Below are 72,089 nucleotides of genomic sequence, written 5' to 3'. Positions count from 1 at the left end.
GATAAAAACGCTAGTTGATTTGGACGGCGGGGGAGTTGTTGGCGAGAAGTGGAGACAGCAGCGGGTAGAGAGAGATGCGAAGAGGGAAGCCGGCAAGTGTTAGTGGGAAATAGATTGAGAGCCGAAGCCAGAGGACAATAAATAGCGATAGCGAGAGTTAGTGTTAGCAGAGTGGAGATTACGGTATAGGTAGGTACAGGGAGAGTTAGCGATAGATAAGTCACTGTATGTGAAGAGATAGACAAGTCACTGTGTGTGAAGAGATAGACGAGTCACTGTGTGTGAAGAGATAGACAAGTCACTGTGTGTGAGGAGATAGACTGGTCACTGTGTGTGAAGAGATAGACAGTGTCACTGCGTGTGAAGAGATAGACGAGTCACTGTGTGTGAGAAGATAGAGATAGAACCACTGTGTGTGCGGGGAGAGAAGAAGAGACTGTGTGGGGAGACAAGGAGTATGAGCGGACGGTGCTGAGGGGAATTCGAGTGTTCGAGTTGGCGGAGCGCGGAGAGGAGAAATTATATAGTGTGTGTGTGTGCGGAACGATGGAAATAAAAGTGACGGTGGAAGAAAGGCGATTGTCGTCCGAGTGAATCCAAGGCACTACATATGTATGCAGTTGGTCACAGATGATACAGTTAAAAAGGGGTAAAATGTCAGATGGTTTCTCAGAAAAGGTACACTTTGTAATGTTAATACTTCCACTACCTATACCATTCAGATTAATATACTGTTATTAATGAGATGGAATGGAATGTTATTATAAACCAATGTGGACGCATGTTGTTTACCATGTTTAAATCTATTAACACCCTATGGAAACAATCTACAATTTCTTAAACATCCGTAAATGCAACAAACCTTAAACACCAACCTTTAAACGCCAAACCTTACACAGCAACCGTTACACGCCAACCCTTAAACGCATATTTCTTGTGTTAAGGGTTTGCTTTAAAGAGTTGGCCCTTAAACGCAAACCTTTAAACAACCTTCAAACGCCAACTCTTAAACACCAACCCTTAAACGCCAACCATCAAACACCACCAATTTAACGCCAACCCATAAAACCGACCCTTAAACACAACCCTTAAAAACCAACACTTAAAACCGTGTTTAACAGTTTGCGTTAAAGAACTGGCACTTAAACGCAAACCTTTAAACACAACACTTAAACGCCAATTCTTAAATGCCAACGCTTAAACTCCAACCCTTAAACGCAAACCATTGTGTTTCACCATTTACGTTTAAAACGCATATACTTAAGTTTAAGGGTTTACGTTAAAGAGTTGACCCTTAAACGCAAACCTTTAAATACAACCCTTAAACGCCAACTCTTAAACACTAACCCTTAAACTCCACCCCTTAAATGCAAACCATTGTGTTTCACCATTTACGTTTAAGGGTTGGCCCTTAAACGCAAACCGTAAAACGCATCTACTTGAATTTAAGGGTTTGTGTTAAAGAGTTGGCCCTTAAACGCCAACTCTTAAACACAACCCTTAAATGCATATTTCTTGTGTGGGTTGAAGGGGGAAGTTTTCCTCGCCACTAATTTTAGCTGCGCCCAGGAATTGAACCGAGATCGCTGGGTTCATGGTGCAGTGTTGCCAACCACTGAATAAGAACTCCACCCCAATCAGCCATTTGTCGATTTACTCCAATCAATATCCACTAGAGGGGCTCTCTCAAGCGGGGGGAGGGGGCGTGGGCGCTGCGGAGAGCGATCGTGGTGGTGGTGATGGTGTCAGTGGTCCTGGTAGTGTTGGTCCTGATGGTGGTGGTTGACCTGCTCTAGAAAACCTTAACTGGAGCGGTCGATGCCGCCGTAGAAACCGGAGAAGCTGAAGCACGCAGAGAAGGGCGGCCGCAAACACGTGGAGCTGGATCCTGACCCGGGGGCCGCCAAAGAAAGGCCGCAGGGTTGAGGAGCGAGCCAAAGAGGCCAGGGAAACGGGTCACCATCATCATCGCCATCATCGCCGGCATCATCATCACAGCAATCATTGTCATTGTTTGCGTAGTTAGTAGTTACTCCTGCATGTGTTGATTTGCTGTGTGTGAAGACCGTTGTTTTGGTTTTGGCTGTTTTGTAGACACTTCCTTTTGATGTGTTCCCCATGTGTGGTCAGGTGCAGAGATGTACGTGTACGTGTGTAAGTGTGCGTGCACTTGTGCGGAGCGTTAGTGTCGCGGTTAGCGCACTACGCCATAAACCCGGTGACCCGGGTTCAATTCCCGCTCACGGCCAACACCCAGTGACGATTATCTGAACCGGTCCCGGGCCTCCCCTAGGTCGACTCGGCCTCAAATGAGTACCTGGTGCGGTGTGTAAACATCGCCACCGGGGAGACAAAGGTGGTCGGGCGCGGTGCTGGCCACCCACCCCCTCGTGTGCTGTTCCGACCTTCGTAGGTGCTCGCTAACAGCACTTGCCCCTACAGTCTGTTAAGGCTATTCAGGGGATCTTCATCTTTGTCTTTTTGTGCGCTGGTGCGAGCAGTAGTGCAGCTGTTAGCACACTGCCCTGTGAACCCCACGACCCGAGTTCAAATTCCCACTCACGGCCAACACGGTGACTGATATCTGAACTGGTCCCGAGCCCTCCCCTAGGTTGGCCGAACCTTAAAAAATTTAGTACCTGGTGCGGTGTGCAAAACATCAACGGTGGGGAAACAATACCGGTCGGGGCTTGGTGCTGGCCACCTTACCCCTTCGTGTGCCACGTCAGCCTGAATAGGTGCCGACTTGAAAGCACTTGCCTCGGCAGTCCGCTACAGGCGTTTGCCTTTGATGTGCGGTGGGCGACGGCAGGCTGACCGACAGCGACGCGAAGGGATCCGCAGAGGAGCAGACGTCCCAGGACGACGAGGAGGCGGGTGAGTGACAGGCGACGACGGAAGGAAAAAAAATAACTTTTTATTTTTTCACCAGGAAAGGGCCTACTGGAGCGACGCGGCTCTTTTTCAGTAAGTGGCCTGGCTGTCGCGACCGGCAGCTTCGTGAGAAAGTGGCTCGTGATCGCACGCAAAATTAAAGCAGCCAAAGTACAGCAAAACCTTGGATTGCGAGTAACTTGGCCTGCGAGTGCTTTGCAAGACGAGCAGAAATTTTAACTAAATATTAACTTGATAAACGAGCGAGGGTCTCGCAACACGAGCGGTGTACGTGTAGACGCTTTGTACTGCTGAGCGCCACGCGATTGCAACCGACGTACGAGTGCTTTGACGTACGAGTGCTTTGGATTACAAACACGTTTCCGGAACGAATTGTGCCCGCGATCTAAGGTTTCACTGAATCTCTTAAACGCGTGACGTTGATTCTACGAATGCAGAGGTGAAAACATTTGCCGCTGGCTCACCACGGCGCGTTGCTGCCGCCGCCTTGCCCGCTCCGTCTGCCGTTCCACCACAGCGACCGTCGAGTCGACGAATATCTCGCGCGCCGGCAACGCTCGCCGTTCGGCGTTGTGCACCGGCACCGCCCTGCTCGCCGTGAAGCTCCGGCAATTCCCCCTTTCTCGCCAAGTCCATCCGCTTCCGGTGACAACAAAAATAGCCATGTCGACTCACAGCGCGGCGCCACCATCCGCCGCTCGCTCTCGGGCAGAGAGAGCGGCCCACTCGGAGGCTCGAGGAGGAATCACTGACGAGCGGGGAACGCAGCAGCCGGCGCCTAAATGTCACCCTGAGCTCTGCAGTCCTCTATATATGAAGGGTGTTATCGGCCAATCAATGAGTAATTATCCACGTGAAAGGAAACCGGAGTGCCTGGACGGAACCCACGCATTCGAAGCCCAGGTCCGAGCAGTCGATGTTGTAGTTGTTGTGGATGTTGCTGGTGGTTGTGGTGGTTGTTGGTGGTGGTTGTGGATGTTGTGGATGTTATAGTTGTGGATGTTGTGGATGTTATAGTTGTGGATGTTGGTGGTGGTTGTGGATGTTGTGGATGTTGGTGGTGGTTGTGGATGTTGGTGGTGGTTGTGGATGTTGTGGATGTTATAGATGTGGATGTTGGTGGTGGTTGTGGATGTTGTGGATGTTATAGTTGTGGATGTTGGTGGTGGTTGTGGATGTTGTGGATGTTATAGTTGTGGATGTTGGTGGTGGTTGTGGATGTTGGTGGTGGTTGTGGATGTTGTGGATGTTATAGTTGTGGATGTTGGTGGTGATTGTGGATGTTATAGTTGTGGATCTTGGTGGTGGTTGTTGGTGGTGGTTGTGGATGTTGTAGTTGTGGATCTTGGTGGTGGTTGTAGATGTGATAGTTGTGGATCTTGGTGGTGGTTGTGGATGTGAGAGTTGTGGATCTTGGTGGTGGTTGTGGATGTGATAGTTGTGGATGTTGGTGGTGGTGGTTGTGGATGTTGTGGATCTTGGTGGTGGTTGTGGATGTGATAGTTGTGGATCTTGGTGGTGGTTGTTGTGGATGTGATAGTTGTGGATGTTGGTGGTGGTGGTTGTGGATGTTGTGGATCTTGGTGGTGGTTGTGGATGTGATAGTTGTGGATCTTGGCGGTGGTTGTTGTGGATGTTGTAGTTGTGGATCTTGGTGGTGGTTGTGGATGTGATAGTTGTGGATGTTGGTGGTGGTTGTGGATGTTGTAGTTGTGGATCTTGGTGGTGGTTGTGGATGTTGCAGTTGTTGTGGATGTAGTGGTGGTTGTGGTGGATGTTGTGGTGCTTATGGTTGTACTCGATGGAGCTGCTGTTGATGTACTGGACGTTGTGTTTGTGGATGCGGTGGCGTTTGCGGATGAGGTGGCGGTTGCAGATGTGGTGTAAGTTGTAGCTGTTGGCGGTGGTTGTGGATGTTGCGGTTTTAGTGAAGGGTTGTGGTTGGAGCGGCTGTCAGACGCGTTGTGCGCGTCGCGCGTTCACGACCCGCCGCCGTTGCGCGTCCCCAGAGCCGCGAGCCGATGCCAAGGTACAGAAGCTCGTCAATGACATCAAGCTCGCTCTCAAGCTCAACAGCCTGGTGAGGACACCCGGGGGTAGCGGGTGGGTGGGGGGGGGTGGCCCCATTCATAATAATCCCCGTGGCTAGCGAGTCGCGCCGTTCCCGCGGCGTGGGGCCGTCATCACGGGGCCAGCGCGCGGCCGTGACCACGACCGGCCTGGCTGGACCGGAGCGCCTCCGTGGCTGCACCGACAGCGGCATCACAGACACCGCCGTGCACCTCCAAGAAGCAGCTCAAGGCTCTCTCACCTGGTTCAGCCTCTCACCTGGTTCAGCCTCTCACCTGGTTCAGGCTCTCACCTGGTTCAGCCTCTCACCTGGTTCAGCCTCTCACCTGGTTCAGCCTCTCACCTGGTGCAGCCTCTCACCTGGTTCAGCCTCTCATCAGTTCAGGCTCTCACCTGGTTCAGCCTCTCACCTGGTTCAGCCTCTCACCTGGTTCAGCCTCTCTCCCATTAAGGCTCTCATTCAGGCTCTCACCTGGTTCAGGCTGTTACCTGGTTCAGGCTCTCACCCATTAAGGCTCTCATTCAGCCTCTCACCTGGTTCAGCCTCTCACCCATTAAGGCTCTCATTCAGACTCTCACCTGGTTCAGGCCGTTACCTGGTCAAGCTATCATCATTTCAGGCTCTCATTCAGCCTCTCACCTGGTTCAGCCTCTCACCTGGTTCAGCCTCTCACCCATTAAGGCTCTCATTCAGGCTCTCACCTGGTTCAGGCCGTTACCTGGTTCAGGCTCTCACCCATTAAGGCTCTCATTCAGACTCTCACCTGGTTCAGCCTCTCACCTGGTTCAGCCTCTCACCCATTAAGGCTCTCATTTAGACTCTTAGCTGGTTCAGCCTCTCACCTGGTCAAGCTATCATCATTTCAGGCTCTCAACGGGGTTCAGGCTCTCACCTGGTTCAGCCTCTCACCCGTTCAGGTGGAGGGCTAATGCTAACGGTTCGTGCGCTGCGTTATGCACCTGGAGAGCCGAGTTTGTTTCCCGCTCGCAGCCAACACCAGTGACCATTATCTGAACCGGTTCTGGGCCTCCCCTAGGTCGACTCGGCGTCAAACGGTGCGGTGTGTAAACATCGCCCCCTACGCTTCACAGCGCTTGCCCCAACAGACTGCGCGAGCCATACGGAGGCGCTCTGCGTGCGCGTGCAGGACACCAAACGGTGCCTCGAGTACTTGGATGAGCCGAACAACTCGCCGCAGCTCGGCCTGCAGCACGGCCTGCAGAAGCACACGGAGGTGGCGGCCAATGCCACGCAAGGTGAGGCCCACCAGCCCCCCAACTGCCCCCCGCAGGACTTGCTGATCCTCGCCATCACATCCTCCAACCCACACCCCCACTCGCCCCACCCCCCCCCCCCCCACTCGCCTTCACAACCCAGCCATCACACAGTTGCCGTACGGTCTCTGTCGATCCTTTCAAGCCGGTTGAGTTTAACCTGGCACCTTCAAACCACCATGGAATTTCTACGTCTCACTCCTACTTCTCCGGCTCGCGAGGGCATCGCAGTCCCCGTCCGCCCCCCCCCCCCCGCCCCCCCCCCCCCCCACCTTGCGCTTCGGCATCCGCGTCTCCCCTCGGCGAGAGACCTCCGAAGGGTCCCCACCGCCCCTCGTGACGAGGGAGCCCTCAAGGCGTCGCTGGCGGCGCGTCGGCGACGTCGTCCGCGCCGGGCGAGCACGGGAAGGCGGCGTTTGGGAAGAAGCGCCTCTTCGCGGCGACCGCCGCCGCCGCCAGCACGAGCGTCGCCAGCAGGCCGACCAAAAACCCCGGGCCGAACCCCGGCGGGGAATCGGACGCGGAGGCGTCTTTACCGGGCACGCCGTGCGCCGACTCTGACGTGGCCGCGGTGCCCGTCGTTGGGTCCGGCCTCGCCTGCCGCCCGTTTGACTTCCGCTCGGTTTCGGAGGAGGAGGCGGTCGACGACGAGGAGGAGGAGGAAGAGCCCGGAAGCTGCACGGTATAGCCGGCGACGAGGCGCCGGTGGCCGCCCTCCTCGGCCCAGCACAGGTACGTGCCCGTGAGATCCCGGGGGGCCGGGGGGGCGCCCTGGCGGAGCAGCAGGCCCGCCCGGGGCAGCGGCTGCCCCGGGGCCGGGCCGGAGTCTCGCTCCCAGGAGAGGCGAGCCAGGCGGGAGGGGGGGAGCAGGGCAGCAGCAGCAGCGGCGCCAGCGCCACGCGGACGGCCACCACGTCTGCACGCGACGCGGGGGCGGCGGAGACGACGGTGAGGACGGGACAGCGGAGACACGGGGAGGGAGAGACAGCGGAGACACATGGAGGGAGAGATATGGGGAGGGAGAGACATGGGGAGGGAGAGACAGCGGAGACACGGAGAGGGAGAGACATGGGGAGGGAGAGACAGCGGAGACACGGGGAGGAAGAAACAGTGGAGACACGGGGAGGGAGAGACATGGGGAGGGAGAGACACGGGGAGGGAGAGACATGGGGAGGGAGAGACACGGGGAGGGAGAGACACGGGGAGGGAGAGACACAGGGAGGGAGAGACAGCGGAGACACGGGGAGGGAGAGACACGGGGAGGGAGAGACATGCGGAAGGAGAGACAGTGGAGACACGGGGAGGAAGAAACAGTGGAGACACGGGGAGGGAGAGACACGGGGAGGGAGAGACACGGGGAGAGAGAGACACGGGGAGGGAGAGACACGGGGAGGGAGAGACACGGGGAGGGAGAGACACGGGGAGGGAGAGACACGGGGAGAGAGAGACACGGGGAGGGAGAGACACGGGGAGGGAGAGACACGGGGAGGGAGAGACACGGGGAGGGAGAGACACGGGGAGGGAGAGACACGGGGAGGGAGAGACACGGGGAGAGAGAGACACGGGGAGGGAGAGACACGGGGAGGGAGAGACACGGGGAGGGAGAGACACGGGGAGGGAGAGACATGCGGAAGGAGAGACAGTGGAGACACGGGGAGGAAGAAACAGTGGAGACACGGGGAGGGAGAGACAGCGGAGTGCAGCGCGGTGAGCACCGACCTGGCGGGTGAGCGGAGCAGAGCGTCGTCGCGTCACCACCGCTCACGTCCTGCAGCCACGACCTGTGGGGAGGGTGGGGGGGGGCACACAGGGGAGGGGGATGGGGGAGCGGCGGTGCAGCGGTCAGCGCTACGCTGCGCTACGAGCCCGGCGACCCGGGTTCGATTCCCGCTCACGGCCAACACCCAGTGACGATTATTATAACCGGTACTGGGCCTCCCCTAGGTCGACTCGGCCTCAAATGAGTACCCGGTGTGATGTGTAAACATCATCACCGTCGGTGTAGTGCTGGCGGCCCACCTCCTCGTGCGAAGTTCTCGCTAACAGTCTGCGAAGGCTACGGGGGGGGGGGGGGGGGGGGGTGTCTTTGTCTTTGTGCGATTGCCGCCCCGCTCACCCGGCGCCGGTCTCCCCGCCGTGACGCCTGCACAGCCTCCGCTGGGGGTCCCAGGCGCAGCAGGGATCCCGCGCCAGTACGCAGTCCCAGCACGCGCGGTAGCGGCCACAGCGGCACACGGGCAGCTGCACCACCCCCGAGGGGCCGGCCACGACCACCGAGGTCTGCGCCGCACGTACACGCCGCACGTACACGCCGCACGTACACGTCTCACGTACACGCCGCACGTACACGTCTCACGTACACACCGCACGTACACACCGCACGTACACGCCGCACGTACACGTCTCACGTACACGCCGCACGTACACGCCGCACGTACACGCCGCACGTACACACCGCACGTACACGTCTCACGTACACGTCTCACGTACACACCGCACGTACACGCCGCACGTACACGCCGCACGTACACGCCGCACGTACACGCCGCACGTACACACCGCACGTACACGTCTCACGTACACGTCTCACGTACACACCGCACGTACACGCCGCACGTACACGCCGCACGTACACACCGCATGTACACATCGCACGTACACACCGCACGTACACGCCGCACGGCGCACAGGACCGCACACGCACCGCACGCGAGCTTGCGGTCAGGCTCGGCCACGCCAATAAACGCCACCAGTCGGCGGACAGAGCTAGCAAGCGCGCCACAGTAGTGGCGAGTACTTGAGACTAGTAGCGAGTTGCACCGCTCCAGTGGGTGAGTTGTGAGTTGTGAGTGCACCGCACTAGTTGTGAGTTGTGAGTGCACTGCACTAGTGGGTGAGTTGTGAGTGCACCGCACTAGTTGTGAGTTGTGAGTGCACCACACTAGTGGGTGAGTTGTGAGTTGTGAGTGCACCACACTAGTGGGTGAGTTGTGAGTGCACCACACTAGTTGTGAGTTGTGAGTGCACCGCACTAGTTGTGAGTTGTGAGTGCACCACACTAGTTGTCAGTTTTGAGTGCACCACACTAGTTGTGAGTTGTGAGTGCACCACACTAGTTGTGAGTTGTGAGTGCACCGCACTAGTTGTGAGTTGTGAGTGCACCACACTAGTTGTGAGTTGTGAGTGCACCACACTAGTTGTGAGTTGTGAGTGCACCACACTAGTTGTGAGTTGTGAGTGCACCGCACTAGTTGTGAGTTGTGAGTGCACCGCACTAGTTGTGAGTTGTGAGTGCACCGCACTAGTTGTGAGTTGTGAGTGCACCGCACTAGTTGTGAGTTGTGAGTGCACCGCACTAGTTGTGAGTTGTGAGTGCACCGCACTAGGAGGGGTCACCTGGTCGTGGGTCAGCACCATGGACAGCACCGGCTCCTGCTGCCCCAGCGCCTGCAGCTCCTCCACCAGGTGAGGATCTCCGCGCGACTCCGGCAGCACGGCGCGGTGCAGCGCGCCCGCGTCTGGGGGGGCGGCCGAGACGCGGCACAGACACACGCACCCATTCAGGGGCCGGGGCCCAACACTGGGAATTCAGGGGTGTGTTGGGGTCTCTGTGTGTTGGGGGTCTCTGTGTGTTGGGGGTTTCTGTGTGTTGGGGGTCTCTGTGTGTGGGGCTCTGCGTGTGTTGGGGGTCTCTGTGTGTTGGGGGTCTCTGTGTGTGGGGCTCTGCGTGTGTTGGGGGTCTCTGTGTGTTGGGGGTCTCTGTGTGTTGGGGGTCTCCGTGTGTTGGGCGTCTCCGTGTGTTGGGGGTCTGCGTGTGTTGGGGTCTCTGTGTGTTGGGGGTCTCCATGTGTTGGGGGTCTCCGTGTATTGGGGGTCTGCGTGTGTTGGGGGTCTGGGTGTGTTGGGGGTCTCTGTGTGTTGGGGGTCTGCGTGTGTTGGGGGTCTGCGTGTGTTGGGGGTCTCCGTGTGTTGGGGGTCTGCGTGTGTTGGGGTCTCTGTGTGTTGGGGGTCTCCGTGTGTTGGGGGTCTCCGTGTGTTGGGGGTCTGCGTGTGTTGGGGGTCTGCGTGTGTTGGGGGTCTCTGTGTGTTGGGGGTCTCCGTGTGTTGGGGGTCTCTGTGTGTTGGGGGTCTGCGTGTGTTGGGGGTCTGCGTGTGTTGGGGGTCTCCGTTTGTTGGGGTCTGCGTGTGTTGGGGGTCTCTGTGTGTTGGGGGTCTCCGTGTGTTGGGGGTCTGCGTGTGTTGGGGGTCTCTGTGTGTTGGGGGTATCTGTGTGTTGGGGGTCTCTGTGTGTTGGGGGTCTCCGTGTCTTGGGGTCTCTGTGTGTTGGGAGTCTCCGTGTGTTGGGGGTCTCCGTGTGTTGGGGGTCTGCGTGTGTTGGGGGTCTCCGTGTGTAGGGGTCTATGTGTGTTGGGGTCTGCGTGTGTTGGAGGTCTCTGTGTGTGGGGGTCTCTGTGTGTTGGGGGTCTCTGTGTATTGGGGGTCTCTGTGTGTGGGGGTCTCTGTGTGTTGGGGGTCTGCGTGTGTTGGGGGTCTCCGTGTGTTGGGGGTCTGCGTGTGTTGGGGGTCTCCGTGTGTAGGGGTCTATGTGTGTGGGGGTCTCTGTGTGTTGGGGGTCTCTGTGTATTGGGGGTCTCTGTGTGTGGGGGTCTCTGTTTGTTGGGGGTCTGCGTGTGTTGGGGGTCTCCGTGTGTTGGGAGTCTCTGTTTGTTGGGGGTCTGCGTGTGTTGGGGGTCTCTGTGTGTTGGGGGTCTCCGTGTGTTGGGGGTCTCTGTGTGTTGGGGGTCTCTGTGTGTTGGGGTCTCCGTGTGTTGGGGGTCTCTGTGTGTTGGGGGTCTGCGTGCGTTGGGGGTCTCTGTGTGTTGGGGGTCTCTGTGTGTGGGGGGGCTCTGTGTGTTGGGGGTCTGCGTGCGTTGGGGGTCTCCGTGTGTTGGGGGTCTCTGTGTGTGGGGGGTCTCTGTGTGTTGGGGGTCTGCGTGTGTTGGGGGTATCCGTGTATTGGGGGTCTCCGTGTGTTGGGGGTCTGCGTGTGTTGGGGGTCTCTGTGTGTGGGGGTCTGCGTGTGTTGGGGGTCTCTGTTTGTTGGGGGTCTCCGTGTGTTGGGAGTCTGCGTGTGTTGGGGGTCTCTGTGTGTTGGGGGTGTCTGTGTGTTGGGGTCTCTGTGTGTTGGGGGTCTCTGTTTGTTGGGGGTCTCTGTGTGTCAGGGGTCTGCGTGTGTTGGGGGTCTCTGTGTGTTAGGGGTCTCTGTTTGTTGGGGGTCTGCATGTGTTGGGGGTCTGCGTGTGTTGGGGGTCCCTGCGTGTTGGGGGTCTCCGTGTGTTGGGGGTCTGCGTGCGTTGGGGGTCTCCGTGTGTTGGGGGTCTCCGTGTGTTGGGGGTCTCTGTGTGTTGGGGGTCTGCGTGCGTTGGGGGTCTCCGTGTGTTGGGGGTCTCCGTGTGTTGGGGGTCTCTGTGTGTTGGGGGTCTGCGTGCGTTGGGGGTCTCCGTGTGTTGGGGGTCTCCGTGTGTTGGGGGTCTCTGTGTATTGGGGGTCTCTGTGTGTTGGGGGTCTCTGTGTGTGGGGGTCTCTGTGTGTTGGGGGTCTCCGTGTGTTGGGGGTCTCTGTGTGTTGGGGGTCTCTGTGTATTGGGGGTCTCTGTGTGTTGGGGGTCTCTGTGTGTGGGGGTCTCTGTGTGTTGGGGGTCTCCGTGTGTTGGGGGTCTCTGTGTGTTGGGGGTCTCTGTGTGTTGGGGGTCTCTGTGTGTGGGGGTCTCTGTGTATTGGTGGTCTCTGTGTGTTGGGGGTCTGCGTGTGTTGGAGGTCTGCGTGTGTTGGGGGTCTCTGTGTGTTGGGGGTCTCTGTTTGTTGGGGGTCTGCGTGTGTTGGGGGTCTGCGTGTGTTGGGGGTCTCTGTGTGTTGGGGGTCTGCGTGTGTTGGGGGTCTGCGTGTGTTGGGGGTCTCTGTGTGTTGGGGTCTGCGTGTGTGGGGGTCTCTGTGTGTTGGGGGTCTCGTGTGTTGGGAGTCTCTGTGTGTTGGGGGTCTCCGTGTGTTGGGGGTCTCTGTGTGTTGGGGGTCTGCGTGTGTTGGGGGTCTCTGTGTGTGGGGGTCTCTGTGTGTTGGGGGTCTGCGTGCGTTGGGGGTCTGCGTGTGTTGGCGGTCTCCGTGTGTTGGGGGTCTCCGTGTGTTGGGGGTCTGCGTGTGTTGGGGGTCTCCGTGTGTTGGGGGTCTCTGTGTGTTGGGGGTCTCCGTGCGTTGGGGGTCTGCGTGCGTTGGGGGTCTCCGTGCGTTGGGGGTCTGCGTGCGTTGGGGGTCTCTGTGTGTTGGGGGTCTGCGTGCGTTGGGGGTCTCTGTGTGTTGGGGCCCCCCCACCTGTGCCCAGCAGCAGCGTCCTCCAGCTCTTGCCGTCCAGCGCCGCCATGTCGACCACCAGCAGCCGGTTGTAGGCCACTCCCGGCACCAGCAGCCAGGGCCGGCCCCCCTCGGCCTTCACCGCCTCGTCCATCAGGGGGTGGTCGGAGACGAAGGTGAGCGTCTCGGAGGGCAGCGTCTGCGAGTCCCAGCCCAGGGGACACTGCGAGGGGGGGTGGGGGGGAGCGGAGGGCCGTGTGTCCTAGAGAGTGCTGGAGTCCACACCGCGTGCACAGCGAGCGCCGCGTGTACAGTGACGTGTACAGTCACGTGTACAGCCACGTCTACAGTTACGAGTACAGTCACGTGTACAGTCACGAGTACAGTCACGTGTACTGTGACGTGTACCGTGACGTGTACCATGACGTGTACCGTGACGTGTACCGTGACGTGTACAGTCACGTGTGCCGTGACGTGTGCTGTGACGTGTATAGTGACGTGTACCGTGACGTGTACAGTCACGTGTACCGTGACGTGCACCGTGACGTGTACCGTGACGTGTACAGTCACGTGTACAGCCACGTCTACAGTTACGAGTACAGTCACGTGTACAGTCACGAGTACAGTCACGTGTGCCGTGACGTGTACAGTGACGTGTACCGTGACGTGTACCGTGACGTGTATAGTGACGTGTACCGTGACATGTACAGTGACGTGTACCGTGGAGTGTACCGTGACGTGTACAGTCACGAGTACAGTCACGTGTGCCATGACGTGTGCCGTGACGTGTACAGTGACGTGTGCCGTGACGTGTACCGTGACGTGTACAGTGACGTGTACAGTGACGTGTACCGTGGAGTCTACCGTGGCGCGCACTGCCGGTACTCACGTCTCCGGGCCGTTGTGCGGGCAGGGCCCCCGCGTAGGGGGCCCACCGCCGGTCGGCCCCTCCCCGGTGCTTGAAGCGTCCGGAGAAGACGCGCCGCACCTCGTCCACGCAGTACGAGCAGACGGCCGAGACGGCGCCCCCGCCCCTGCAAGGACGCCCGCGGCGACCGCGCGTCAGAGCCCGCGGCGACCGCGCGTCGGTACCCGCGGGGCGTGGGGCGGAGGGCGAGTCGCGCACCAGCGGTCCGTGTAGAGGGCGTAGAACACGGTGCCGGGCCGGCCACGGAGGCCGCGGGTCAACGCGACGTGCCGGAGTCCGGCGAACGCCGTCCCTCCCAGCGAGCAGTCGAGCCGCGACTTGAGGAACGTCGTCCACTTCCTCTCCAGCTTCTTCAGGCCGCCCGTGTCACCCTGGGGAACGCGGGACGACGACGTTCCCCAGCTCGTCCTTCGCACGGGGCAAGTACCGCGGGCAAGCGCCGTAAGCGAGCGAGCGGCCCCCCCCCCGTGGTGCACGGCCACGGCGCACGAGGCGGGGTGGACGACCGGTAACCGCGCGTGGCGCCGACGCTTTACACGCGACCGCACTGGGGAGGCCCGGGACGGCTTCATGCGTGCGTCACCTACGTTGCCGCGCAAAACTCCACGCGGAGAGTCGCCCGAGTTCTGGAATTGACCCAAGGCCCCCTCCTCCGGCCGCGAGGCGCCGGCGGCGACCGCCGGCGCTGCCGCCCTCCTGCCCCCCGTCGTGCCGCGGGGGTCGGCACGCCCGCCGTCTCTCCCTCTCTTCGTACCCCCCTGCCCCGCCCCGACGCCTCCTCACCGTGCAGACGCGCGCGACCCTCGGCACCACCACCCTGGAGTAGAAGTCGAACTCCACGGCCGTCTCCGAGAAGAAGAAGTAGACCTTGTTGTCCTGCTCCCGCGACTCGCTCTCGTTCACAAACTCCGACGCCACGAACGTCGGGTCTGCGCGGCCACGACACCAACAACAACGTCAACAACAACGCCGACAACGCCAACAACAACGCCAACAACAACAACGCCAACAACAACAACGCCAACAACAACAACGCCAACAACAACAACGCCAACAACAACGCCAACAACGTCAATAACAACACTAACAACGTCAACAACATCAACAACAACGCCAACAATGTCAATAACAACACCAACAACGTCGACAACATCAACAATAACAACAACACCGACAACAACAACAACGCCGACAACGTCGTCGTGCGTGCACGTGCAGTCGACTCTCGATCATCCGCGGGCGGTTTATCCGATTTGCGGATTAACCGCGCGCACCTAAAAACAAGTGCACATTGATACACTTGTTTTTAGGTGCTTAAACCAAAAAAATACGTTCTCAATGTGATCGCCCTCAATTTTCTTAACTTAAACATAATTTATACCCCAAAAGAGTAAAACCTTGGGATCGCGAGCACAATTTGTTCCGGAAACGTGTTTGTAATCCAAAGCACTCGTACGTCAAAGCACTCGTACGCCGGTTGCGATCGCGTGATGCTCGGCAGTACAAAGCGTCTACACGTACACCGCTCGTGTTGCGAGACCCTCGCTCGTTTATCAATCTAATATTTTGTTAAAATTTCTGCTCGTCTTGCAAAACACTCGCAGGCCAAGTTACTCGCAATTCAAGGTTTTGCTGTATTAGTGCTTTTTTAGCATAGAGATCTGTGGAAAATGGTTCTAAATTTTTTATTATCCGCTATTTTAAATTATCAGCGGCCGTCCTGCCCGTCATTAGCACGGAGTCTACTGCGTTTTAGTTATCGCAGCGGCTGAGCGTAGGCCGACTCGAACGGGCAAAAATGCCAGGCGTAAAATTGTAATAATGCGTCAGGCGATGTTTGTCAATCACGGCCCCTCTGCCCCTACCCCCCCCCGCCGATTAATATAATCAATAATAATAATTTATCACGCGGAGAAATAATCGACATCCGTCGGGACAGCAACCGCCGCGTGTTCGCCGTTCCCTGCGGCCGGCATCGCGGGGAGCGGCGTTGACGGCGTGCAGAGTCACGGCGCGGCCCACGCGCAAAAGTCTGCGGATTTGAATTTCTACACAAATTGGCGGGGGGTGGTGGAGGGAGAGAGAAGGGGGGGGGGCGAACTCACTGTACAGCCAGCTGCTCGACAGCTCGCTGGACATGCTGCTAGGGCTCCGCTGCACCACCGACTCGGTGCCCAGGTAGTTGCTGCGCGTGCCCGAGTAGAGCTCTCCTCCTGCAGAGGGAGGGGACGCGATGCCGCCGTCACCGTCACGGCCGTCGCTCTCCGTCGAGCGTTACGCTTCCACCGGCGTCGACGCTCGATTAAAGATTAGAGACGGGGGGATGGGGGAGACTTTTTTTCACGTGGGGAATGTTGAGTTTTCCATGGAGGGTTTCGGCAGGCGTGCGCCCGATGATAAAAACGAATGAATTTGCCGGCGCTGCGCGGCACCGGCCGGCGCAGCCGAGAACGGAGACGCGAGACGCGGCCCCCGAATGCGGCGACGCACGGAGCTCTCCAACCGCGAGATCGCCGCGATCCCTCTCCGCTGTGGTCCCCCGCACTGCCGCGCTGTCTCCCTGCAGCCAACTCAGCCGGGAGGTCGACGGGACGGCCGCGATGACTCGAGCAGGGGTGAGGTGATGCAGAGGGTGCGTAGGATGCGGTGGGTGGGTGGGTGTAGGATGCGCGTTGCGTACAGCGGTGTGTGCGTGGGATCTTTAGTGTGGCGTGCGGGTAAATGCAGAGCGTGCGTGTGGTGAAGCGAGGTGTGTGGTGTGGCGTGGGTGAGCGGAGGGCAGTGTGGGAGCTGCGATGGACACGCACCGGTCATCAGCGAGGTGTGCCTCTGCTCGGGGTCAAAGGGGCACTTGCCCCTGCCGTTCTCCTCCATCACGGTCCCTCCAGGATTTTTCACAAACGAGAAGTCGGTCACGTTCTACACGCGGGGTCGCACGGAGGGGGGGGGGTCGCACGGGGTCACAGCCACAGGTCACGCCAGCACGCGTGAACTCGTGCCAGAACGCACACCGGCACCCATCAACACACAACAAAGCACTAACGTGCACTTTTAAATCATCTAGATTGAAAACTCTTTTTTTTAGAACAGTTTTATGTGTTTAGTTTGTTGTCCTTCCCCCACACCTCCGATTAGCACGGTTGGCTACGTGCGGTGCAAAAGAAGTTCAACAGACACGGTAATATTCACCCACACAAGCCAATGCAGAAACACTACAACACCCCAAGGTGTGTGTTCATAATGCGATGCGCTAACCACTGCACGACTGCTCCACCAATAAACACAAAGATTTTTTCAATTTAAAGCTTTCGTGACTGCAATGATTCATCTTCTTTGGCTCTTTCGGTAAAGTCACGTAGAATGAGAATAAAATAATAAATTGATAAAATAAAATAACACAATAATATTCTCACGACGTTTCGGCCACAACACAAGCGGCCTTCATCAGGTGAAGGGACGAGACTTTCTGGTAGGACAGCGCTGGAGTGAAAAAGCCACGTTCAGATCACGACCTTTAAGCTGTGTGAGAGGAAACAAAGCGCCTTGACAAAGGAATTAGCATATAATTTAGCATTGAAATGGCTGAGTGATTAGCTTGTGACTGGTCACAGAAATGGCTATGTTAAAAGTTAAAGCATACACATCCGCAGAGGCACCCCTTGACGAAGGAATTAGCATAGAATTTAGCATTGAAATAGCTAAGTTAAAGCACACACATCCGCAGAGGCACCCCTTTACAAAGGAATTAGCATAGAATTTAGCATTGAAATAGCTGAGTGGTTAGCTTGTAACTGGTCACAGAAATAGCTATGTTAAAGTCAGAGCATACACATTCACCGAGGCACTTAGTACAAATCAAACAGGAGAATTTAGCATTGAAATAACTAGGCGAATTTAGCATTGAAATAACTGAGTGATTAGCTAGTGACTGGTCACAGAAATGGCTATGTTGAAGTCAAGGCCTACATATCTGAGCTATTCACAGTACTATATAGTGAACCAATAAAAAACTAAAATATAAATTAGCTTAATGTTATCAATAAACTCTATATTCTCCAATCAGCTAAGCTACCAACAATAAGTCGTTATATATCACAATGCTATATGGCGAAAAAATCGGTGGATTCTAACCCTCAACTTTAGCAACACGGATAGCTACGGGCCCCGTTCAGACGGACGAGTTCATCCATGGTCGGAACAGAGGAAGGGGAGAGAGACAGCTGCGAGGCACTATTATACTCCATGTTGTAAACCATACCATTAACCGTGGTGTGAGAGGTATTAAGAGTCAATGCTGGCGAAAGAGCTGCGGTCTGAAGTTCATCGTAAAATACAATTAATTAAGAACAGAAATGGTTCAAAACATCTTTCCAACGATTACTAAGCCAGAATCCATCTTCTCGGTTGAAATTGTCTCTGTGCTTGTATATGTGAATGGCCTCATGAACGAATCTCTCATGGTAGCCGGTTGGTTTGCAAAGAACCTCCGTCTTGGAGAAGTCAATGTCATGTGAGCCCACTGAATTATAACAGTGATCTGCCACAGCAGAGGAGTTCGTTCTACCGTGTTTCAAGTCTGCTTTATGTTCGCGGATGCGGTCCGAGATATGTCGTTTGGTTTCTCCAATGTAGCTACTACCACAGAGGCACTTTAGTTTGTAAACGCCCGGGTACTGTATGTCTGGAACAGCATCTTTTACAGATAGAACTAAATCACGGATTTTATGTACTGTGTTGAATCGGACCTGGATCTTGTGTTTATTCAGGATTTTGGAGATCTTTTTAGTGACCCCTGCAATGTAGGGTAAGGTGATGGTTTTGAGTGGCTCCACAAGAGGATCCTTCTTCATGACTGGAGTGATGGCTTTGCGGATTGTGTAGTCGGAGTAACCATTAGCCCTGAGAGCCTGGTGTACGTGCTTGAGTTCACTGGTAATGTGTTCCTGGTCGGAAATGCATTGGGCTCTATGGTATAGAGTCTTGATGAGGGAGTTCTTCTGGGATGGATGGTGGTGGGAATCCGGTTTCAAGTAAGCATCTGTATGGGTAGCTTTCCTGTAGACAGAGTGGCTCATTGAACCATCATGTCTCCTTTTAATTAAGACATCCAAAAAGGGTAGTCTGCCATCTTTTTCGACCTCCATGGTAAATCTGATGGCTGGGTGTATGGAATTGATGTGTTCGCGGAATTGGTCTAGAGCAGGCTGGCCATGTGGCCATAAGGTCGGGCGTAGAGTGGCAGTCTGGATGGCGTCAGTTTCAAATTTTTCCATGAATACGTTGGCTACAACCGGAGATAGGGGGGAGCCCATTGGGGTGCCCTCAGTTTGTTTGTAGAAAGTTCCATTCCAGGTGAAGTATGTGTTGGTTAAGCAATGTCTCACCAGGGGGGGTACATCAGTATGCAGTCCTTGATGAACCAGGTGTTCAATGATAGCGATGGTGTCAGGTACCGGGACTTTGGTGAACAAGGACACCACATCAAAACTGACAAGCAGGTCGTCTGGGGACAGGGAAATGCCTTTGATTGTCGATACCAGGTGAGTAGAATTTAGTACCGCAGAGGTGTTTTTTCCAGTGAAAGGTCGCAGTATATCAGCAAGAAAACGTGCCAGTTTGTAGGTGGGGGAGTTGATAGTAGAGACGATGGGACGAAGGGGTGTATCTTCTTTGTGTATCTTTGGAAGGCCATATAATCTTGGTGGTCTGGCAGCAGAGGGTTTCAACGAGAACTGTTTGATCTCATCAATTAATGCTGTTGAATCAGAGATGATTTTGTTCGTTTTGGTGACCAGGCTATTGGTGGGATCTCTTTTTATTTTTGTATAGCTGCCATCGTTGAGTAGTTCTTGAATTTTGTTGTTATATTCTGTTTTGTCCATGATGACAGTGGCATTGCCCTTGTTGGCTGAGAGGACGACAATATCATCCCTCTTTTTTAATTGAGATAATTCAATCGCTGCAACCCTCAAAAACGCTAAGTTGCCACCCAGCAACATCAGCAAAGACGAACGTTTTGAATTATCTCAATTAAAAAAGAGGGATGATATTGTCGTCCTCTCAGCCGACAAGGGCAATGCCACTGTCATCATGGACAAAACAGAATATAACAACAAAATTCAAGAACTACTCAACGATGGCAGCTATACAAAAATAAAAAGAGATCCCACCAATAGCCTGGTCACCAAAACGAACAAAATCATCTCTGATTCAACAGCATTAATTGATAAGATCAAACAGTTCTCGTTGAAACCCTCTGCTGCCAGACCACCAAGATTATATGGCCTTCCAAAGATACACAAAGAAGATACACCCCTTCGTCCCATCGTCTCTACTATCAACTCCCCCACCTACAAACTGGCACGTTTTCTTGCTGATATACTGCGACCTTTCACTGGAAAAAACACCTCTGCGGTACTAAATTCTACTCACCTGGTATCGACAATCAAAGGCATTTCCCTGTCCCCAGACGACCTGCTTGTCAGTTTTGATGTGGTGTCCTTGTTCACCAAAGTCCCGGTACCTGACGCCATCGCTATCATTGAAGACCTGGTTCATCAAGGGCTGCATACTGATGTACCCCCCCTGGTGAGACATTGCTTAACCAACACATACTTCACCTGGAATGGAACTTTCTACAAACAAACTGAGGGCACCCCAATGGGCTCCCCCCTATCTCCGGTTGTAGCCAACGTATTCATGGAAAAATTTGAAACTGACGCCATCCAGACTGCCACTCTACGCCCGACCTTATGGAAGAGGTACGTTGATGACACCTTTGTCATCTGGCCACATGGCCAGCCTGCTCTAGACCAATTCCGCGACCACATCAATTCCATACACCCAGCCATCAGATTTACCATGGAGGTCGAAAAAGATGGCAAACTACCCTTTTTGGATGTCTTAATTAAAAGGAGACATGATGGTTCAATGAGCCACTCTGTCTACAGGAAAGCTACCCATACAGATGCTTACTTGAAACTGGATTCCCACCACCATCCATCCCAGAAGAACTCCCTCATCAAGACTCTATACCATAGAGCCCAATGCATTTCCGACCAGGAACACATTACCAGTGAACTCAAGCACGTACACCAGGCTCTCAGGGCTAATGGTTACTCCGACTACACAATCCGCAAAGCCATCACTCCAGTCATGAAGAAGGATCCTCTTGTGGAGCCACTCAAAACCATCACCTTACCCTACATTGCAGGGGTCACTAAAAAGATCTCCAAAATCCTGAATAAACACAAGATCCAGGTCCGATTCAACACAGTACATAAAATCCGTGATTTAGTTCCATCTGTAAAAGATGCTGTTCCAGATATACAGTACCCGGGCGTTTACAAACTAAAGTGCCTCTGTGGTAGTAGCTACATTGGAGAAACCAAACGACATACTCGGACCGCATCCGCGAACATAAAGCAGACTTGAAACACGGTAGGACGAACTCCTCTGCCATGGCAGATCACTGTTATAATTCAGTGGGCTCACATGACATTGACTTCTCCAAGACGGAGGTTCTTTGCAAACCAACCGGCTACCATGAGAGATTCGTTCATGAGGCCATTCACATATACAAGCACAGAGACAATTTCAACCGAGAAGATGGATTCTGGCTTAGTAACCACTGGAAAGATGTTTTAAATCATTTCTGTTCTTAATTAATTGTATTTTTACGATGACCTTCAGACCGCAGCTCTTTCGCCAGCATTGCCTCTTAATACCTCTCACACCACGGTTAATGGTATGGTTTACAACATGGAGTATAATAGCGCCTCGCAGCTGTCTCTCTCCCCCTCCTCTGTTCCGACCATGGATGAACTCGTCCGTCTGAACAGGGCCCGTAGCTATCCGTGTTGCTAAAGTTGAGGGTAAGAATCCACCCATTTTTTCGCCATATAGCATTGTGATATATAACGACTTATTGTTGGTAGCTTAGCTGATTGGAGAATATAGAGTTTATTGATAACATTAAGGTAATTTATATTTTAGTTTTTTATTGGTTCACTATATAGTACTGTGAATAGCTCAGATGTGTAGGCCTTGACTTCAACATAGCCATTTCTGTGACCAGTCACTAGCTAATCACTCAGTTATTTCAATGCTAAATTCGCCTAGTTATTTCAATGCTAAATTCTCCTGTTTGATTTGTACTAAGTGCCTCGGTGAATGTGTATGCTCTGACTTTAACATAGCTATTTCTGTGACCAGTTACAAGCTAACCACTCAGCTATTTCAATGCTAAATTCTATGCTAATTCCTTTGTCAAGGGGTGCCTCTGCGGATGTGTATGCTTTAACTTAGCTATTTCAATGCTAAATTCTATGCTAATTCCTTTTAACAATGGGTGCCTCTGCGGATGTGTATGCTTTAACTTTTAACATAGCCATTTCTGTGACCAGTCACAAGCTAATCACTCAGCCATTTCAATGCTAAATTATATGCTAATTCCTTTGTCAAGGCGCTTTGTTTCCTCTCACACAGCTTAAAGGTCGTGATCTGAATGTGTTTTTTTCACTCCAGCGCTGTCCTACCAGACAGTCTCGTCCCTTCACCTGATGAAGGCCGCTTGTGTTGTGGCTGAAACGTCGTGAGAATATTATTGTGTTATTTTATTTTATCAATTTATTATTTTATTCTCATTCTACGTGACTTTACCAAAAGAACCAAAGAAGAAAAACACAAAGATCCCCCACCGTGTAGCCTCAACAGACTTTTGGGACAAGTGCTGTTCACGAGCACCTTAGAAGGCCGGCGTGGCACACGAGTGGGGGGGGGGTGGGTGGCCAGCACCACACCCGGCCGCCTTTGTCTCCCCAGTGACGATGTTTTACCGCACGCCGCCACGCCGGGTGCTCGTTTGAGGCCGAGCCACCCGAGCGGAGGCCCGAGACCGGTTCGGACGACCGTCACCGGTGAGAGGGAATCGAACCGCGCACGCTCGGGAACACCCACGCACGCGTCCCCACCCCCCCCTAGCGCGTGGCGGTGGCGGCGGAGGGCGGGGGGGGGTGGGGGCGGCACCGCTCACGATGTAGGCGCACTTGGGCTGGAAGGCGCCGGTGCCGCACGCGTACAGCCGCGTGCCGTCGAGTCGGTGCAGCACCCGCACGAAGTTGAAGCACTCCCTCTGCGGCACAGGGCGTCCCTCACGCTCGCACCGGGCCACCCCTCACGCTCACAACGCGGCCCCCCATTCGCACCCGCCCACGAGACCCTAACGGACACACCGGGGTCCCCCCGCAGCGATTATGGAATCCACACGGTCGCAATGCCACCGCCGCCTCCCCCGTGGATGTAAAAGGATTGCGGCGCCACGGTGGCTGGGAGATGTTAACTACCTCGCCCGGTGCGCAGGAGGCCGTGGGTTCGATCCCGACCCTGACGCCCGTTCTGTATTCGGAGTTTACGGCGTCCCTCCTCGTGGTCGCGTGGATTTTTCTCCGGGTCCTCTGGTTTTTCCCTCCGCATTTAGAAACGTGTTCAAGAGTATTTGGCTGCTATCAATTATTTCCACGTGATAAGCCACTTCGTTGAGCTATCATTTGTGATAGCCAGGCTGCATCTGAATAAAATAGCTATATTTAAGAAAAGCGTGCATTAGTTTACAGTACCTGGCTGTTCCTCTTCGACTGACACATCTTCATTTGGCTGTCAGCCTTCCAGGAGAGCTGATGAGAGAGAGAGAGGCAAACAGACACAGAGGCAAGAGGGTCACGGCCAGATATGAGCGCTCGAGAGACGGACACGCAGACGGGGCGACCGAACAGACGCACAACGCAGTCATACCGATGGTCAAGCAGACGGCTTGACAAGCACAGGCGTTCACAGACACAAACACAGAACTCTGGGAACAACAACAACAACGCTACTCAACACGAGGCGTCACGATGTCGAGGGAAGCCCACGACCGTTCACGCCGCCCGAGCCTTCAACAGACGCCTCAAAGAGACGAAGGTTATACGCGGGGAGGTCACCCGCGTGAACCCGAGGTCGCGGCGTCAGAGGTCACGGGGTCAGGATTCACGGGCCGGCCCGAGGTCGCGAGTCTCAGGACCTGTAAGTCACCGAGTCCCTGGGTCACGAGCGTCGGGGTTCCGTCTCTCCGGAGGTCCCCGTTCTCTACGGAGGTCCCCCTGGCTACGGCGGTCCCCTGTCACCCCCGGATCCCCATCCACACATTCCCCAGATCTCTCCGGGTCCCTGTCCCCCGGGTGCCCTTCGGTCCCCCGGCTAGTGGCGTCCCCGCCAGATCCACGTCCCCCGGGTGCCCCCACGCCCCGGGTGCCCCGGCTAGGGGGTCCCCCCGGCCGTTGGCGGGGTTCCCCCCCCCCCTCACTCACGGCAGGGTGGAGCTCGCGGGAGACGTTGCGGGCGTCCAGGGCGAGGATGGCGTCGCGCGCGCCCACGTAGAGCGCCGAGCGCTGCGGCACCAGCAGCAGCGCCGACGCGTTGGGCACGGCGCGGAAACTCATCGCCGCCTCCCGCGCCAACTCTGAAGGGGTGGGGGTGGGGGGAGGGAGCGGGGCGGGGGTGGGGTGAGGCCCTTGCAATGACAGAAGTAACCGATGGTGCGAAATCATTTGCATGCGGCGCCGTTTCCCTAGCTCGAACGTATGTCCGTCCATCCCCCCCCCCGTGTAGAACCCGATTAGTGCCGGCAGCAGCGAATCGCCGGGGGGAAAAAAAAAAATTTTGCCTGCGCGCCGCTGCGTCGCAGTCGGCCTCACGTGGCCGCCGGGCAGCAACGAACGGGTCGCGAATTCGCGGGCCGCGCGGCACACGCCGTCCGTGGGCCACGTGAACTCAAGCGGGGGGAGGGGGCGTGCGTTCCGAACCCCCCCCCCCCCCCCACCGCGGGGTTATCGATATTCACAAGCGGGCGTCACGTAAATGCGGGGGGGGCGAAGCTGGCGCTGCGGAGAGCGGTCGTCGTTGCAGTTAGCTCGCTCCGCCGCTAAACCGGCGAGCCAAGTTCCATTTACGCTCACGCCCGACACCAGTGACGCAATTATCCAAAGCGGTTCCTGGGCCTCCCCTAGGTCGACTCGGCCTCAAATGGGTACAGCGGGGGAGACAAAGGCGGCCGGGCGCGGTGCTGGCCACCCACGCCCTCGTGTACCACCGTGCCCACGGCCTTCACGGGTCCCGCTACTCGCCAACGGCGCTTGCCCTGACGGTGTGTTCAGGCTACACGCGGGGGGGGGGGGGGGTAATCTCTGATGGGCCACCGCTGCTGCCGCTGAGAGATAATCATCGGAGGCGAAATTTCCACCGTTCGTTCCGCTGGCATCACGGCGCCGTGTTAACAACACCTCCCACCGTGATCACAATCGTTACTATCGTCACAATTGTTACTATCGTCACAATTGCTACTATCGTCACAATTGTTACTATCGTCACAATTGTTACTATCATCACTCCGTCTCCTCCCCCCCAGCACCCGCCCCCACACCACCGGGGGAGGGGGGTGGTTGGACAGGCAGCGAGAGAGTGAGCGACGACGGGAATGCCGTGCCTGCGGAGAGGCCGGTGGCATCGCGCGACTTATTTATTCTCGCGCGAGCTTGGGAAGAGGCGGGAGATGACAGGAGGGAGGAATTCCAGGGCGGAGGCAGCGCAAGGGAAAGAGTTTGATTTTGTTAAAAACGGGTTTTTTGTATTCCGCTGAGGACTTGAGTAAACCCTCAGGCTGGTACAAGGATGAGCGAAAAACGCCAAAAACATTCGCTCGGACATTTAAACTTTACAAAACGATCTGACCTGCACAGCGGGCAAAAAAGCAACAGGCAAAAAAAAAGCAACAGGCAATCTCATTCAGCTCCATAAGAAGCTCTCCCCCTTCCACCGCCACTTCTACCCGGCAATCCAACCGCCCGTGTAGTGCGCCGCAGGACAGGGAACAGCGTGGCGAGGAGGGCGAGCTGGTGCGAGTTAAAACCACCACCGTCACGCCCACCGCCATCTCAGCCTAGACCATCGCCGCATCCTCCGCCGCTGTGGCTGCTATCAAATCGTCCTCCATCACGCCCGCCGCCGCCGCCACCTTTCGACATCGTGTCACCAACCGCTTTCACGCCCTTCCATCATCGCACACAGCGCCACCGTCACACCCGCCACCGTCGCAACACCCACCCCATCGCACCACGCCCCACACCGTTATCGCACAAAACCCATCGCACCGACCATCGCCGCCACCACCACCACCGCCGCAGCAGCCAGCACTCACCTTCGTAGGAGAAGCTGACTCGGGGCACCAGCGGCCCCTCGGCGGCCACGCGCAGCGCTCCCAGCACCAGCACCAGCGCCGGCACGGTACCCATCTCCCCCGCTGCTCTCCCCTCACCACCCCCGCCACCCTCCTCACCACCCTCACCGCCACCCCCCTCACCACCCTCCTCACCACCCTGGGCGCTGCGTAGGAGAACGCAGTGGCCACCGAGCGTAGCTAAGGGCCCTGCCGTGGGTCCCTTCCTCTGCCTCCTCCTGCCGCAAACCGTCCTACCTCGTCACGCAGGTCGGCATCCGTGTGGCGCACGCACGGCGCAGACACAGCGCACTCGGGCACAGCACAGACACAGCGTACACAGACACAGCGTACACAGACACAGCGTACACAGACACAGCGTACACATGCACAGCACAGACACAGCGTACACAGACACAGCGTACACAGACACAGCGTACACAGACACAGCGTACACAGACACAGCGTACACAGGCACAGCACAGACACAGCGTACACAGACACAGCGTACACAGACACAGCGTACACAGACACAGCGTACACAGACACAGCGTACACAGACACAGCGTACACAGGCACAGCACAGACACAGCGTACACAGACACAGCGCACTCGGGCACAGCACAGACACAGCGTACACAGACACAGCGTACACAGACACAGCGTACACATGCACAGACACAGTGTACACAGACACAGCGTACACAGACACAGCGTACACAGACACAGCGTACACAGACACAGCGTACACAGACACAGCGTACACAGTTACAGCACAGACACAGCATACACAGACACAGCGTACACAGACACAGCGTACACAGACACAGCGTACACAGACAGCGTACACAGACACAGCACAGACACAGCGTACACAGACACAGCGTACACAGCGTACACAGCGTACACAGACACAGCGTACACAGACACAGCGTACACAGACACAGCGTACACATGCACAGCACAGACAGTGTACACAGACACAGCGTACACATGTACAGCACAGACACAGTGTACACAGACACAGTGTACACAGACACAGCGCACTCGGGCACAGCACAGACACAGCGTACACAGACACAGCACAGACACAGCGTACACAGACACAGCGTACACAGATACAGCGTACACAGACACAGCGTACACAGACACAGCACAGACACAGTGTACACAGACACAGCGTACACAGACACAGCGTACACAGCGTACACAGACACAGCGTACACAGACACAGCGTACACATGCACAGCACAGACAGTGTACACAGACACAGCGTACACATGCACAGCACAGACACAGTGTACACAGACACAGTGTACACAGACACAGCGCACTCGGGCACAGCACAGACACAGCGAACACAGACACAGCACAGACACAGCGTACACAGACACAGCGTACACAGACACAGCGTACACAGACACAGCACAGACACAGCGTACACAGACACAGCGTACACAGGCGCAGCACAGACACAGCGTACACAGACACAGCATACACAGGCGCAGCACAGACACAGCGTACACAGACACAGCATACACAGACACAGCATACACAGACACAGCGTACACAGACACAGCGTACACAGACACAGCACAGCGCAGACACAGCATACACAGACACAGCGTACACAGACACAGCGTACACAGACACAGCACAGACACAGCGTACACAGACACAGCGTACACAGACACAGCGTACACAGACACAGCACAGACACAGCGTACACAGACACAGCGTACACAGACACAGCGTACACAGACACAGCGTACACATGCACAGACACAGTGTACACAGACACAGCGTACACAGACACAGCGTACACAGACACAGCGTACACAGACACAGCGTACACAGACACAGCGTACACAGGTACAGCACAGACACAGCATACACAGACACAGCGTACACAGACACAGCGTACACAGACACAGCGTACACAGACACAGCGTACACAGACACAGCACAGACACAGCGTACACAGACACAGCGTACACAGCGTACACAGACACAGCGTACACAGACACAGCGTACACAGACACAGCGTACACATGCACAGCACAGACAGTGTACACAGACACAGCGTACACATGTACAGCACAGACACAGTGTACACAGACACAGTGTACACAGACACAGCGCACTCGGGCACAGCACAGACACAGCGTACACAGACACAGCACAGACACAGCGTACACAGACACAGCGTACACAGACACAGCGTACACAGACACAGCGTACACAGACACAGCACAGACACAGTGTACACAGACACAGCGTACACAGACACAGCGTACACAGCGTACACAGACACAGCGTACACAGACACAGCGTACACATGCACAGCACAGACAGTGTACACAGACACAGCGTACACATGCACAGCACAGACACAGTGTACACAGACACAGTGTACACAGACACAGCGCACTCGGGCACAGCACAGACACAGCGAACACAGACACAGCACAGACACAGCGTACACAGACACAGCGTACACAGACACAGCGTACACAGACACAGCACAGACACAGCGTACACAGACACAGCGTACACAGGCGCAGCACAGACACAGCGTACACAGACACAGCATACACAGGCGCAGCACAGACACAGCGTACACAGACACAGCATACACAGACACAGCATACACAGACACAGCGTACACAGACACAGCGTACACAGACACAGCACAGCGCAGACACAGCATACACAGACACAGCGTACACAGACACAGCGTACACAGACACAGCACAGACACAGCGTACACAGACACAGCGTACACAGACACAGCGTACACAGACACAGCACAGACACAGCGTACACAGACACAGCGTACACAGACACAGCGTACACAGGCACAGCGTACACATGCACAGCGCAGACACAGACACAGCGTACACAGACACAGCGTACACAGACACAGCGTACACAGACACAGCGTACACAGACACAGCACAGACACAGCGTACACAGACACAGCGTACACAGACACAGCGTACACAGGCACAGCACAGACACAGCGTACACAGACACAGCGCACTCGGGCACAGCACAGACACAGCGTACACAGGCACAGCACAGACACAGCATACACAGCGTACACAGACACAGCGTACACAGGCACAGCACAGACACAGCGTACACAGACACAGCGTACACAGACACAGCGTACACAGACACAGCGTACACAGACACAGCGTACACAGGCACAGCACAGACACAGCATACACAGACACAGCGTACACAGACACAGCGTACACAGACACAGCGTACACAGACACAGCGTACACAGGCACAGCACAGACACAGCGTACACAGACACAGCGCACTCGGGCACAGCACAGACACAGCGTACACAGACACAGCGTACACAGACACAGCGTACACAGGCACAGCACAGACACAGCGTACACAGACACAGCGTACACATGCACAGCACAGACACAGCGTACACAGACACAGCATACACAGACACAGCGTACACAGACACAGCATACACAGACACAGCGTACACAGACACAGCGTACACAGACACAGCGTACACAGACACAGCACAGACACAGCGTACACAGACACAGCGTACACAGACACAGCACAGCGCAGACACAGCATACACAGACACAGCGTACACAGACACAGCGTACACAGACACAGCGTACACAGACACAGCACAGACACAGCGTACACAGACACAGCGTACACAGACACAGCGTACACAGGCACAGCGTACACATGCACAGCGCAGACACAGACACAGCGTACACAGACACAGCGTACACAGACACAGCGTACACAGACACAGCGTACACAGACACAGCACAGACACAGCGTACACAGACACAGCGTACACATGCACAGCACAGACACAGTGTACACAGACACAGTGTACACAGACACAGCGCACTCGGGCACAGCACAGACACAGCGAACACAGACACAGCACAGACACAGCGTACACAGACACAGCGTACACAGACACAGCGTACACAGACACAGCACAGACACAGCGTACACAGACACAGCGTACACAGGCGCAGCACAGACACAGCGTACACAGACACAGCATACACAGGCGCAGCACAGACACAGCGTACACAGACACAGCATACACAGACACAGCATACACAGACACAGCGTACACAGACACAGCGTACACAGACACAGCACAGCGCAGACACAGCATACACAGACACAGCGTACACAGACACAGCGTACACAGACACAGCACAGACACAGCGTACACAGACACAGCGTACACAGACACAGCGTACACAGACACAGCACAGACACAGCGTACACAGACACAGCGTACACAGACACAGCGTACACAGACACAGCGTACACATGCACAGACACAGTGTACACAGACACAGCGTACACAGACACAGCGTACACAGACACAGCGTACACAGACACAGCGTACACAGACACAGCGTACACAGGTACAGCACAGACACAGCATACACAGACACAGCGTACACAGACACAGCGTACACAGACACAGCGTACACAGACACAGCGTACACAGACACAGCACAGACACAGCGTACACAGACACAGCGTACACAGCGTACACAGACACAGCGTACACAGACACAGCGTACACAGACACAGCGTACACATGCACAGCACAGACAGTGTACACAGACACAGCGTACACATGTACAGCACAGACACAGTGTACACAGACACAGTGTACACAGACACAGCGCACTCGGGCACAGCACAGACACAGCGTACACAGACACAGCACAGACACAGCGTACACAGACACAGCGTACACAGACACAGCGTACACAGACACAGCGTACACAGACACAGCACAGACACAGTGTACACAGACACAGCGTACACAGACACAGCGTACACAGCGTACACAGACACAGCGTACACAGACACAGCGTACACATGCACAGCACAGACAGTGTACACAGACACAGCGTACACATGCACAGCACAGACACAGTGTACACAGACACAGTGTACACAGACACAGCGCACTCGGGCACAGCACAGACACAGCGAACACAGACACAGCACAGACACAGCGTACACAGACACAGCGTACACAGACACAGCGTACACAGACACAGCACAGACACAGCGTACACAGACACAGCGTACACAGGCGCAGCACAGACACAGCGTACACAGACACAGCATACACAGGCGCAGCACAGACACAGCGTACACAGACACAGCATACACAGACACAGCATACACAGACACAGCGTACACAGACACAGCGTACACAGACACAGCACAGCGCAGACACAGCATACACAGACACAGCGTACACAGACACAGCGTACACAGACACAGCGTACACAGACACAGCACAGACACAGCGTACACAGACACAGCGTACACAGACACAGCGTACACAGGCACAGCGTACACATGCACAGCGCAGACACAGACACAGCGTACACAGACACAGCGTACACAGACACAGCGTACACAGACACAGCGTACACAGACACAGCACAGACACAGCGTACACAGACACAGCGTACACAGACACAGCGTACACAGGCACAGCACAGACACAGCGTACACAGACACAGCGCACTCGGGCACAGCACAGACACAGCGTACACAGGCACAGCACAGACACAGCATACACAGCGTACACAGACACAGCGTACACAGGCACAGCACAGACACAGCGTACACAGACACAGCGTACACAGACACAGCGTACACAGACACAGCGTACACAGACACAGCGTACACAGGCACAGCACAGACACAGCATACACAGACACAGCGTACACAGACACAGCGTACACAGACACAGCGTACACAGACACAGCGTACACAGGCACAGCACAGACACAGCGTACACAGACACAGCGCACTCGGGCACAGCACAGACACAGCGTACACAGACACAGCGTACACAGACACAGCGTACACAGGCACAGCACAGACACAGCGTACACAGACACAGCGTACACATGCACAGCACAGACACAGCGTACACAGACACAGCATACACAGACACAGCGTACACAGACACAGCATACACAGACACAGCGTACACAGACACAGCGTACACAGACACAGCGTACACAGACACAGCACAGACACAGCGTACACAGACACAGCGTACACAGCGTACACAGACACAGCGTACACAGACACAGCGTACACAGACACAGCGTACACATGCACAGCACAGACAGTGTACACAGACACAGCGTACACATGTACAGCACAGACACAGTGTACACAGACACAGTGTACACAGACACAGCGCACTCGGGCACAGCACAGACACAGCGTACACAGACACAGCGTACACAGACACAGCGTACACAGACACAGCGTACACAGACACAGCGTACACAGACACAGCACAGACACAGTGTACACAGACACAGCGTACACAGACACAGCGTACACAGCGTACACAGACACAGCGTACACAGACACAGCGTACACAGACACAGCGTACACAGACACAGCGTACACATGCACAGCACAGACACAGTGTACACAGACACAGCGTACACATGCACAGCACAGACACAGTGTACACAGACACAGCGCACTCGGGCACAGCACAGACACAGCGTACACAGACACAGCATACACAGACACAGCGTACACAGGCACAGCGTACACAGACAGCGTACACAGACACAGCGTACACAGATACAGCGTACACAGACAGCGTACACAGGCACAGCGTACACAGACACAGGCACAGCACAGACACAGCATACACAGACACAGCGTACACAGACACAGCACAGACACAGCGTACACAGACACAGCGTACACAGACACAGGCACAGCACAGACACAGCATACACAGACACAGCATACACAGACACAGCGTACACAGACACAGCGTACACAGGCACAGCACAGACACAGCGTACACAGACACAGCGTACACAGACACAGCGTACACAGACACAGCGTACACAGGCACAGCACAGACACAGCGTACACAGACACAGCGTACACAGGCACAGCGTACACAGACACAGCGTACACAGACACAGCGTACACATGCACAGCACAGACACAGTGTACACAGACACAGCGTACACATGCACAGCACAGACACAGTGTACACAGACACAGTGTACACAGACACAGCGCACTCGGGCACAGCACAGACACAGCGTACACAGACACAGCGTACACAGGCACAGCACAGACACAGCGTACACAGACACAGCGTACACAGACACAGCGTACACAGACACAGCGTACACAGACACAGCGTACACAGACACAGCACAGACACAGCGTACACAGACACAGCGCACTCGGGCACAGCACAGACACAGCGTACACAGACACAGCGTACACAGGCACAGCATACACAGGCACAGCGTACACAGACACAGCGTACACAGACACAGCGTACACAAACACAACGTACACAGACACAGCGTACACAGGTACAGCACAGACACAGCATACACAGACACAGCGTACACAGACACAGCGTACACAGACACAGCGTACACATGCACAGCACAGACAGTGTACACAGACACAGCGTACACATGCACAGCACAGACACAGTGTACACAGACACAGTGTACACAGACACAGCGCACTCGGGCACAGCACAGACACAGCGTACACAGACACAGCACAGACACAGCGTACACAGACACAGCGTACACAGACACAGCGTACACAGACACAGCGTACACAGACACAGCGTACACAGACACAGCACAGACACAGCGTACACAGACACAGCGTACACAGGCGCAGCACAGACACAGCGTACACAGACACAGCATACACAGGCGCAGCACAGACACAGCGTACACAGACACAGCATACACAGACACAGCATACACAGCGTACACAGACACAGCGTACACAGACACTGCATACACAGACACAGCGTACACAGACACAGCGTACACAGACACAGCGTACACATGCACAGCACAGACACAGTGTACACAGACACAGCGTACACATGCACAGCACAGACACAGTGTACACAGACACAGTGTACACAGACACAGCGCACTCGGGCACAGCACAGACACAGCGTACACAGACACAGCGTACACAGACACAGCGTACACAGGCACAGCGTACACAGACAGCGTACACAGACACAGCGTACACAGATACAGCGTACACAGACACAGCGTACACAGGCACAGCGTACACAGACACAGGCACAGCACAGACACAGCGTACACAGACACAGCGTACACAGACACAGCACAGACATAGCGTACACAGACACAGCGTACACAGACACAGGCACAGCACAGACACAGCATACACAGACACAGCATACACAGACACAGCGTACACAGACACAGCGTACACAGGCACAGCACAGACACAGCGTACACAGACACAGCGTACACAGACACAGCACAGACACAGCGTACACAGACACAGCGTACACAGACACAGCGTACACAGACACAGCGTACACATGCACAGCACAAACACAGCGACTCTTCACAGTTAATAAATCAGGTTTTTTTTACATCACACTCGTCAATAACACGGGTGGCCTTGACACAAAAGATGACGTGCTCTGAAGAAAGGGAACTGCCAGAAACGTCGTGGACTACAGTCGATCATCGACAGTCCGGTGGCTTCATGGGGGAAGGAGTCACCGGATTTTCAAAAACGCCTGATCACTATTCATCATTATTTAAAACATCTTATCTTCGCACATTCTTGCTTTTAGGTGTTGTGTTGTATACATTTTGAATAAATAAACATACAAATACCCTCCTAATAACAAAGGTTTTTGGGTTAGATCGCGTTATTTATAAATGTGTCGTAACCCTCCACCACCCGACACGGCCAATCAGCAAAAAAAGTGTCACGTTGACAAAAGACAAATAGTTCACTACTTTAGCCCCTCACCGGTGTGTTGAAGAGTGAACCCACAACATTTATAGTTTGAGTACGACGTTTTGCTGGTAATTACATCCATCATCATCGGGCAATTCGCCAGAATGTTAAAGCCCTCACTTGCTCCCGGTCTTAAATAGAGCAGATTATTTGGAGGTGGTGAGCTATCCACAGAGCCGAGTCATTCAGGGCCATCAGGAAGTTGCTCGGTCAGACAGGAAGTCATAGAGTCACTCACAACCGAAATTGTATCACCGACTGCAGCAGCAACCCCACAAGGAAGAGTCCATGAGCACGGGGGACAGATGACATTAGTCCACACTCTCCTCTGCTGCATGGAATTTCGATGTCGCACCTCCGATTTAGCAGGGTTAGCTACGTGCGGTGCGAAAATAAGTTAAAAATAGGCACACGCACGTGAAGGGAGTTTCGCAACATTGTCATTTCCATAATAAGAGGTTTATATTTTTTTGGGTGAGATCGCGTAAATATAAATGTGTCGTTAAACCCGCCACCACCCGACACAGCCAATTAGTAAGGGGGTTGTCACGTTAACAAAACGTAGCCAATTCGTTACTAATTCAGCACTAACCGGTTGTGTTGGAGAGTAAAACCCACAACATTTACAACCGAGTACAATTCAGGTTTAACCTGGACCATAACAAACGTGAACTTCGAGCGGCGCTATGCTGTGCCCACGTTTTTGTGCCAAGCCTCTTTTTCCCACAATGCCTCTCTTCGAGCCATGGCCTTCCTCAAAGACGCCGGCGATCGTGGCCTTCCTTCCACTTAGCTCTGTCCATGATATTACTCAAGAACTTGATAGTCTATGGGGCGACATTTGTGCATGGGCAACGTTGGTCCATGGGCGACGTTGGTCCATGGGCGACGTTGGTCCATGGGCGACGTTGGTCCATGGGTGACATTAGTCCAAGGGCAACGTTAGTTTATGGGTGATGTAAGTCTATGGGCCACTTTAGCCTATGTGCCATGTCTACATTAACTCTCTTGTTTCCTTAATACATGTTCGAGAAGTATAACTTGCCCTGATAAAATTCTACTTACAGTATATTATTTTTGTACCGGCTATAATACATCTGTTACTCATCTCAAACGAGGTAAAAACTATTAGGAATAAAGTTGTGTGGCAGAGTTGTCACGTTTAAAAAAAATAAGTTATTCGGTTCATAATGGCGTGGTCATTTTCAACTCTTGAGTCAGCAAGAACCATTCTTTTCACGTGACGGAGACTCGTTTCAAAAGTTAACGATCAAACGTTATTTGGGAAGATTAAAAGTTTCACAAAACATCATCGCCGTCATCATTCACGACCTATCCATTGCCGGATGAAGGCCCCCCCCCCCCCAAACCATCACCACCTCGCGAGGACCTGCGAAGTCACTATCCATCTGGTACCGGCACCTCCGATTAGCACGGTGGGCGACGAACGCACTCATTTCACTTACATGCAAGGCGCTTGCCACAAGTGAACCGCGCACTACCTTGCTGATCTCTCAACACCAACCGGAGCAACTTCACTCGTCGAGGAGCGTAAACCATCACACGCAAACTCCGCTCATCCTCGCCTTTGGCGCGCCATCGAACAAAGACGGCGGTGATCATCGCATCGCGCGCTTTCAGGTGCGGCTTCTGCGGCCGTCTGGCACGCTCTTCCTTCCGATATTAAGAAGCCACTGGAGCCGTGCAAATTTCAAATCATCAAGATTGCAAACTCAATTTTTTGAGAACCGCTTTTTGTGTTCGGTTCGTTGGCCTTTGTCCGCATACTCCGACTGGCACGGGTTGGCTACGTAGGGTGCGAAAGAAGTTGAACATGCATACACACTGCTCCGCAGACTGACACTACCCCTCGAATCAGCACTGCACCTCTGATTAGCACGGGTTGGCTAAGTAGGGTGCGAAAGAATTTCAACACACGTACTGTACACAGAAGTGACACACGTGCCACGTTTCCCACCTCGGCTGTGGTTGTCTTCTTGGGCGTGTTCGCTCAAAAAGCTAATACCGCTCCCTCCACTCCCTCGTGAGTCTCGACCATCATACGTCATCCCTCCCGGCCATAGAGCAAACTATTAAAACTGTAAGCTACTTTTATTTTGACACCGTAAGGCCCCACCACCGAGCTATATAGGCCTCTTTCAGCAGCGACGTGACCACAAGTGATCGCCAAATGGAGTGGCTTATCTTCGCGTGCACATTCAAAAGCCGCCAATTAAATATGGAGGGGGGGGGAAACTGGAGGACCCGGAGAAAAATCCACGCAACCATGGGGAGAGCAACAAAATATACACAAGGCGTCACTCAGGGTCGGGATCGAACCCACAACCTCCTGCATACCAGGCGAGGTAGTTTACATCTCACCACCATCGTACTCAAATAACTCCAACAATTACAATAATAACTCTGCTGATAGCACTACTAACTGGAGTAATTCCACTCCTACCAATACTGACTGTAGTAACTTCACTCATAGCAACACTGAATGTAGTAACTTCACTCATAGCAACACTGACTGTAGAAACTTCACTCATAGCAACACTGAGTGTAGTAACTTCACTCATAGCAACACTGACTGTAGTAACTTCACTCATAGCAACACTGTACTAACTTGACTCATAGCAACACTGTCTGTAGTAACTTGGCTCATAGCAACACTGACTGTAGTAACTTCACTCATAGCAACACTCACTGTAGTAACTTTACTCATAGCAACACTGACTGTAGTAACTTCACTCATAGCAACACTGACTGTAGTAACTTCACTCATAGCAACACTGTCTGTAGTAACTTGGCTCATAGCAACACTGACTGTAGTAACTTCACTCATAGCAACACTGACTGTAGTAACTTGACTCATAGCAACACTGACTGTAGTAACTTCACTCATAGCAACACTGACTGTAGTAACTTCACTCCTACCAATACTGACTGTAGTAACTTCACTCATAGCAACACTGACTGTAGTAACTTCACTCATAGCAACACTGAGTGTAGTAACTTCACTCATAGCAACACTGACTGTAGTAACTTCACTCATAGCAACACTGACTGTAGTAACTTCACTCATAGCAACACTGAGTGTAGTAACTTCACTCGTAGCAACACTGAGTGTAGTAACTTCACTCATACCAACACTGACTGTAGTAACTTCACTCATACCAACACTGACTGTAGTAACTTCACTCATAGCAACACTCACTGTAGTAACTTCACTCATAGCAACACTCACTGTAGTAACTTCACTCATAGCAACACTGAGTGTAGTAACTTCACTCATAGCAACACTGACTGTAGTAACTTCACTCATAGCAACACTGTCTGTAGTAACTTCACTCATAGCAACACTGACTGTAGTAACTTCACTCATAGCAACACTGACTGTAGTAACTTCACTCATAGCAACACTGAGTGTAGTAACTTCACTCGTAGCAACACTGAGTGTAGTAACTTCACTCATACCAACACTGACTGTAGTAACTTCACTCATAGCAACACTGACTGTAGTAACTTCACTCATAGCAACACTCACTGTAGTAACTTCACTCATAGCAACACTGACTGTAGTAACTTCACTCATAGCAACACTGACTGTAGTAACTTCACTCATAGCAACATTGACTGTAGTAACTTTACTCATAGCAACACTGACTGTAGTAACTTCACTCATAGCAACACTGTCTGTAGTAACTTCACTCATAGCAACACTGACTGTAGTAACTTCACTCATAGCAACACTGACTGTAGTAACTTCACTCATAGCAACACTGAGTGTAGTAACTTCACTCGTAGCAACACTGAGTGTAGTAACTTCACTCATACCAACACTGACTGTAGTAACTTCACTCATACCAACACTGACTGTAGTAACTTCACTCATAGCAACACTGACTGTAGTAACTTCACTCATAGCAACACTCACTGTAGTAACTTCACTCATAGCAACACTGACTGTAGTAACTTCACTCATAGCAACACTGACTGTAGTAACTTCACTCATAGCAACATTGACTGTAGTAACTATACTCATAGCAACACTGACTGTAGTAACTTCACTCATAGCAACACTGTCTGTAGTAACTTCACTCATAGCAACACTGACTGTAGTAACTTCACTCATAGCAACACTGACTGTAGTAACTTCACTCATAGCAACACTGACTGTAGTAACTTCACTCATAGCAACACTGACTGTAGTAACTTCACTCATAGCAACACTGACTGTAGTAACTTCACTCATAGCAACACTGACTGTAGTAACTTCACTCATAGCAACACTGAGTGTAGTAACTTCACTCGTAGCAACACTGAGTGTAGTAACTTCACTCATACCAACACTGACTGTAGTAACTTCACTCATACCAACACTGACTGTAGTAACTTCACTCATAGCAACACTGACTGTAGTAACTTCACTCATAGCAACACTCACTGTAGTAACTTCACTCATAGCAACACTGTCTATAGTAACTTCACTCAGAAGTAACTCCGTAGGTAACTTCACTCCATGCATCAACTCTCAGACTCCAGAGAACCAAATATTGTTACTACCCCCATCATCATCACCCTACCCACAGCATCACCACTCCCACCATCACCACCTCCCCCATCACGCCACCTCCCCCATCACCACCTCCCCCATCACCATCCTCCCCCATCACCCCCCCCCCCCAAACATCACTTCCATTGACACCTCCATCACCGCTCCCATCACAACACGCGTCACTTCCCGCCAACTCTACCACAGTCACCATCACCACCCAACCTGAATCACCATCACCACCCAAGCTGAATCACCATCACCAGCCAACCTGAATCACCATCACCACCCAACCTGAATCACCATCACCATCCAACCTGAATCACCATCACCACTCAACCTGAATCACCATCACCACCCAACCTGAATCACCATCACCACCCAACCTGAATCACCATCACCACCCAACCTGAATAACCATCACCACCCAACCTGAATCACCATCACCACCCAACCTGAATCACCATCACCACCCAACCTGAATCACCATCACCAGCCAACCTGAATCACCATCACCACCCAACCTGAATAACCATCACCACCCAACCTGAATCACCATCACCACCCAACCTGAATCACCATCACCAGCCAACCTGAATCACCATCACCACCCAACCTGAATCACCATCACCACCCAACCTGAATAACCATCACCACCCAACCTGAATCACCATCACCACCCAACCTGAAACACCATCACCACCCAACCTGAATCACCATCACCACCCAACCTGAATCACCATCACCACTCAACCTGAATCACCATCACCACCCAACCTGAATAACCATCACCACCCAACCTGAATCACCATCACCACCCAACCTGAATCACCATCACCACCCAACCTGAATCACCATCACCAGCCAACCTGAATCACCATCACCACCCAACCTGAATAACCATCACCACCCAACCTGAATCACCATCACCACCCAACCTGAATCACCATCACCAGCCAACCTGAATCACCATCACCACCCAACCTGAATCACCATCACCACCCAACCTGAATCACCATCACCATCCAACCTGAATCACCACTCAACCTGAATCACCATCACCACCCAACCTGAATCACCATCACCACCCAACCTGAATCACCATCACCACCCAACCTGAATAACCATCACCACCCAACCTGAATCACCATCACCACCCAACCTGAATCACCATCACCACCCAACCTGAATCACCATCACCACCCAACCTGAATCACCATCACCACCCAACCTGAATCACCATCACCAACAGCAGCCGCCATTCGCCACTAAGTGGCACTTGTGCCAGGCTAGGTGCACTCCCGAAGCCACTAACATCACAACTTCTATAATCACCATCACCCCAACAACACCTCCCCATCACAACTACATCACACCCCCATCAGCAACTCCCTTCACCACCATCACCTCCCCCATCACCATCACCGCCCTCACCTTCCCCATCCTCGCCATCACCACCTCCCCCATCACCACCTCCCCCATCACCACCTCCCCCATCACCACCTCCCCCATCACCATCCTCCCCCATCACCACCTCCCCCATCACCACCTCCCCCATCACCATCCTCCCCCATCACCACCTCCCCCATCACCACCTCCCCCATCACCACCCTCCCCCATCACCACCTCCCCCATCACCATCCTCCCCCATCACCACCTCCCCCATCACCACATCCCCCATCACCACCTCCCCCATCACCCCCATCACCACCTCCCCCATCACCCCCATCACCACATCCCCCATCACCACCTCCCCCATCACCATCCTCCCCCATCACCCCCATCACCACCTCCCCCATCACCATCCTCCCCCATCACCCCCATCACCACATCCCCCATCACCACCTCCCCCATCACCATCCTCCCCCATCACCCCCATCACCACCTCCCCCATCACCATCCTCCCCCATCACCCCCATCACCACATCCCCCATCACCACCTCCCCCATCACCATCCTCCCCCATCACCCCCATCACCACCTCCCCCATCACCATCCTCCCCCATCACCATCCTCCTCGCCGCCTTTCTTCACCAGGGAGGGAAATCCGCGAGCTTCCTCTTGCACCGAACTCGCGCCTTGCTGCTGCTGTTGTTGTCGTCCGTCTGTTTATCTCTCTTCTTCTTCTAACATTACTTCTTCGTCTCCTTCTCCTAGATGCTGATTTCTACTTCTTCTGGCTGCGCGGAAGTGCGCGGAGGTCACGTGGGGGGGACGAGAGCCGCTTCACCTCTCCCGTAGGGGGGGTGTGGGGGGCGCTGCACCGCGCGGAGGGATACACGCGGCGAGCAGGTGAAGGCGATGACCCCTTCGCCCCGCCCCCCTTCGCCCCGCCCCCTTCCCCCCGCCCCCTTCGCCCCGCCCTCCTTCCCCCCGCCCCCTTTCCCCCCATTCCCCCCGCCCCCCTTCCCCCCGCCCCCATTCGCCCCGCCCCCTTCCCCCCGCCCCCCTTCGCCCCGCCCTCCTTCCCCCCGCCCCCTTTCCCTCCCATTCCCCCCGCCCCCATTCGCCCCGCCCCCCTTCCCCCCCAACGTCCCAATCGATTTTGTCTCCGTGTGGGGTTCATGGCGATGCGCAAACTCTGCACATTTGGCCTACTCTTCCACTTGGTCCTGCCTCTCCTCCTCCTCCTCCACCTCGTCACGTGTAACTACGGTGAGCCGAGTTGGTCGATAAATCGGGTACCAAGTTGCGGTGGACGTTGTGAGTGGTGGTGCAGTGGTTAGTGTGGGGAGTGGTGGTGCAGTGGTTAGGTCACTGTGTGTAGTGGTGTGGGGAGTGGTGGTGCAGTGGTTAGGTCACTGTAGTAGTGTGGGGAGTGGTGGTGGAGTGGTTGGTGTGGGGAGTGGTGGTGCAGTGGTTAGGTCACTGTGTGTAGTAGTGTGGGGAGTGGTGGTGCAGTGGTTAGGTCACTGTGTGGGGAGTGGTGGTGCAGTGGTTAGGTCACTGTGTGTAGTAGTGTGGGGAGTGGTGGTGCAGTGGTTAGGTCACTGTGTAGTAGTGTGGGGAGTGGTGGTGCAGTGGTTAGGTCACTGTGTGTAGTGGTGTGGGGAGTGGTGGTGCAGTGGTTAGGTCACTGTGTGTAGTCGTGTGGGGAGTGGTGGTGCAGTGGTTAGTGTGGGGAGCGGTGGTGCAGTGGTTAGGTCACTGTGTGTAGTAGTGTGGAGAGTGGTGGTGGAGTGGTTAGGTCACTGTGTAGTGGTGTGGGGAGTGGTGGTGCAGTGGTTAGGTCACTGTGTAGTAGTGTGCGGAGTGGTGGTGTAGTGGTTAGGTCACTGTGTGTAGTAGTGTGGGGAGTGGTGGTGGAGTGGTTAGGTCACTGTGTAGTAGTGTGGGGAGTGGTGGTGCAGTGGTTAGGTCACTGTGTGGGGAGTGGTGGTGCAGTGGTTAGGTCACTGTGTGTAGTAGTGTGGGGAGTGGTGGTGCAGTGGTTAGGTCACTGTGTGTAGTAGTGTGGGGAGTGGTGGTGCAGTGGTTAGGTCACTGTGTGTAGTAGTGTGGGGAGTGGTGGTGGAGTGGTTAGGTCACTGTGTGGGGAGTGGTGGTGCAGTGGTTAGGTCACTGTGTGGGGAGTGGTGGTGCAGTGGTTAGGTCACTGTGTAGTAGTGTGGGGAGTGGTGGTGCAGTGGTTAGGTCACTGTGTAGTAGTGTGGGGGTGGTGGTGCAGTGGTTAGGTCACTGTGTAGTAGTGTGGGGAGTGGTGGTGCAGTGGTTAGGTCACTGTGGGGAGTGGTGTGGGGAGTGGTGGTGCAGTGGTTAGGTCACTGTGTGGGGAGTGGTGGTGCAGTGGTTAGGACACTGTGTGTAGTAGTGTGGGGAGTGGTGGTGCAGTGGTTAGGTCACTGTGGGGAGTGGTGTAGGGAGTGGTGGTGCAGTGGTTAGGTCACTGTGTAGTAGTGTGGGGAGTGGTGGTGCAGTGGTTAGGTCACTGTGGGGAGTGGTGTGGGGAGTGGTGGTGCAGTGGTTAGGTCACTGTGTGGGGAGTGGTGGTGCAGTGGTTAGGACACTGTGTGTAGTAGTGTGGGGAGTGGTGGTGCAGTGGTTAGGTCACTGTGGGGAGTGGTGTAGGGAGTGGTGGTGCAGTGGTTAGGTCACTGTGTGGGGAGTGGTCGTGCAGTGGTTAGGTCACTGTGTGTAGTGGTGTGGGGAGTGGTGGTGCAGTTGTTAGGTCACTGTGTAGTAGTGTGCGGAGTGGTGGTGTAGTGGTTAGGTCACTGTGTGTAGTAGTGTGGGGAGTGGTGGTGGAGTGGTTAGGTCACTGTGTAGTAGTGTGGGGAGTGGTGGTGCAGTGGTTAGGTCACTGTGTGGGGAGTGGTGGTGCAGTGGTTAGGTCACTGTGTGTAGTAGTGTGGGGAGTGGTGGTGCAGTGGTTAGGTCACTGTGTGTAGTAGTGTGGGGAGTGGTGGTGGAGTGGTTAGGTCACTGTGTGGGGAGTGGTGGTGCAGTGGTTAGGTCACTGTGTGGGGAGTGGTGATGCAGTGGTTAGGTCACTGTGTTGTAGTGTGGGGAGTGGTGGTGCAGTGGTTAGGTCACTGTGTAGTAGTGTGGGGAGTGGTGGTGCAGTGGTTAGGTCACTGTGTAGTAGTGTGGGGGTGGTGGTGCAGTGGTTAGGTCACTGTGTAGTAGTGTGGGGAGTGGTGGTGCAGTGGTTAGGTCACTGTGGGGAGTGGTGTGGGGAGTGGTGGTGCAGTGGTTAGGTCACTGTGTGGGGAGTGGTGGTGCAGTGGTTAGGACACTGTGTGTAGTAGTGTGGGGAGTGGTTGTGCAGTGGTTAGGTCACTGTGGGGAGTGGTGTAGGGAGTGGTGGTGCAGTGGTTAGGTCACTGTGTAGTAGTGTGGGGAGTGGTGGTGCAGTGGTTAGGTCACTGTGGGGAGTGGTGTGGGGAGTGGTGGTGCAGTGGTTAGGTCACTGTGTGGGGAGTGGTGGTGCAGTGGTTAGGACACTGTGTGTAGTAGTGTGGGGAGTGGTGGTGCAGTGGTTAGGTCACTGTGGGGAGTGGTGTAGGGAGTGGTGGTGCAGTGGTTAGGTCACTGTGTGGGGAGTGGTCGTGCAGTGGTTAGGTCACTGTGTGTAGTGGTGTGGAGAGTGGTGGTGCAGTTGTTAGGTCACTGTGTGTAGTTGTGTGGGGATTGGTGGTGGAGTGGTTAGTTCACTGTGTGGGGAGTGGTGGTGCAGTGGTTAGTGTGGGGGAGTGGTGGTGCAGTGGTTAGGTCACTGTGTGTAGTAGTGTGGGGAGTGGTGGTGGTGGAACAAGGCAACACCCGCGGGGTTGACGGATCACGGCTCGACCCCCGTCTGGACGACCCCTTCTAGGCGCGCCCTCGTCGCTGGCGCTCGCCTGGCCGCCCGCGGCCGTGGAGACGCAGCAGCAGCAGCAGCAGCAGCGCCGCCACCGTCTCTGCTTCTCCTTCAGCCGCTACGGCGACGCGGAGGAGGAGGAGGAGGAGGCGGTGGGGGGGCGGTCGGCGGCCGGAGGCACCGTGGTTTGTGACGGTGTCGGCAGCGGTGGCGGCGAGGAGGAGGAGGGGGAGGAGGGGGAGGAGGAGGGGGAGGAGGAGGGGGAGGAGGGGGAGGAGGAGGGGGAGGAGGGGGAGGAGGGGGAGGAGGAGGGGGAGAGTCGTCACGGGTTCTGCTACGCGGCGTGGCGCAACGTGTCGGGCGACATCCTGCTGGAGCGTCAGGGCTGCTGGGTCCACGACTGCCGTGGAAGGTGAGGAGGCAGACCGGTCAGACCAGCACACAGCAGCCCCCTCCTCCTACCCACCATCTCCTCCCCCCCACCTCCTCCCCACCATCTCCCCTTCTCCTCCTCCTCCTCCTCCCCACCATCTCCTCACCTTCATCTCCTCCTCCCACCCACCACCTCCTCCTCCCCCCCCACCTCCTGCTCCCTCGTCCCCCTCACGGTTTCCCACTGTGACCAGGAGCAAGTGCGTGGAGTCCAGTAGCAACCCGTTCGTCTACTTCTGCTGCTGTGACAGGGACCTCTGTAACATCGACTTCGCCCTACGGCCCAGGGCCCACGGTCAGTTTCGAGCCGGGAGAGACGCTGGAGATGGTTCGTGAGGCCGGGAGAGTTGATGCCATTCAAGCTCTCTCTCGCTCTCTCTCTCTCGCTCTCTCTCTCGCTCTCGCTCTCTCTCTCTCTCGCTCTCTCTCGCTCTCTCTCTCGCTCTCTCTCTCTCGCTCTCTCTCTCTCGCTCTCTCTCGCTCTCTCTCTCTTTTTTTACGATCAGAGGAAACAAGAAGATGCTCGGTGTAGTCGGCACTTTGCTCCGTTCATCATTTCGTTTTTTTTTGTTTTGTTTTAATGCTTTGCTTTATGTAAATCCCCCCCCCCCCCTTTTAAATGAAAGACCCAACAATATATATTTTTTTCTTCCCTCCTTTCCCCTTCCCTCTCTCTCTACCCCCCTCTCTGCCCCCCCTCTCTCTCTACCCCCCTCTCTGCCCCCCTCTCTCTCTACCCCCCTCTCTGCCCCCCCTCTCTCTCTGCCCTCTCTCGTCCTACTCCATTTGGCTTTCTCTCGCGCTCTCTCTCTTTTCTTTATAACTATGACAAGTGCTGCATCTGCACGCAGCCCTTCCCACAGTCAAATGGCCTCCGACGGGTAGCTTAGATCTGCATGCAGAGCTCTCCGTCATCTGCCACCGAGCACACGGCCTCCTCCAGCGCCCACTGCTCCTTGAAGGCCGGCGCGGCGTGGGTCAGTCGCGCGTGGCGGAACTCCAGCCACACCCTGGCTCCGACCAGAGTGCGGAAGATGCCCAGGCTGCTGGCTGGACGTTGCCCCTCCAGGGCCACCTTCCTCGCCCTGTATATGGCGAGCTTGGCGTAGCCGAAGAGCACGTTGACCAGCCCCTGAAGATGTTGGGGTCCGTCGCCCTTCGGGTATCCAAAGATGAGGACCGTCGGGGAGAAGTGGAGGCTGAACCTGAGGAGGATGTTTCTCAGGACCTTGAACAGCGAGTCCAGGCTCTTGCACTCCATGTATTGGTGCACCACCATCTCCACTTTACCGCAGAACCGGCACTCCGGGGACGTGTCGGTGAAGCGCGCCAGGGAGACGTTGGTGGTGACGGTGCCATGGGCGATGCTCCAGCTGAGGTCGCCGATGCGGTTGTACGTCGGGCTGGAGTAGAGTTGCCTCTAGCGAGGCCTCTCCGGAGAGACGCAGGGCAGGGCTTTCCTCCAGGCATGGTCCTTGTGGCTCCTCAGGGTGTCCTGTTGGTGGAACCGGACCATGTAGGAGTAGAGCACCTTCCTCTTTACATTTGCGAAGGCCACCTCCGGTAGGTCTTCTAGCTGGCACAGGTTGTGATCCGCCTTCGTTTGTCGGCATTGACGATGCAGTGGCACGACTGAGAGCTCCGGTGGAGGGGGATCGAGAGGGGCCTCGTCATCCCCAACGCCGATGGGGGGCGTTCTCCCCGCTGCCGCTGAGAAGGCCCCCTTGGCTTCGGCCAGGATCCGGGCAGCCACCCGGAGCGGCTGCAGCCCTGTCTTTGCGGCCATGTCTGCTGGTCCGAGCCACCGGCCCCGTGTTTCAGGCTCCACCAGATCCCCCATCCTGGTGAGCCGTGCGTTGGCGAGGTGCCTCTCCATGCCAGGCGTGGTGGTGGTGGATGGCAGCTTTGTCTGTGGGTTCCTGAGGATCGGTTCGAAGACCAAATCCACGGCGGATCGCGGTTGGTTCAGCCTCCTGACGGCAAGGGAGCTCCATGTCTGCAGGACGCTTCTGTAGAAGGGTGGCAGCTGTCCCAGTGGGAGGCCCTGCAGGTCCATGTAGAATAGTTGTTTTGAGCACTGCAGACCCCCCAGCTGTTTCAGGAGGAAGGAGGCCGTGATGCTCCAGGCCGGTGCAGGGGCGGCGTGCAGGAACTTTTGCGCCGCCTGCAGTCGGAAGGTGGCCAGCTGACTCCGCACGCACACCAGCCCGTGACCGCCCTCGTCCAGTGTCAGGACCAGGACCCCAGCCGCGACCCGGTGTCCTCCACCCGACCAGAAGAAGTCGAGGACTCGCTTCTGAAGTGCGTTAACGAGGCTCATGGGGGGGTGCAGGGAGAAGAGTCGGTGCCACAGCATGGACGTCACCAGCTGGATCACCACCAACGTCTTTGTCCTGAAGGTGAGGAACTTGCACAGGCGACCCCAGGTGCCCAGCCGCTCCTTCACCTTCTCCTCCAGCTCGACCCAGTTCCTCTGCGGTGGTTCCTCCTCTGGTCCGAGGAACACTCCCAGGTGGTGCAGCGATGTTGTGCTCCAATTGATGGCTTTTGCCTTCTCGGGACACTCGGTCATGTCCCACGCTCCAACCAGCAGGCCGCTGCACTTTTGCCAGTTCATTTTTGATGAGGAGGCCTTCGAAAAGACCTCCTGGCACTCATGCAGCAGGGCGACATCAGCCAGGGAGCGCAGGATGAGGAGGACGTCGTCGGCGTATGCCGTCAGGACCAACTTGACGCTTGGTTCCCTCAGCACCAGGCCGCTGAGTCTCCGCCTTATGAGACTCAGGAAAGGCTCTAATGCCAGGGCATAAAGTTGGCCCGACAATGGGCATCCCTGTCTCACTCCTCGCTCGAATTTGACCGGGGCAGTGAGGGCACCGTTGATCTTGATCATGCACTCCGCCTTGGTGTAGAGTAGGCAAATCGTTCGGACAAAGGCATCCCCAAAACCCAAGGTCTTGAGGGTTCCCAGCAGGTACTTGTGGTCCACTCTGTCAAAAGCCTTTTCCTGGTCAAGAGCCAGAAACGCGACTGGGATGCCCAACCTCTGGGACACCGCGATGAGGTCCCTGACCAGGAAGATGCCGTCGTGGATGGTTCGTCCGGGGATGGTGTAGGACTGGTCCCCGTTTACGACTTGTGCAATCACCCCTTTCAGTCGCAGGGAGAGAGCCTTCGTCAATATTTTGTAGTCTGTGTTCAAGAGGGACACCGGACGCCAGTTTTGTAGGTGCCTCAGGTCTCCGTTCTTGGGAAGCAGAGTGAGCACCGCCCTCCTCCAAGAGTGAGGCATCACCCCGGCGACTGAGGCTTCCTCCAGCACCTCTCTGTAGTCCTCCTGCAGGTATGGCCAAAAAGCGGCGTAAAACTCCCCTGTTAGCCTGTCTAACCCTGGGGATTTATTCGGGGCCAGTCCTCTTACAGCTGCGTCAAGGTCAGTCCTGGTGAGCTTTTGCTCTAGCAGCTCTTTCCCGTCTTCCCCCAGGGTGGGTAGACCACTCCATGCCTCCGCCTGGGCCGGTTCCGATGTTTCTTCAGGGGAGAACAGGTTGCCGTAGAAGTCTCTGATGATGGTCGACTTCTGCTGGAGTTCGTGCACCAGGACACCGTCACCATAAAAGAGGCACTCCATGGATTTGTGTCTCCCATTCTGCCTCCCGAGGGAGTAGAAAAGCGGGGATCCCGTGTCGAGGTCCGTGATGAGCTTCACCCGGGATCGCACAAACGCTCCCCTCGTCTGCTCCTCATGTAGCCCTTTGAGACGCTCCCTATTCTCCTCGTATTCTTGGAGAAGAGCAGGGTCGCTGTCTTCGGCGAGGCGACCCTCCAAATTGAGGACTCGGGCTTCCATGTCGGTGATGTCCACGTTCTTCAGTCCGGTGCTCCCCCAGGTGTATTGTTGGCACAACAGCCTGGTGTGCACTTTGCCCATATCTCACCACTGGGCCAGAGAGTCGGACTGCGTTTTGCTTTTTCGCCACTCTTCCCAGAAGTCCTCGAACATTTCTAAGAAGGTGCCATCCTCCAGCAGTGAGTTGTTAAAATGCCAGTGGGACGCGCCCTCACGGGCCCTCTCCAGCCTGACACGGAGCACGATGAGGTTGTGGTCCGTGAAGGGTGCCGCCCTGATGCCAGTCGTTATGGCGCACATCACAAAGCTCTTAGAGATGTAAAATCTGTCGAGCCTGGACTGCGTCACCGAGCCATCGCGCCTCGTCCTCGTGTATGTGAACTGGCGTTGGCCCGGGTGATGTATGCGCCACACATCCACCAAGGCGGCGTCCTCCAGGAGTCCCTGCATTTCCCTCTTAGGCCCTACTCCCCCCGGCTGCCCCCCCGAATGATCCAGGGCGCCAAGTGTGCAGTTGTGGTCGCCACCCACAATCACGCACTCGTCGTCCGGAATCCCGGCCAGGTGCCTCCTCAGGAGGTGCAGAAACGGGATCTTCTCCTTGTTGGTCACAGGCGCGTACATGTTCAGTAGGTGGGTGGTGACATCGCCCACCCTGACCGTTACCGCGAGCAGCCTTCCCTTCACCACTTGGGTGTGGATGATGAGCTCGGGATGAAACCCTTTAGCGAACAGGGTCGCGACTCCACAGGAGGTGTTGTCAAGGTGGCTGTAGAAGGAGTCCCCTCCCCACTCCTTCCTCCAGTCATCCTCGTCCTCGACCGTGAGATGCGTCTCCTGAATGAAGAAGACAGAGGCAGCCTGTTTCCTCGCAAGAGACATTGCGGAAAACCTCCGCACTGCCTCCCTGCACCCGTTCACGTTCAGGGAGCCGATGTACATAGGCATTGCTTATTCCTTTCCCCCGTGGCCTCCCACCTTATAATTTGTTTGCGGAAAAATGTCAGCTTTGCCCTCTCCTTGCCCCGGGACTCGAGTCTCTGCTTGGCAAGGAGTCTCTCTGCTTGAGTCACAGAGGCCTTTATTGCCTTGCTGTCCTTCCATCGAGCCAAGGCAATGTCTGCTCTGTCTTTCCTCATGTTGGTCTCGTCGAGGAATTTCCAGAGATCTTCCGAGGAGATCAGGGGAGTCTGAGGGTCAAGGAGTGTAGACCCCTGGCTGCTCTCGCTCCCCATGCTGAAGCAGTCATCCCGATCTGAATCGATTTCCTCGGCGTCCGGCTCCGCTAGAAGGGCTGCAGCGGCTGAGCTGGCGCATGGCCCAGCAGCGTCCTCTCCCCCAGTGTCAGGGATGGCCTGGGATGGCTCCTGCTCAGGCTCTTCGGGTGGATGGCCCGGTGTCTCTTCCGCTGGTTTTGGATCAGCAGTGGGACGGGGACCTTCCTCCTCATTCCCATCCATTTCGTCCTTGCCCTTGGTGAGTGTCTCTATGCCAACTTCTACCTCTTGGTCAAGGGCTTCCTGTATAGCTGGTGGGGAGTGAGTCTCTATGACAACAGTAGGCGGGTCGATTTCCGTGGTGATGTCGCCTTCATCGTCGACGGTCTCCTGCTGTAGAAACCCTTCCCCAGACGCACGCTGCTTCTTCCTCTTGGCGGGTTTCTTCCTCGCCGCCCACGCGTCACTCGGCGTGGCATCCGGGAAGGCAAAACCGCGTCTTCGGCGTCTGGCAGCTGTTCTGCTTCCTCCCCTGGTGTGGGGGGTTTCACTGCTTCTTCCTGTTCGAGGTCTGGGAGGGGTTCCTCCTCTGAATTTGACCCTTGAGATCCGGGTCCTTCTGTATTCTTCCTCTTGCGATTTGTTCCTTGAGGAGGCGAAGTTGGGGCCACGACTTCAGGTGTAGGAGGATTCGTGGCTCGCGGGCCCGGTGTGGGCTGTTGGGGGGCTTGTTGCAATAGGGGCTCTTGCTGCTTTGCCCCCCTTGCTCTGCCTCCCTCCTCCCCGCTCTTTTCTCCGACCCTCGCCGTCGTTGGTTTAGGGCAATCCCTTCGTAAGTGCCCCTCTTCTTTGCAAAGATTGCATCTGATGCAATCTTTGGCATAAAACAGTCTATGGGCAATGCCTGCATTGACAATGACAAACGAGCCCTCTTCCTGCTGTCCGGTAGTCAGCAGGACGTGCACCTGCCTCTTGAAAGATAAAATATGATTGAGAGCAGGATTTCTGCACCCCAGTGCCAGGGCACGTACTGGCACCACGATGGTGCCCAGCTTGGACACGTGTTCCAACACGGCCTTGTCGGGGATGTAGGGCGGCACGTTCCAAACGACTATTCGCGCCGCCACCGAAGCGATGGGTTCCAGCTGGACGTGGAGTCCCCCCACGGTCATCCCCTTCTCGACGGCCGCATCTGCCACCTTTTTCGTCGTCAGGAAGAAGACGGCTTTCCCGCTGACCTTCGAGGCGTGGGTGATGGTGGCTGGCGGGACGATGGCGGCCAGGGCCTCGACGTACGCCTCGATCGTGACGGAGCTCGAGGTGTAGCAGCGGATGCCGTTCTCGCGCAGCGGCAGTGGTCGCTGCGCGCTTGGGGGGGTTCGCTTTGGAGGAGAGGCCCTAGTGGGGGGCCTCGTGACTCCAGGCAGATTGGCAGCTGCGACCTTTGCGTAGGTGGCCATTTTATTCCTGCTGCCTTCAATTTCTACCTGACTGTGGTGCTGCGCTTCTGTTCAGAGCTCCCCTTGAGAGAATGTAAACTGAGGATGAATAAAGAATCCTCGTTTAAGAAAATAATGAAAGGAAAAAAGAAAGGAAAGAGATATATTTATTCAATAAACTATTTTTATTGAATAAATTATGAAGCAGTAAATGAAAAAATAATTTGATAGTGATATCTAATTATAAATTTGCGTGTTAAATAAATTAATGTATTTTGCAAACAAATCTACTTTTTAGAAAAATGTGTTTATTAAATACATTCACTCATCGTTAAATAAATATAACTTAGAGTCCTTGCACACTCGTGGAGGCAAACAAAAAACGCAGTGTTAAGGAATCATTAACTAATAGGTTGCTTTAGCCTCAAAGTAAACAATTGCTTGTGTGGCCTTAAATTGTGAGGCACCTTTGTCAAGGTTTGAAAGGGTCAAGGTGCCTCACTTCTGTAAACCAGCTTAAAAGACGCTACGAATCTTAACAACGTTCATTGAAGCTCTGTCGTCCCGACAGGTCTGTTCCTTTCACCTGAAGAAGGCCACTTGTGTTGTGGCCGAAACGTCGTGAGAATTTAATTGTGTTATTTTATTAATTTATTATTTTATTCTAATTCTACGTGACTTTACCGAAAGAACCAAAGAAGATGAATCCTTGCAGTCACAAAAGCTTTAAATCGAAATTTAAGATAGGAGAGTGGCCTCCTCGACGAGGGCATGGAAGTGGCGATGTTAATGTGAGAGATTAGCGTGATGTTATTGTAAAATCGAAGAGTGGTGCAATCCAAAGGCATGCGTGCAAACCCAACGGGTGCAATCCAAAGGGCATGTGAGTATGTTAGTGCAATCCAAAGGCATGATAGTGCAATGCAAAGGACACGTGAGCATGAGAGTGCAATCTAAAGGACATGTGAGCATGAGAGTGCAATCAAAAGGACATGTGAGCATGAGATATCTAAGAGAGATGCATAGAGAGATACACACAGAGAGTCGGAAATAACAGCTGACATAGGCAGGTAGGATGGAAACATCACAGTCAGTTAAGACTGTACCTGGTTAATAACGTCCTTCCCATGATTGCTCAGTTCGTACCCATCTTCTTGGTTGGAGTTGTGTCTGTGTTTATGTATCTGGATGGCTTCATGAACAAATCTCTGAAGGTAGCCGGTAGGTTTGCAGAGTACCTCCGTCTTGGAAAAATCAATTTCGTGTGAACCCACAGCGTTAAAACAATGATCGGCAACGGCAGAGGTATTAGTCCTACCGTGTTTCAGATCTACCTTGTGTTCACGAACACAGTCCGAGACATGTCGTTTCGTTTCCCCAATGTCACTGTTGCCTCAACCATAACTCAGTTTGTAGACACCAGGGTATTGCATGTCAGGAATCACATCCCTTTCAGATGGGATTAAATCACTGATTTTGTGTACTGTGTTGAAACGAACCTGGATCTTGTGCTTGTTTAAGATTTTGGAAATCTATTTGGTAACCCCTGCTATGTACAGTAAAGTGATGGTCTTGGTTGGATCCTCAGAAGGTTGTCTCCGCATGGCTGGGGAGACAGCTTTGCAGATGTACGGTCCGAGTATCCGTTCATCCTGAGGGCTTGGTGTACGTGCTCCAACTCACTGGCTAGGTGGTGCTGGTCGGAGATGCAACGGGCCCTATGGTGTAGTGTTTTGACGAGGGAATTCTTCTGGGCTGGATGGTGGTGGGAGTCAGGCTTTAGATAGGCATCCGTGTGGGTGGCTTTCCTGTAGACCGAATGTCCCAACAAGCCATCAGGTCTCTTCTCGATCAAAACATCCAGGAATGGTAGCTGATGACGTCGTGATTTATTTTATTTTATACCTACGTGACTTTGCCGAAAGAACCAAAGAGTATGGATTCCTGCAGTCACGAAAGCTTCAAATTCGATGGGAGCCTTTAACAATGGAGTCTATTGGAGCCTTTAACATTGAAGTCTATGGGAGCCTTTAACATTGAAGTCTATGGGAGCCTTTAACATTGAAGTCTATGGCAGCCTTTAACATTTAAGTATATGGGAGGATTTAACATTGAAGTCTATGGCAGCCTTTAACATTGCAGTCTATGGGAGCAGCCCCTGTGAGTGGCTTCACAGCTGAGCCTCCTGTTGCAGAGGGCACTCAGCAGCCTACGCCGGTGGCCAGGCCGGTGCCCACGCCGGTGGCCCTGCTGGCCGTCACGACGCTGCTGCTGCTCCTGCTGCTGCTGCTGCTCTCCGTGTGGATGTACCGGCAATGCCGCAAGCTGACGCACGCCACAACGCCTCCGCAGGTGGTGGTGGTACTATGTGTGCGTCTGTGTGTCTGTGTGTGTGTCTGTGTGTGTGTGTCTGTGTCTGGCAGAACAACCCCCTCCCTCCTCGTGGTGCCGGACGGGCAACGTCATGGGCAGTGCCGTGGGGGGAGGGCCAATTCCGATTGGCCTTTCCCCTCATTGCGTCTGTGTCCACCACAGCAGCTAAATGGGGGCTCTGGACGGGTGCGAGGGGCTGGTAACCCCTCCACCTTCAATAAATTACCACTAAACCATGTCTAAAATATCTAATGAATAAGCTTGTGCCGGAGGCCCCGGGGGGACAGGCGTCTTTGACGTCTCCTGGCCAAACCCCATTTGGCGGAGCCAGGAGATTGATTCTTTACCCTCGGGGCTCCTCCATAAACAACAAAAAGCCACTACGGATGGCCACGTGGAATGTTCGAACGCTCACTGCGGAGGAGAGGCTGCCACTCCTCTGTCGGGAGCTGGGCCGGTACCGTCTGGATCTCTGTGGCAATCAGGAGGTCCGGTGGACCAGCTATGGCTCCTGCCACTATGAGGAGTGGACAGTCCTCTACTCGGGGAGGAGACTACTAAACAACAGGGAGTGGCTCTTCTTCTGAACAAAAGAATGAAGGGGGCGTGGGAGCGTGGCGGTGATTTGTGGGAAGCTGTAAGCCCCAGGCTACTTTGGGCTCGCCTTCCCATCAACCGGAGGCGAGGAGTGGTGGTCAGGGTTACTTATGCCCCCACCGAAGACGAACATCCGTGGAGGGATGCTGGCAAGGTCGATGAGTCAGATGCCTTCTATGACCTCCTGTCATAGGTGCTGGCTAAAGTGGCCCCTCGGGATAGAGTCATCTTGTTGGGTCACTTTAATGCCCGAGTTGGTCATGATGCTGGCACCTGGTCTGGAGTGATTGGAAAGCATGGGCCAGATCAGCTCAATAACAACGGTAGGAGGCTGCTAGATTTTTGTGCAGCCCATGGGCTTTAAATTACCAACACGCTGTTCAGGCATCGGCGCATCCACACAACATCATGGACGCATGCCGGGTCCAAGCAAGAACATCTGCTGGACTACATAGTGACGGATCAGCGGATCTGGGTCCATGTCCTTGACACCAGGACCTACCGTGGAGCTGATCTGCCCTCTGACCATCGACTTGTCATCTGTAAGATGCGCCTGCCATTCTTCCACTCGGGTGGTGGGTATACACCCAGGACCCCATTCCAACCTAAGGTGGCCTGGTCTCAGCTAGCTGATGAAAGTTGCAAGCAAGAATTTAATCATCGCTTGCGGCTGGGGTTAGCATCGTCCCCCACTCCTCCAGATGTCTAGGGTACATGGGTGAGGTTTAGGACTGTGACTGCGGTCCAGACCTCCCAGAAACCCTGGCTGACAGAGGAGGTGTTCAGGATAGTTGAGATAAAGCGACAGGCCCACTCGAATTGTCTACAGCATCCCACGTCAGAGAATGAGGAGGCTTACCGTAGCCTTCGCTCAGAGGTTCGGAGAGCCGTGAGGCGCTAGAAGGATGGGTGGTGGTCGCGTGTTGCTGTGGAGATGGAGTCTGCCTCAATGGCCCGCGATCACAAATCCCTATTTAACTCCATCAAAAAAGTAACCTGCAGCGCCATACCTATTACCATCATTAGGGGGAAAAACGGGGATCCAATCTCCGACCCCCACGAACAGGTTTGCAGATTTGCTGAGCATTTCTGTGAAGTCCTGGGGGAAGGGAAATCCCTCGACATGGGGATGAGCCTGCAGAGGCTGCGGTGCCCCAAATATTTTAAGAAGTCACCCCTTGTGAGTGGTTGGCTGAGGTGCCATCTGTTGAGGAAGTACTAAAAGTGATCCAGAGTCTGAGACCAGGAAAGGCACCGGGCAGAGATGATCTCCCAATCCACAGTCATTCCCTCCCTTCTCTACGCTTTAGAAACGTGACCCCCCCAAATGGAACATCTTCGCCAGTTAGAAACATTTTGGCTGGCCTTCCTACGATCCATCCTGGGTTTAACCAGGCTGGATTGTGTGAGGAGCTCACAAATCCTTGAAAGATTTGGACAAAGTCCCATCGGTGAGCTCCTACGGCAGGCAAGGCTGCGTTGGCTGTGCCATGTAGCCCGAATGCCCAGCCACTGCATGCCTAAACAGCTTTTGTTCAGCCGGATCGAGAGGGCTAAATGGGCGCGGCACGGGCTAGAGAAGAGATGGAGTGATGTGGTACAAGAGGATGTGGAGCTGAGTGGATTTGCCGATGACTGGTACCAGCGGTGTCAAGATCGGCCTCTGTGGAGGAGGCTCGTAAAGGACGCTGCTGGGCAGTTGGAGGCAGTCGCCCTCCAACAACAACGGAGGGCGGAGGAGTGACGCTCACAACAATGAGCGGAGCGCTGTGTGGCTAAGGCACAGCAGGTTGGCACAGTAAGGGGCACAGGTGGTGCATCAGCCAGTCATCTCAGTCATCTCAGTCAGTCGACCCGTGGCACCTGCTGGGTCTGCCCCGTGACCTCCTGCCAGCGGGCGTTCGACACTTCTAGTGGCCTCAAGGTGCACATAACCTGGCACAAGCATCGTGGTGATGTCACCGCCACTTAGTGGCGAATGGCGGTTGTTGTTGTGTCTGTGTGTGTGTGTGTCTGTGGGGAGCGGCAGTGTAGTGGTTAGCGCGCTGCGCTATGAACCTGGCGACCCGAGTTCGATTCCCGCTCACGGCCAACACCGCGTGGATTATCTGAACCGGTCCTGGGCCTCCCCTAGATCGACTAAGCCTGAAATGAGTACCCGGTGCGATGTGTGAGCATTGCCATCGGGGCGACAACGGCGGCCGGGCATGGTGCTGGGCAACTCCCCCTCCAGAAAAGAGAATTGTTTTGAGTCAAATAAAAACGTTGTTTCGTTAAAACAACCACCACCCGACACGGCCAATCAGTAAGGTTAGTGTCACGTAAACAAGACGTGGCCAATTCATTACTAGTATATAGTGTAGTGCAGAGTGTCATGTATAGTAGTGTATAGTGTAGTGTATAATAGTGTAGTGTATAATAGTGTATAGTGTAGCGTATAGTTGTGTAGTGGACAGTGTAGTGCATAGTAGTGTATAGTGTAGTGGTGTATAGTGAAGTGGTGGATAGTGTAGTGTATAGTGTAGTGTGGAATATAGTGCAGTGTATCGTGTAAACTTGAGTGTATAGTGCAGTGTATAGTATGGTAGTGTATAGTGTTGTATATCTTGTGTATAGTGTAGTGTATGGTGTAGTGTATGGTGTAGTGTATAGTGTAGTGCATAGTGTAGTGTATAGTAGTGTATGGTGTAGTGTATAGTAGTGTAGTGTATAGTAGTGTAGTGAATGGTGTAGTGTATAGTGTAGTGTATAGTGTAGTGTATAATGTAGTGTAAAGTGTAGTGTATAGTAGTGTATAGTGTAGTCACTTGCCCTGCCGGTCTGTCGAGGCTACGCGACGGGGGGTCTCTGCCGTTAACGGCAGCAAGGGTGGCTGACGGTCCACTTCGCCAACAGGAGGCGGTGAGCCTGACGGCGCTGCTGCTGCTGCGGCCGGTGCGCCTGCTGGAGTTTAGGGGCGGCGGTCGCTTCGGCTGCATCTGGCGCGCTCAGCTCCTGTCTGAAATCGTCGCGGTGAAGATTGTCCAGCCCGTGGTGAGACCCCACACACACACACACAGACCCTACACGACACGTGTTTCTACAGACTGGCGGAGGCCCACAGAGACCTACAGTGACCCATAGAGACCCAAAGAGACCCACACTCAGAGAGACCCACAGGGACCCACAGAGACCCACAGCAACCCACAGAAACCCACAGTGACCCATAGAGACCTACAATGACCCATAGAGACCCATAGAGACCCATACTCAGAGAGACCCACAGCGACCCACAGCAACCCACAGAGACCCACAGCAACCCACAGAGACCTACAGTGACCCATAGAGACCCAAAGAGACCCATACTCAGAGAGACCCACAGCGACCCACAGAGACCCACAGCAACCCACAGAGACCCACAGTGACCCATAGAGACCCATAGAGACTCACAGCAACCCACAGAGACCCACAGAGACCCACAGTGGACCCATAGAGACCCATACTCAGAGAGACCCATAAACACCCACAGAGACCCATACTCATAGAGACTTAACAGCAACCAACAGAGACCCATCGAGACCCATAGAGACCCACAGCAACCCACAGAGACCCACAGCAACCCACAGAAACCCACAGTGACCCATAGAGACCCATAGAGACTCACAGCAACCCACAGAGACGACCCTTAGAGACCCACAGTGACACATAGAGACCCACAGAGACCCATACTCAGAGATTCACAGAAACCCAGAGACCCACAGAAACGCACTGCGTGTGTCTGCGTGTGTTTCCATGCGTCTCCATATGTCTCCATTTCTCCGCGTGTCTCCTGTGTGTCTGCGTGTGTCTGCGGATCTCGCCACGTGTGTCACCCCACGTCTCCGCGTGCATTTCTGCTTCCCCCCGCGAGACTTCTGCGCCTCTGGACGTGACCTCGGACTGGGTAACTTCACGCGTTTGCTCCCTCCTCCTCTTCTCCCCGCCGTCGTCATCGGCATTGTCTTCGTCAGAGACGCTCAGCAGAACCAACGGCTGTGGCAGAACGAGGTGGATATTTTCGGCACGCCCGGCCTGAGTCACCGCAACCTGCTGGAGTTCATCGGCGCGGAGAGACGGGAAGGGAACGCCGAAGCCGAGCTGTGGATCATCACCGCCTTCCACGAGCGGGTTCATAGACTCACTCACCATGCAGAGACTCATAGACTACTCACGTAGAGACTCATAGACTACTCACACAAACACACACGCACAAAGACACACATGTAGTGCGTTTAACCGAGGTGCACACTTGATCTTGGAGGCAACATGTTTATTACCACAGGTTAACATTCACAGGATAATGACTTAGGATGGTGACCACCACAGATGACTATATACTTAGGATGGTGACTACCACAGATGACTATATACTTAGGATGGTGACCACCACAGCTGACTATATACTTAGGGTGGTGACCACCACAGCTGACTATATACTTGGGATGGTGACCACCACAGCTGACTATATACTTAGGGTGGTGACCACCACAGCTGACTATATACTTAGGATGGTGACCACCACAGCTGACTATATACTTAGGATGGTGACAACCATGGCTGACTATATATTTAGGATGGTGACCACCACAGCTGACTATATACTTAGGATGGTGACCACCACAGCTGACTATATACTTAGGATGGTGACCACCACAGATGACTATATACTTAGGATGGTGACCACCACATATGACTATATACTTAGGGTGGTGACCACCACGGATGACTATATACTTAGGATGGTGACCACCACAGATGACTATATACTTAGGGTGGTGATCACCACAGATGACTATATACTTAGGATGGTGACCACCACAGATGACTATATACTTAGGATGGTGATCACCACAGATGACTATATACTTAGGATGGTGATCACCACAGATGACTATATACTTAGGATGGTGACCACCACAGCTGACTATATACTTAGGATGGTGACCACCACAGCTGACTATATACTTAGGATGGTGATCACCACAGATGACTATATACTTAGGGTGGTGACCACCATGGCTGAATATATACTTAGGGTGGTGACCACCACGGCTGACTATCTACATGCTGGACGGGATAATTACTAAGTCGGACCAGGACAGCGAACACGCTGCCTGGTCCACGCGCGCGAAGACCGGAGACCGAGGACCCAGGCTTGAAGATGGCGGATTGATTCCCAGAGACCGCCCAAATTTTAAAAGTTCACTTTCCTCCGTCGAGACCGACCATAACAGCATTCAATTTGAAGAAATTAAAATCCCAATGCCTCCTTCCGATATCGCCACAGAAGTCTTAAGCGTCCGTATCAAATCCCATCTCGGCCCACTCACTGTGATCAACGTCTACACCCCAACCGACCAGTTCTTGCCCTCGTAACTATCAGTTCAAGATAAATCTACTTTTACCAAACAACGACTCAATTTACACCATTGGAACCTCCTTTGCCAGTAGCAAAATATGATAATTGGTTTTTACCCTTATATCTGGCAACAAACTGACACCTTTTTTTTACAAGGAGTCATGTTTGCATTGACCACAATACCTGCGGTCCAACACCCATGTTAGACGAGGGCTCTAAGGAAAACTGTCTCGGGTGTGGACCAATCAATTTCAAGTACAGTGTCAATACATTATCAGAGTTGTGTGTTTTTTGTTTGCATTCTGACCGCAGGTATTGTGGTCAAAGCAAACGTGACTCCTTGTGAAAAATGTGTCAGGTTTGTTGCCAGATAAAAGGGTAAAATATCTTGAACGGCTCCCCCTATGGGGTACTCGGTGAAAATCAAACCAGAGTTCCATTATCTGGCCCTTCATCCTCACCAGATATCTCAATAGCATCAGGAAACCTCCTGTCGTCAATCGGCTGGTAAGTCTTTAGGGCCCTTGGATCCTTCCACCTACCAATTGTGTTGACCCTCAATGCCGCCAAGCCTTCACAAACTCCTGAACATCGCTTGTATTACAACTTTTAAAAAAACCAACTGGCCACTTTTTACTTCAGAATCAGAAGCATTATTCGCCGACAACATCAACCATATCCACACATCCGCACATAACTCTGAAAATATTTTCATAAGCATCATCGCAACCACCACCAAGCACACCACCCCGGCGGGTTGCTACAACCAACGCCTCCCACTAGCAAAAACCCCCAAAATTCTAGGTGTAACCTTTGACACCATGTTTAGCTTCGCTCAACACGGCAGAAACGTCCATGCAAAGGTTAACAAACGAAATAACATCTTACGAGCTTTAGCCGGCACATCTTGGGGTCAACAAAAGGAGACTTTACTCCTAACCCACAAAGCCATTGGACGTCCCATCATCAATTACGCCAGTCCCATTTGGTGCCCAAACCACTCCTCTACAGGTTACCAAAAGCTCCAAACCTCAAAAAACCAGGCACTTCGCCTAGCTACAGGATGCCACCTCGTGGCGCCCATTGACCATCTCCACCAAGAAACCAAAGTTCTTCCGATTCAAGAACACTGCAAGCTTCTCACCGATCAATATCCGGCATCATGCCACTCGACAACGCATCCTTGCACAAAGCTACTCAGAGCCCCCCCCTGCACCTGCTAGGGAAATGAAATCCACCTTCCTTTACTTCAGCTCCGCCAACGTGCAATAAACTTTAAACGCTCTTCCACCAAATAGCACCACCAAATCAATGTAGAACCACTTGTGCACCGCCGCCACCGTGCACCGACTGAACGCCTACAAGCCCCCAATGTCGTGCTAGGGGGTTGGCCCCCACCCATAGCAGACGATGAAAAATCCCCAGACCCGGGCAACTCGCACAAGACCGGCTCGACTCCGTTCAGGTGACTGCTGCTCCGTGCTAGCCGAATACCAACATCGAATCGACCCAAACGTCCCAAACTGCTGCTGCCCTTTGTGCCAAGCAACGCCAGAAGACGTCTCCCATTTTCTCAGTTGCCCAAAACGCGGACCAAAAATTAGATCGATTGATCTCTGGCTAGACCCTTCCAAAGTGGCGATACAACGCCACCTATAAACAGAAAGTGCGAGGAAAAGAGCAACACAGAGACTCATAGACTACTCACATAGAGACCCATAGACTACTCATCCAAAGACTTACACTACTACTACCACTGCAACCACCACTACTATAACCACTACCACTACTACCACCACTACTATAACCACTACTACTACTACCACCACCACTACCACCACCATCACCACCACTACTACCACTACTACCACCACCATCACCACTACCACCATTACCACTACTATCACCACTACAACCACTACTATCACCACCACCACCACTACCACCACCACTACTACCACCACCACTACCACCACCACCACTATCACCGCCATCACCACTATCACCACTACTGCCGCCACCACTACCACTACTATCACCACTACCACTACTATCACCACCACCACCACTATCACCACCATCAACACCATCACCACTACCACCACTGCCACCACCACTACCACTGCCATCACCACTACCACCACTGCCACCACCACTACCACTGCCATCACCACTACCACCACTGCCACCACCATTACCACTACTATCACCACCACCACCACTGCTGCTGCTCCCCTCTCATCACCCCAGGGCTCCCTGTCCGATCACCTCAAGTGCTCCACGTTGTCGTGGGCCGAGCTGTGCCACATTGGCGAGACGTTGGCATGCGGCCTCGCCCATCTGCACCACCACGTTCATGGAGGCAAGCCGGCCATCGCCCATCGGTATGTCAGTAGCAGGCCACCCACGGATCACCGTGGGTGGCGGAGTGGGTGGGGGGGGGGGGCCCTGCCAACCTTGGGTTCAGACTCCGCTTGCTGCTCACGCTGCTCTCTCTGACCCTTCGACCGCTCGAACGCGATGAGAGAAAACTAAAAACTAATCTAATCTTGAAACTCTTTTTGTTATTATATCACCCCAATACCCCCACCCCCCCCCCCCCCCCGTCCATCTCTACCCACAGCGACTTGAAGAGCAACAACGTGCTGCTGAGGAGCGATCTGTCGGCCGTCATCGCCGACTTCGGCCTGGCGCTCAAACTCCAGCCGGGCCGCCCGCTCGGCGACATCCCGCGGGTAAACGCCGTCGCCGCTTGCTCGTCGGAGACGCCGAGCGTCGGACGCCGCCGCCGTTCGTTACCCGCCAAGAGACCGGAGAGCGTCGCGCCGAACGTGAAACCCGAGCGTCGCGCCCTGCAGGTCGGCACTCTCTGCTACATGGCCCCCGAGCTGCTGGAGGGCGCCGTCTGCTTGCGGCGCGACGCCTTCCTTCGCATCGACGTCTACGCCCTGGGGCTGGTTCTGTGGGAGATCGCCACACGCTGCACGGCCGGTGGCGGTGAGTGGCGGTGGCGGAGGCAGCGTGGCCCCGGGGGAGACAAAGGCCGCCGGGGCGTGGTGCTGGCCGACCCCGCCCACCCCGATACCACGGTGCCGACACCACGTGATGTGTGTGGGGGGGATCTATGTGTGGGTGTGTCTGTGCGTGTGTCTGTGTGTGGGTCTGTGCGTGTGTCTGTGTGTCGGTCTGTGCGTGTGTCTGTGCGTGTGTCTGTGCGTGTGTCTGTGCGTGTGTCTGTGTGTGGGTCTGTGCGTGTGTCTGTGTGTGTGGTGTGTGTGTGTATCTTTTTCTGTGTCTGTGTGTGTATGTGTCTGTGCGTGTGTCTGTGCGTGTGTCTGTGTGTGGGTCTGTGTGTGTGTGTTTCTGTGTGTGTCTGTGTGTGTGTGTCTGTGCGTGTGTCTGTGTGTGTGTGGTGTGTGCGTGTGTCTGTGTGTGTGTGGTGTGTGCGTGTGTCTGTGTGTGTGTCTGTGCGTGTGTCTGTGCGTGTGTCTTTGTGTGTGTGTGTTTCTGTGTGTCTGTGTGTGTGTGTAATACCATCATTAAGGGAAAGAACGGTGATCCAATCTCTGACCCCCAGGAACAGGTTTGCAGATTTGTTGAGCATTTCTGTGAGGTCCTAGGGGAGGGGAAATCCCTCACCCAGGAAAAGAACATGGGACAAAGTGGGGATGACCCTGGCGAGGCTGCGGTGCCTCAAATATTGGAGGAAGAAGTCACCCCCTGTGAGTGGCTGGCTGAGGTGCCATCTGTTGCGGAAGTACTGAAGGCGATCCAGAGTCTGAGACCAGGAAAGGAACCGGGCAGAGATGATCTCCCAAGCGAAATGCTGAGGGAGGGTGGCGTTTGTGCACAAACTGCCCTACATGACATCATAACAACAGTCTGGACCACTGGATGGGTTCCGCAGGATTGGAAGGATGCTCTGGTGGTCCCCCTCTTTAAGAAGGCGGACCACACAGACTGGAACAACTACAGGGGCATCTCACTCCTCAGTGTGCCGGGAAAGGTCCTGGCAAGGATTATTCGACATCGCCTTGCCAGGCACGCTGAGGAGAGGCTTGCGGAGCCCCAATGCGGTTTCAGGAAAGGGCGGTCCTGCACTGATGCCATATTTTACGTCTGTCTGCTACAGCAGAGGTGTAGGGAATTCCAACAAGACCTACATCTCTGCTTTATTGACCTGGTCAAGGCCTATGATACCATCAGTAGGCCTGGGCTCTGGGTTGTTCTTCGTGCTTTTGGAGTACCTGACCCTCTGCTCACAATCATTAAGGACCTTCATGATGATGAGCGGGCCCGGGTAAAACTACGTGGCTGGGAGTCGGAGCCATTCGCTGTACACCTTGGGGTGCGACAGGGATGTCCTCTGGCTCCCACATAATTTAACATCTATTTTGACCACGTAGTTCATGAGCCCTTCAATAGCTGTACCGGTGGAATTTCCATCGGGTACAGATATAATGGGAGGCTGATCGATGCCCGGGTGCGGTCAAGGGATGGCTCCCTATTGCTCAACAATGTTACGTATGCCGACGATCTGGTGATAGTTGCTCACTCAGAGGAGGAGTTGGAGGCGCTGCTGCTGAACCTGGAGCTTGCCACTAAGAGGTAGGACCTTACCATCAGCCCCACCAAAACTAAGCACCTGCCTGGGTATTTTGTACCATCGGTCAATCCACCCCCACAACTCCCAATTGGTGACGGGGCAGTTGTGGAGAGAGTGGAGAGTTTCTCAAACCTGGGCAGTGTGCTCATGACCGGCTCCGGTTTAACAGCAGAGGTCTCACTCCGAATCAGTCGAGCGGCAATATCTTTTCATCGGTTGCGTAACGCTGTATGGAGCTACCTGGTCTCTCACTCCGCATCTCCAGGTCTTCTCGGCCACGGTCATTCCCTCCCTTCTCTACGCTTGCGAAACGTGGACCCCCCGGTTATAAACTTTTAGGGTGGCCTGCCTACGATCCATCCTGGGTTTAACCAGGCTGGATTGTGTGAGGAGCTCACAAATCCTCGAAAGATCTGGACAAAGTCCCATCGGTGAGCTCCTACGGCAGGCAAGGCTGCGTTGGCTGGGCCATGTAGCCCGCATGCCCAGCCACCACATGCCGAAACAGTTTTTGTTCGGCCGGATCAAGGGGGCTAAACGGGCGCGGCATGGGCTACAGAAGAGATGGAGTGATGTGGTACAGGAGTACGTGGAGCTGAGTGGACTTGCCGATGACTGGTACCAGCGGTGTCAAGATCGGCCTCTGTGGAGGAGGCTCGTGAAGGACACTACTCGGCAGTTGGAGGTAGTCGCCCTCCAACAACAACGGAGGGCGGAGGAGCGACGCTCACAACAACGAGCGGAGCGCCGGGTGGCTAAAGCACAGCAGGTTGGCACAGTAGGGGGCACAGGTGGTGCATCAGCCAGTCATCTCAGTCATCTCAGTCAGTCGACCCGTGGCACCTGGGTCTGCCCCGTGACCTCCTGCTGGCGGGCATTCGATACTTCACGTGGCCTCAAGGTGCACATGGCCTGGCACAAGCGTCGTGGTGACGTCACCGCCACTTAGTGGCGAATGGCGGTTGTTGTTGTCTGTGTGTGTGTCTGTGTGTGTCTGTGTGTGTGTGTCTGTGTGTGTGTGTCTGTGTGTTGTGTCTGTGTTGTGTGTCTGTGTGTGTTGTGTTTGTGTGTGTGTCTGTGTGTGTGTCTGTGTGTGTTGTGCCAGGCGTGCTGGGTGAGCACCGCGCTCCCTTTGAGGACGAGGTGGGTGAGTGCCCCACGCTGGATGAGCTCCAGCACATCGTGGTGCACGGCAATGGCCGCCCAGCGATCCAGGAGCCCTGGCTCAAGCACCCGGTCGACATCTCACTCAGTCACTCACTCAGTCTCTCACTCACTCACTCACTAGCTCACTCACTCAGTCACTCACTCAGTCACTCAGTCACTCACTCACTCAGTCACTCAGTCACTCAATCACTCAGTCACTCACTCAGTCACTCAGTCAGTCACTCACTCAGTCACTCAGTCACTCAATCACTCAGTCACTCACTCACTCACTAGCTCACTCACTCAGTCACTCACTCAGTCACTCTCTCACTCACTCAGTCTCTCACTCACTCACTAGCTCACTCACTCACCTGCTTACTCACCTACTCGCTCACTCACTCACTCAGTTACTCAGTCACTCCCTCACTCACTCACCCACTCAGTCATTCACTCACTCGCTCACTCACTCGCTCACTCACTCAGTCACTCACTCACTCACCCACTCACTCAGTCACTCACTCACTGGCTCACTCACACACTCCCTCACTCACTCACTAACTCGCTCACTCAGTCACTCACTCACCCACTCACTCAGTCACTCACTCACTCTCTCATTCACTCCCTCACTCTCTCTCCTACTCACTCACTGGCTCACTCACACACTCCCTCACTCACTCATTCACTGACTGGCTCACTCACTCACTAACTCGCTCACTCACTCACTAACTCGCTCACTCACTCACTCACTAAATCGCTCACTAACTCGCTCACAATACTCACTTACTCTGTCATTCACTCCCTCACTCACTCTCTTACTCAGTCACTCACTCACTGACTGGCTCACTCATTCACTCCCTCACCCACTCACTCCCTCACTCACCCACTCACTCACTCAGTCACTCACTTGCTTACTCACTCACTCACTCAGTCACTCACTCACCCACTCACTCACTCAGTCACTCACTCACCCTCCTACTCACTCGTTCACTCACTCAGTCACTCACTCACTAGTCACTCACTCGCTCACTCAGTCACTCACTTGCTTACTCACTCGCTCACTCACTCAGTCACTCAGTCACTCACTCGCTCACTCACTTCCTCACTCACTCAGTCACTCGCTCGCTCACCCACTCACTCACTGAGTCACTCACTTGCTTACTCACTCACTCACTCAGTCACTCACTCACCCACTCACTCACTCAGTCACTCACTCACTCACTCACCCTCCTACTCACTCGTTCACTCACTCAGTCACTCACTCACTAGTCACTCACTCGCTCACTCAGTCACTCACTTGCTTACTCACTCGCTCACTCACTCAGTCACTCAGTCACTCACTCGCTCACTCACTTCCTCACTCACTCAGTCACTCGCTCGCTCACCCACTCACTCCTGAGTCACTCGCTCACTCACTCTTTCCCTCCCCTCCTCCCTCCCTCTATGTCGTCTCCCTTCTCTCTTAGCCTCCTCTGTCGCACCTCCTGGTCAATGTTCCTAGGGTGCAGCGGTGGCTATGAGATGTTGACTACCTCACCTGGTCTACAGGAGGCCGTGGGTTCGATCCAGACCCTGACGATGTCTGCTGCTGTATTTGGAGTTGCGTTTTAACCTCTGATGATGGTCACTCATCCAGCAGTGGATTGACCACGACTGATGTCACATTTACCATCGTCTCTCCCGGTCTGTCAATCGGTGATTGATTTTGATCTTTCGCTATCGGCGGTGGTGGCGTGGTGGTGGTAGCGGTGGTGGTGGCAGTGGTGGTGGCTTGGTGGTGGTGGCTTGGTGGTGGTGGTGGCAGTGGTGGTGGTGGTGGCAGTGGTGGTGGCTTGGTGGTGGTGGCTTGGTGGTGGTGGTGGCTTGGTGGTGGTGGTGGCTTGGTGGTGGTGGTGGCTTGGTGGTGGTGGTGGTAGCGGTGGTGGTGACGATGTTGGTGCGTGACTCCCAGGGACTGTCCCAGCTGTGTGTCACCATGGAGGAGTGCTGGGACAAGGACGCGGAGGCTCGCCTCTCGGCGCACTGCGTGGAGGAGCGTCTGGCGCAGCTGCGGACTGACCCGGGGCTGCCTGGTGGCAGCGGTGGCACCACAGCCGCCGCTCCACCCACCACCACCACCACTATCATCACCGCCCCTCCACCCACCACCACCACCACTATCGTCACTGCCCCTCCACCCACCACCACCACCACCACCGTCACCGCCCCTCCACCCACCACCACTATCGTCACTGCCCCTCCACCCACCGCCACCGTCACCACCGTCACCGCCCCTCCACCCACCGCCACCACCACCACTATTGTCACCGCCCCTCCACCCACCACCACCACTGCCCCTCCACCCACCACCGCCACCGTCACCGCCCCTCCACCCACCGCCACCACCACCACTATCGTCACCACCCCTCCACCCACCACCACCGCCACCGTCACCGCCCCTCCACCCACCACCACCACCGCCACCGTCACCGCCCCTCCACCCACCACCGGCACCGCCAGGCCCTTCTGCTCCGACCCCGGCGTCGTTGTCCGTCTCTCCACCCCGACACCCCCTTCACTCCTCCTCCTTGTCGCCCCCATCGAGGAGTCGAGCCTCTAGGCCGGGGCGGGCGCGGTGGGTAGGGGTGGGGGGGGTACCCCATGAGTTGGACGAATGACCATCAGCTTTGCTAGGCCTGGCTGGACAGGCTTCACTAGGCCTGACTGGACAGGCTTTTCACTAGGCCTGACTGGACAGGCTTCACTAGGCCTGACTGGACAGGCTTTACTACGCCTGACTGGACAGGCTGTTTTCACTAGGCCTGACTGGACAGGCTTTGCTAGGCCTGACTGGACAGGCTTTTCACTAGGCCTGACTGGACAGGCTTCACTAGGCCTGACTGGACAGACTTCACTAGGCCTGACTGGACAGGCTTTTTCACTAGGCCTGACTGGACAGGCTTCACTTGGCCTGACTGGACAGGCTTCACTAGGCCTGACTGGACAGGCTTCACTAGGCCTGACTGGACAGGCTTTGCTAGGCCTGGTTGGACAGGCTTCACTAGGCCTGACTGGACAGGCTTTTCACTAGGCCTGACTGGACAGGCTTCACTAGGCCTGACTGGACAGGCTTTTCACTAGGCCTGACTGGACAGGCTTCACTAGGCCTGACTGGGCAGGCTTTTATACTAGGCCTGACTGGACAGGCTTCACTAGGCCTGACTGGACAGGCTTTTTCACTAGGTCTGACTGGACAGGCTTCACTTGGCCTGACTGGACAGGCTTTTTCACTAGGCCTGACTGGACAGGCTTCACTTGGCCTGACTGGACAGGCTTCACTAGGCCTGACTGGACAGGCTTTACTACGCCTGACTGGACAGGCTTCACTAGGCCTTACTAAACAGGCTTTACTAGCCATAATAGAGGTGTTTGGGTCTTTACTAGGCCTGACTGAACAGACTCCACTAGGCCTCACTGGTCAATCCACAGCTGGATGAGTGACCATCAACCTTTCCTATACTGTTAAAGTCCTATCGTGTTTGTGTCTTGTGTTGTTTTTGTTGTAACGTTCTGACACCGTGCCCCCTACTGGACATCTGTGACACACCAAGAGCTTTACAGCTCTTCAGATTCCTCCGGTGTTAATAAAGACTGGCATCACTCTCAAATGTTTGTCGTTTGTAAAGCTTCCGCCCCATTACGCTCCCAATGACTATGACGCATTAGCAAATCGTAGCCCGTTTAGGATCAGCAAGATCACACACCCACAACAGGGGTTGTGTATGGGTTAGTGTATAGGGTAGTGCATAGGAGTGTAGTGCAGTGGCGTCACTAGGGGGGTGCGGGGGGTGCGGACCGCACAGGGTGACACCATCAGAGGAGGTGACACCAAAATGACTGTACAATTTCTGTTCAGTGTTTCAGTATAAATTTATTATTTTAATAAATAAATATATTCCTGCAGTTCTATAGCTAAGTCCAGCTTACACGCGCAGCGGGTTTTATGGAAGTCAGAGACAAATCTTGGAGGCGACACTTTTATGCAACATAAACACCCGGCAGTACAGTCCCAGTCTCACACAGGGCGATGGGCCCTTCCAACCACTGCCTGGGGAGTTACTGCCTCCGGGCAAGCGTTGCCCTGTCACGGGGCTACAACTCTGGGTCCTCCGGCTACGGGTGCCCTAGAGGAGGCTGCACCGACCCGACCCAGCCAAGGTGCGGGTTCCGACCACTGGCCCACTCGGACCCGGCCCTCACAAAGACATCGGGCCGGGGGTATCCCAGGGTCTCACAACTGAGCCACACAGAGTCCCGGTCCTTACAAGGGCAGCGGGGCTAGGGGGTCCCAGGGCACTAGCCAGCCGGTCTTCTGGCTTCTGTCTTGGACTGGCCCCGGACCCTTCCCGTGGTCCGGCTTTTATACCCAGCACCGGTGCGTCAGCCCCTGACTCCGCCCACCTTCCAGAGAGTTCCAGAGGGGGCTCTGGGGGATCCCAGGACACCCCATAGCCCCCTCCTGCTTTGGGGCTGGGGATATAGCGACTGCCCCTGCTGGACCCTGCCTGCCCCTGCAGGTAAGTGTACACAGCCCATTGACATCGCCACACGTGTGTTGTGTTGTATAATGACGAGTAAACTTCTTACGAGGCACACTCTGTTTATTGTCTTCTCTTACACAGTCCTTAACACACACAGAGGGGTATACGGTCCCCTCAACCGATACCCTAAGAAGGTACAGCGTCCGGACTTAGCGGGACCTACACACAAGTCTCTTGCTAACCTAAGGAGGTACAGCATCCTGTCTTGGCGGGACTTACATGTCTACCGCTATCCTACAGTCCTCCGGCTTGGACCTAGGGAGGCTATCTGACCCACCGCTGGCCTGGCGGGTCTTGACCACTGGATACGCCGAGCCTTAGCCCTCAGAAGGGCCGGGAAGCCGGGTCCAGGGTCCTGGCTATCTTCAGCCCGGGCTTCGGTCTTCGTGTAGGGAGAGAACTCACCCTTATACCCGTTTGTGGCCAGGTGTAACCAATCCCACATTCACACGTGGAACTGTCTGATTGGTTCTTACCAAACCGTGGCTACGACCCACTTCACCTCGTCTGACCCTAACCGTTATCTACACCGAGGTAACGCTGCACTGCCCCTTTGATACCTAGTGGCCATGCAGGTTACCGAACAGTGAGTAGTTAGCACCTCTACACGTGTACAATACACCTACAAAGGCTAAAACTCTATGCTAATTTACTTTTTAACCTAATGCGCCCCGGTCAGAGCTGTCGTTACTACCCAATCACAGTGACGCTTCGAAGTCACGTGGTTTCGTCTGCACGCGCTGCCGGTTTCGGTCACTGCTGGTGTTTCTATAGTCGCTGAATTTTGTCAGATTTTCTGGTGTTTTAGCTACAATATTGCGCCATTTAGTTTTTGTGAACCTATATCGATAACGTTTTTGAGAATGAAGTAGTAATTAAAAGCGATATTGTCATTTAAAGGTGTAATTTTAATGTTGCTCGTTGTTTACGTCACTAATATTGCCATTGCATTCAGTGATATATGGGAATTACGATGTACGAGTAACGGTACAAAAATCTCAGGAGTCTGTATGGTCTGGTGCGGGCAGAGGTCCATGAGGGGTGACAACATGGGTCACCGCACTGGGTGACACCAATCCTAGCGACGCCACTGGTGTAGTGTATCGCGTAGTGTACACTATACACTACACGATACGCTGTTTTATGTGTACACCACACCATGCACGCGTAAAAATACACTATACACTACCACGAAAACTCCATATGTACAGCAGCAGATATCGTCAAGGTCGAGATGGAACCCACGACCTCCTGTACTACCAGACAAGATAGTTAATCTCCAAGTCACCGTGGTGATGATGATGATGAGAGAGAGAAATAACTCCAAATGTACAGCAGCAGACATTCTCATGGTCTGTATTGACCCACGACCTCCCGTATACCAGGCGAGAGAGATAATCTCCTAGCCACCGTGGTGGTGGTGATGATGGTGATGAGAGAGAAATAACTCCAAATGTACAGCAGCAGACATCCTCAGGGTCTGTATTGAACCCACGACCCCCCGTGTACCAGGCGAGAGAGGTAATCTCCTAGCCACCGTAGTGGTGATGATGATGATGAGAGAGAGAAATAACTCAAAATGTACAGCAGCAGACATCCTCAGGGTCTGTATTGACCCACGACCTCCCGTATACCAAGCGAGAGAGTTAATCTCCTAGCCACCGTGGTGGTGGTGATGAGTGATGAGAGAGAGAAATAACTCCAAACGTACAGCAGCAAACATCCTCATGGTCTGTATTGACCCACGACCTCCCGTATACCAGGCGAGAGAGTTAACCTCCTAGCCACCGTAGTGGTGATGATGATGATGAGAGAGAGAAATAACTCCAAATGTACATCAGCAGACATCCTCAGGGTCTGTATTGACCCACGACCTCCCCTATACCAGGCGAGAGAGTTAACCTCGTAGCCACTGTAGTGGTGATGATGATGATGAGAGAGAGAGAAATAACTCCAAATGTACAGGAGCAGACATCCTCATGGTCTGTATTGACCCACGACCCCCCG

The 72,089-nt window shown here is 54.5% G+C and overlaps 2 protein-coding genes across 2 annotated transcripts; one reads left to right on the top strand and one right to left on the bottom strand.

Moving 5' to 3' along the window:
- Nucleotides 1–6,428: 6,428 nt before the first annotated feature.
- LOC142908975 (semaphorin-4D-like) lies at nt 6,429–16,404 on the bottom strand. The gene is made up of 10 exons (XM_076059660.1): nt 16,299–16,404; nt 15,597–15,704; nt 14,275–14,420; nt 13,690–13,862; nt 13,453–13,597; nt 12,585–12,786; nt 9,637–9,758; nt 8,357–8,520; nt 7,960–8,021; nt 6,429–7,156 (listed from the first exon to the last, which is right to left on the bottom strand). The coding sequence occupies exons 1-10, from the start codon at nt 16,363–16,365 to the stop codon at nt 6,429–6,431; spliced, it is 1,917 nt and encodes a 638-aa protein (XP_075915775.1). The 5' UTR covers nt 16,366–16,404.
- Nucleotides 16,405–35,357: 18,953 nt separating this feature from the next.
- Nucleotides 35,358–69,149, top strand: LOC142908974 (activin receptor type-2B-like). The gene is made up of 12 exons (XM_076059659.1): nt 35,358–35,385; nt 44,484–44,620; nt 44,726–44,880; nt 45,095–45,195; nt 53,601–53,776; nt 57,272–57,409; nt 58,379–58,522; nt 62,004–62,137; nt 62,377–62,488; nt 62,612–62,750; nt 65,465–65,595; nt 67,454–69,149. Exons 1-12 carry the CDS (start codon nt 35,358–35,360, stop codon nt 68,099–68,101), a joined length of 2,043 nt encoding a protein of 680 aa, XP_075915774.1. The 3' UTR covers nt 68,102–69,149.
- The last annotated feature ends 2,940 nt before the right edge of the window (nt 69,150–72,089 follow it).

The sequence above is a fragment of the Petromyzon marinus genome, unplaced genomic scaffold (genome assembly GCF_048934315.1).
Source record: "Petromyzon marinus isolate PM22_M1 ecotype Great Lakes invasive population unplaced genomic scaffold, UKy_Petmar_22M1.pri1.0 PM_G_Scaffold_11, whole genome shotgun sequence".
In the NCBI taxonomy this organism is placed as follows: Eukaryota; Metazoa; Chordata; class Hyperoartia; order Petromyzontiformes; family Petromyzontidae; genus Petromyzon; species Petromyzon marinus.
Note: the sequence above shows the minus strand (reverse complement) of the source record. Positions and strands in the feature narration are given on the sequence as shown.

Bases quoted from the DNA above. Each gene is read 5' to 3' on its own strand.
- LOC142908974 (XM_076059659.1), top strand. From the start codon at position 35,358: ATGGCCTTCCTCAAAGACGCCGGCGATC. The intron at 44,881-45,094 runs GTGAGGAGGCAG...CACTGTGACCAG, and splicing joins GTCCACGACTGCCGTGGAAG to GAGCAAGTGCGTGGAGTCCA. The intron at 62,138-62,376 runs GTATGTCAGTAG...CTCTACCCACAG, and splicing joins AAGCCGGCCATCGCCCATCG to CGACTTGAAGAGCAACAACG.
- LOC142908975 (XM_076059660.1), bottom strand. From the start codon at position 16,365: ATGGAGGAGAACGGCAGGGGCAAGTGCCCCTTTGACCCCGAGCAGAGG. The intron at 12,787-13,452 runs GTGAGTACCGGC...CCCCCCTCGCAG, and splicing joins CCGCACAACGGCCCGGAGAC to TGTCCCCTGGGCTGGGACTC. The intron at 7,157-7,959 runs GTCGGTGCTCAC...CGTCGCGTGCAG, and splicing joins CTGCTCCGCTCACCCGCCAG to ACGTGGTGGCCGTCCGCGTG.